At 41.3% G+C, this 71294-nt stretch overlaps 3 protein-coding genes and 2 pseudogenes across 3 annotated transcripts; 4 read left to right on the top strand and 1 right to left on the bottom strand.

Annotated features, from left to right (window-relative positions):
• Positions 1 to 12527: 12527 nt before the first annotated feature.
• On the top strand, positions 12528 to 28151 carry LOC127674698 (zinc finger protein 449-like). The gene is made up of 4 exons (XM_052170349.1): positions 12528 to 12654; positions 23438 to 23847; positions 25461 to 25644; positions 27406 to 28151. Exons 1-4 carry the CDS (start codon positions 12528 to 12530, stop codon positions 28149 to 28151), a joined length of 1467 nt encoding a protein of 488 aa, XP_052026309.1.
• A 12744-nt stretch (positions 28152 to 40895) lies between these two features.
• Positions 40896 to 41246, top strand: LOC127675797 (multifunctional methyltransferase subunit TRM112-like protein; annotated as a pseudogene).
• A 3094-nt stretch (positions 41247 to 44340) lies between these two features.
• Positions 44341 to 52587, bottom strand: LOC127674697 (zinc finger protein with KRAB and SCAN domains 4-like). Its single transcript, XM_052170348.1, has 3 exons — positions 52183 to 52587; positions 50724 to 50850; positions 44341 to 45032 (listed from the first exon to the last, which is right to left on the bottom strand). The coding sequence occupies exons 1-3, from the start codon at positions 52585 to 52587 to the stop codon at positions 44341 to 44343; spliced, it is 1224 nt and encodes a 407-aa protein (XP_052026308.1).
• Positions 52588 to 59297: 6710 nt separating this feature from the next.
• LOC127674696 (cancer/testis antigen 55-like) lies at positions 59298 to 67081 on the top strand. Its single transcript, XM_052170346.1, has 5 exons — positions 59298 to 59349; positions 60113 to 60297; positions 65464 to 65608; positions 66238 to 66350; positions 66887 to 67081. The coding sequence occupies exons 1-5, from the start codon at positions 59298 to 59300 to the stop codon at positions 67079 to 67081; spliced, it is 690 nt and encodes a 229-aa protein (XP_052026306.1).
• A 3769-nt stretch (positions 67082 to 70850) lies between these two features.
• Positions 70851 to 71294, top strand: part of LOC127675743 (methylosome subunit pICln-like) — a 674-nt pseudogene continuing 230 nt past the window's right edge.

Genomic DNA, 71294 nt, shown 5'->3' with positions numbered 1-71294 from the left:
GTTGAGTCAAGGTTCTTACTATGTAGCCCTAACCCTAGCTAGCCTGGAACTTGCTATATAGCCAAGGTTGGCCTGGAACTCACAGAGATCTGCTTGCTTCTGCCTCCTGAGTGCTAGGATTAAAAACATGGGCCAGCATGCCCAGCTTTCTCCCATAGTTTCTTAAAGCTGTTATAGGTTGGGCAACAGTGTGGCCACCTGATAGCGGTCTTGACAGGAATAGGGATTGCACAAACAGACATTTGCAGGTAAATGTTTTGCAGGTCCCAATAAAAAGTTCCTTTGTTAGCCATTAGGTTCCAGAGTGCGACCTTTGTCCAAATACTGTGGCAATTATTCCTTAAGGCAGTGTTGTTCAAGTGTTTGCCTTCCTAAGATTTGGGGCAGAGGCTGTAACAAACAGGTACACATCAGCACACTTAGGTAAACATTTAAGGCAACTTATAGTCATTTCACTTCTACACAATGCTATAGTTTCTAGACAGAAATTTCTGTTAGAGTATTATGACATGGAGTAGTATTTTGATTTCGCCGAGTTCATATATAAGATTAAAATATGTATTTGTATAATCTTCTCTTTTCTAGAAAATTTTTCTATTTAAAAAATATTTTATTTTTATGTGTGTGTATGTATGTGTGTGTGTGCACACGCGGTGGGGGATCTCAGAGGCCAAAAAAGGGCATGAGGTTCTGTGAAGCTTGAACGGCGGCCTGATGTGGGTGCTGGGAACCGAAGCCAGCTCCTCAACTAGAACAGCGCATGTTTAAAGCATTGAGCCAGCTCCCAAAGTCTTCTTTTGAACAGATTCCAGGACTGACTTTTTGAGTCTCATTATGTCTTATTTCTTCTGTGAATCTATTTAATCCACCAAGGGCTCAGGTTCTTGGAGCAGCTCTCTTTCCTTTCACTGCCTAAGCAGTTTGCCTGCTCCTTTGGCCTTGTGTTGGGGTAACAATTGTTTGCGCAAACAGCATGGCTTTTTCTTCTGTCTCCATTTTCTGTTTTCAGATTTTCTGTTTTCAGGCAGCAGCTTCCCTGCCCTGGTTTTTTTTTTTTTTTTTTTTTAACACTAATACAATTGTCCTTGAGCCACAGAATTTTTTGTTGAGAAACGTGTATATATTGTATTATTTGCAATGAACAGAAATATAATTAACGAAGATTTAGCTCGTATATATATGAGCCTAGGAATTGCCTAAGAATTGCCATCAGTGGTTGCTGATGGCTTGAATATCTGCACCGTGGTGGTTTAAAAGACCATGCTTCTTTCCCCATTGGCTAAGATGTTTAACATGGTTCTCAGTTGGTCATGCTGTTTACGTAATTTTGGGAGATGTGGCCATGCTGGAAGGGGTATGTCACTGGGGGGCGGGGTTTGAAAGTAGCCCTACCTGTTAGTATCTCTCTCTGCTTTACATTTGCAGTTCAAGATGTGAGCTTTCATCTTCATGTTCCAGTCTCCATGACTGCTTAACATGGGCATGGGAATGCATGCTTTTTGTCCCAGCACTTGGGAGGCAGAGGCAGGCAGATCTCTGTGAGTTCAAAGCTAGCCTAGTCTCCAAAGCAAAGCACAGAACAAGCAGAGGTATAAAGAGAGATCTTGTCTCAAAACACACACACACACACACACACACACACACACACACACACACACCACCACCACCACCACCACTACCACCACCACCACTACCACCACCAAAATCCAGAAGGGGGCTTGTGGTGATTTGAATAAAAATGGTCCCCAATAGGTCCTCAATATATATTTGAATGTTTGGTCCATAGTTTGTTAAATGTTGGGATGGTTAGGATGTGTGGCCTTGGAGGTGTATCATTGAGATGGACTTTGAGGTCTCAAAAGCTCAAACCAAGCCCAGTTAGCATTCTCTGTCTCTCTCTGTCTTTCTCTGCTTTGTGAGTGTGGATCAGATAGATGTAAATGCTAAGCTACTGCTTCAGGACCAGGCTGGCCTGTCTGCTTCTTGCAATAATGGGGTACTACTCTGGAACTGTAAGGACCAATTAAATATTTTCTTTTATAAGTTGTTTTGGTCATGGTGTCTTTTCATAGCAATAGAAAACTAACTATAAGTGGTAGGATTCTGTCTAAACTCCACCCCACAGTTACCTGGCAACAGCCAGGTAGGCCTGGTCCACTATAAAAGGGGCTGCTTGCCCCCTCCTCTTTTACTCTCTTGTCTCTCCCTCTCTTGCCTCTTGCCCTCTTGGGCTCTCCTCTCTCCCCAGTCCCCTCCCCCTCTCTCTACATGGTCATGGCCGGACTCTACTTCTCTACTCTCTCCTCCTCTCTGCCTTTCTCTGCCTCTACTACCCTCTTAACTCCCCTCCCCATGACCTGAATAGACTCTATTCTGTACTGTGTGTGTGGTCCCTCGGGGGAAGGGATGTCTCAGCATGGGCCCACAGAGGCACCCCCTTCCCACACACCATAAAACATATTCTTACACTTGCTTTCTCTTTTTATGATTACACCAATATGAAAGGATTTTTTCTTTCTTTCTTTTTCTTTTTTCTTTTTTCTTTCTTTCTTTCTTTCTTTCTTTCTTTCTTTCTTTCTTTCTTTCTTTCTTTCTTTCTTTCTTTCTTTCTTTCTTTCTTTTTTGTTTTTTTGGTTTTCCAAGACAAGATTTTAAGTGTAACAGCCCTGACAGTTCTGGAATTCACTCTGTAGACCAGGTTGGCCTTGAACTTACATATATGTACCTGCCTGTGGAGTGTCAGGATTAAAGGTGTAGGCCACCACCACCAGTCAAAATAAAAAGGTTTTTTTTTAATGAGCAAGCTTTTTGTAAAAAACAAAACTTAAGCTTAAATACTAATTATCTTTCTATATTGTCTTAGATGTGTTTAATAAACTACCTCTCTTAAAGTTATATTTAAAGTAATGATTGAGGCAGAGACTCAGGTAAATTTCTTATTTCTGTGCAATTTAATATTTTCTGAGCATTTGTTTTTTAGTAAACCCTTTCAAACCATATCTTAATTAGCGTTAAAGCTTGTTACTATTTCTTCTCTTCAATATTATGAAAGTGAGTCTTCAGGGAGGATGCTTTCACATGAGTTCCAGTTCAAATCAAATGTCCTGTGTCCAAAGTGTGTTTTGTCTTTGGCTGTAGGTACTTTACCGTCATCTTCTGGTAGTCAATTAAAGACAATAGTGATAGGCTATATTGTTTCGGGGAGTCTCTTGGACTTATTTGACCAACAACTAGAAAGGGAGTTTCTCATTCCTGTTACTGGGGATTTTGTTAGATAATCTATGGCTCTTGGGGGACTGTTATCATCCCAAGTGATATCATTTTGTTAAAATAATATATATTCATATACTAATATGCATTTTTTGTGATTTTAGGTGAAAGAAAATACTGCTTCCCCATGTCATTTTCAAGAATTTAAAGTAATGATTGAGGCAGAGACTCAGGTAAATTTCTTATTTCTATGCAACTTAATATTTTCTGAGCATTTGCTTATTAGTAAACCCTTTCACACCATATTTTTAAATTTTAATTATTATTTGTATGTGTATGAGCATTTTGCCTGGATCCCACAGAAGCCAGAAGACAATGTCAGATCCCCTAGAACCAGAGTTACAGAATGGTTGTAAGATGCTATGTCGGTGCTGGGTTATCTAAAAGGGCAGTCCCTGCTTTTTTTTCATATCACCTGTATCCTGCTACTCCCCTCTCTAGAACATCCTGTTTATGGTCTCTTTTCACTTTCCTGGTTTCTATGGTTACTGCAATTTTCATGTCAATATAGCATCCTACAGAATTTCTGAGAGGAAGGGCAGAGAGGGGAAATTATTTTAACAGGTAGCAATAGGGTGGTAATTTCTGGTGGTCTGGGTTTTAAAAGCCACTTCCTGTTGCCAGATCAGAATCCTAAGCACTTTTGCCTTTTCTCTTTCTTAGCATCCCTTTCTACTAAATCACCATTTAGTAAAAACAACTTCATTTCTGATAGTCTCTTAAATTTATTATCTTATTTTACACAGAGATGACAATTGCATATTGCAATCAATATATCAGAAATCATTTCATAGTATGCTCTGAGGGAGTAATCCTGTATGGCGTGAGTTAGCAGTCAATAGTCTGTTTATAAAACAACAGGGAACAGACTTCATTTCATAATTTACTATCCCCTCTATAAGATCAATGTTTTCTTTCCAATCTTTTCCAGGTACATGCAATCTTAAATGAGCACAGGAGCATCTGATTTGTCTGTTCATCAGCACATATATCCAATGTGCCAGTTTAGAACTACTTTAGATCACTGAGGCCTTAGTGGTAGCAGGGTCCTGGGATTTCATGCCATAATTTTTGTTTGTAGGCCACAAAACAACTTCCACCTCTCAGAATCTATGTGTCCTTAGGAAGACCAGTGTGACAACTCTGCCAAGTGCGACCTGATCTTACAGATCCTGCATTTCAAATTATAGTAAATAGCATCATAGTTAGCCTACTGATCCTTGAAGCACAATGCTGAAGGTAAGGTCTATTGGGCCTGTTCTAGGAATGCAAATGGAGCCTGGGCTTCTCTGTAGATAGGGTTGAAGGAAAACCAAATTATTCTCTAAGTGCTATTCTTCCTCAGGCCATGAAGGACCATCTGGCGAATAGATTTAAATTCCAAGTGATCGGGCTGACAGCATTCCCTGCTGCTCCTAAAGAACAATTTTCCACATCTGCTAAGAGATTGGGAAATACCTGGCCCACACACCTTTCACATCTAAGGGTAGTCTTTTGTGTGAACCCCACAAGCATGGGGCTGCATGTGTGCCAGCTTTCACAGGGGCCCATGGTGCTTCCAGGGCTACTTTCTTACCTCTTTCTGTTCCTTGAACAGGAGAAGATGTTCCTGGGTTCAGAGAACCCAGGTGGGCAGTGCCAGCAGCTCCATTCCCTAAGGGCCTAAGCTTATGTGCTTTTGACTTCCTTGCAGTGCCTAGAACATCATGGGTACATAACAACATGTTATTGGGTAAATAAAGTCCCAAACTCAACCACACACTTACCACCTTCTTTCATTATAAAACCAAGCAGGAGCTAATAATGACTGGAACACATGGTCACTAGACCTATAAATCAAAAGCGAACTAAATGCTGTATATTAGATCCTAGGCTAGAAGAATTATGAATCCTGGACTGGAGTGTGCTCACTGCCACTTTTCAATGATGCTAATGCTTTGAGATAACAGTCTTCTTATGAGACATTCACCTGGGTCTGTGCTCCCTCTTAATGGAAAGCAAGGGGTTTTTCACTGGACATACAAGTTCAGCAAGTTCAGCATTATAAGAACCTTCTCCATGGGTAAATTATTGCATTCTTACAAGGGCCTCTATGTTTTTCTGCTAAGTAATATATAAAAATGGATGGTACCTGTCCCACAATGTGACTCAAGGAAGCTAAAGTGCAAAAAAAAAAAAAAAAAAAAAAAAAAAAAAGCTTTTTCTTTTTAAGGCAACTGAGCTGCTTCTTCTTCTTCTTCTTCTTCTTCTTCTTCTTCTTCTTCTTCTTCTTCTTCTTCTTCTTCTTCTTCTTTTCTGACACAGGGTTTCTCTGTGTAGCCCTGGCTGTCCTTGAACTCACTCTGTAGACCATGCTGGCCTCGAACTCAAAAATCCACCTGCCTCTGCCTCCCAAGTGCTGGGGTTAAAGGCGTGCACCACTGCTTCCCCGGCCCAACAGACCTTCTAATGGCAGGAGAAGCAATTTCATTTTTAGAGACTATTAAAAAAAAGAAAAATAATCACAGGTAAGTACTTTTCTACTTGATTAAGTTATTGGGCCTTATAATGTGTCACTTATTCTGTTTGTTAATAGGTTAAAAAAATGCATATCTTCCAAAACTTACCTTCATCTAACATGGCAAGATGGGTCCCAGATTAACACTAAATTCGACAAATTGAGCACAGTGTAAAGAGATTCAAAGTGGAAGATACACTACCTTTGAATCACACCCTTTTATCTGCTGCTTCCAGGTGCTTCTTGAGTTAAATGTTTACCTCTACGGAAACCAGGCACCTTTCAGTGCACAGTCTACTCCTGGCCATGGAAAACAAGGAATGACCTAACATGCAGTGTTTCTTTGCTATAGCTAAGAGCTGTTTTTTGAGTATGGTTTTGAGTAGTCACATTTTTTAAAAAAAGTTTCCAACATAATATTTTTTAAAGATTTATTTATTTATTATATGTAAGTATACTGTAGCTGTCTTAAGACACACCAGAAGAGGGCGTCAGATCTCATTACGGATGGTTGTGAGCCACCATGTGGTTGCTGGGATTCGAACTCAGGACCTTCGGAAGAGCTGTCAGTGCTCTTAACCACTGAGCCATCTCTCCAGCCTCCCCCCCCAACATAATATTTTTATTGATTATTTGGGAATTTCACATTGTGTACCCCGACCATACTCACTTCCCAGTCTTTCTATGGCCAATCCCCACCCTAGTGACCTTCCTCTCCAAAAAGAAGAACGAAAGAAGGAAAGAGAAAAGGAGAAAAGGAGAGAGAGAGAGAGAGAGAGAGAGAGAGAGAGAGAGAGAGAGAGAGAGAACCAAGAACCAATTCCTCACTGGAGCATAGTCAAACTCCCAGTGGCTAGCCTCCTAAAGAATACTGAGTCTTTCCCCACCCACACCCTGCCAGAAGCCATCAATGTGGAGAGCTACACTTCAGCAACCTTACCACAATTTTTAAGAGTTCTCTTCGATGACTTTCCTGTTTAGGCTGTTACTTTGGGGAAGGTGAGAGTAGGGGTTGTCACAGAAGTCTTCTATGCCTCTTCGCCTCAACTGCTAGTCTGCAAAAGTAGTTTCCTTGCCCTTCAGAGTCAGTGGGAGTGCAGATCCTGAGCCTCTACACGGTTTCCAGCAGCAGCACAGAGTACAAACAGACACATGGTCTCCAGCACCAACACTTACCAAGGACCTCTGCCTGGCCTCTAGTTGCATCCTGGATCAGGAACATTGACATGGGGCACAGACAGCAACACAGCCTCTGGTGCCAGCTCAGGCTACCCACTTCAACATGGCCCCATGTAGCAACACAATCCCTAGCACACACATGGTTTCAGGCTGCAGCACAAACATGGCCTTAGGTGGCATCACAGCCCAAAGCTGCAATAGGACCACGGACCCAGACAAGGTCCTGGGTGGCAGCACTACAGACATCAACATGGCCTTAAGCGGTGGCACAGACAACGGACAACTTTGTGGTCCTTAGCACAGGTTTCAGATACCAGCATAGCTCCTGGCTGCCACAGGAGCACTGACCCAAACATGGCCCTACAAAAGGAGGCCCAGTCTAGAAAATGAACTATTTTTTTTTATCTCAGACATCCTGTCGATGCTCAGGGCTAGGGTGATCTTGCAGCTGAGCAGCTTGTTCAGGGTTGAGGGTAGGGGGTGGAAGGATGGGAGTTGACAATTCCAGGTTGCTGCATACCACACTAATGACTAAGACAAATTGGTTCTAGGAGTGGGGTATTCCTGTGACATCCTGACCATGTTTTTGGTAGGAATGTGGAAGGACGTGGAACTTTGAGCTAGAAGAACCATTGGGTATTAAGAGATCTGTGGGAACAACATGAGGTCTAAGAAGAAGGAAGACCAAAATGTGGATTCTTCAGTGCTTCTTAGAAGGGTGAACAAATTACTCACAGGAGGAAATATGGAGACAAAGCATGGAGCAGAAACTGAAGGAAAGGCCATCCAGAGACTGCCCCACCTGGGGATCCATCCCATATACAGTCATCAAACCCAGACACTATTGTGGATGCCCACAAGTGCTTGCTGACAGGAGCCTGATATAGCTGTCACCTGCCAGTGCATGACAAATACAGAGGTGGGTGCTCTCAGTCAACCATCAGACTGAGCATGAGGACCCCAATGGAGGAGTTGGAGAAGAGACTGAAGGAGCTGAAAGGGTTTGTAGGCCCCATGGAGGGAGCAAGAGTGTCAACAGGCCAGACCCCCAGGAGCTTCCGGGAACCACCAACCAAAGAGTGCACATGGAGGGACCCCATGGTGCTGGCTGCATATGTGGCAGAGGATGGCCTTGTTGGACATCAGTTGGAGGCGTGGCCCTTGGGCCTGAGGGGGTTCTATGCTATGGCAGGAAGACAGGAGTGGGTGGGTGGGTGGGTGGGTGGGGTAGCACCTTCATAGAGGCAGGGGGAGGGGGGATGGGATAGGATTTCTGAAGGGGAGACCTGGAAAGGGGATAACATTTGAAATGTAAATAAAGAAAATATCCATTAATGATAATAATAATAATAATAATAATAATAATAATAATAATAATAGTTCTGTGGGAGTTGTATAGGAACCTGGAAGATAATGTTGAGAACATGGAGGCCTGGCTTGTGAAATTTCAGAGGGAAGATTAAAGACTCTTATCAAGGCCATTGCCTGTTTGATTGTGAAGATTCTGTGATTTTGGTTAGCAAGGGCTGAAGAATCAGCTGTGATTAACAAGATACCAGAACTACTAAAGCAAAGCCTTTGCATTACTAGGACAATTGATGCTGGTTAGCTGGAGCTAAGAAATTAGTGGTGATTATGAAGAGATCTGCATCACTGAGGTGTAATCTCCTGGGAAGTGTTTTCTGAGAGCACAGGGAGTGTGTTCCAGAAATAGACAAGGTTGTACCTCATGCTGTAGCTGGACTTGGTAATGTGTGAGAGTCACCCAGATGGTACTGGTTTTGAAGGCATGAAGGAAAGGGTCTTGAAGAGCAGCTTAGGCTTAGCATTGTGAGAGGCCACGGAAGGCCATTGGTGAAGGTGCAGCCTCAGTTGCAATTGACGACATAGGACTGAAAGGGGTCATGCAAAGTTGAGGCAGGGAACCATGAAGAGAGCCCTGAGAGACTGTTGGTGAAGTCTAGTTACAGCAGAAGACAGCAGTGTTTGGAGATGCCAATACCATGAGATGACCACCAAGAACAGCAGCAGCAGTGGAGTACAGGCACCTGGAGCCTAGAAGACAAGCTGTGTGCTATAAAGGGCAGAGATGGAGAAGTGACTCCTTCCTTGGAAGAGCACGGAAGATCGTGAGTGGATCCCAGACATTGGACAGCTAGAGTTTGAATTTGATTTTGATTGTGACTGTGCCCTGATATTTTTCCCTCTTGAAGTACGAAAGTATTTTAGTGGAGCCCACAGTTAAGAGACTGAATTATAAAAGGATTTTGAATTTTAAGATATTGGATATTTTAAAGGAATTAAAATTTTAATATGTAAGAATTTGTAAAGAGAGTGGGACTTTTAACATTATTTAGATCTTGGCGATGAATAAGAAAGTAAGGGTTGAGGCTTAATAGTGCTGTGTTTGTGTGTCAAGTTGACAAGAGGTCAGTTGCACTGGCTGGTTTGTGTGTCAACTTGACACAAGTGGGAGTTATCACAGAGAAAGGAGCCTCCCTTGAGGAAATGCCTCCATGAGATCCAGCTCTAAGGCATTTTCACCACTAGTGATCAAGTTTGGAGGGCCTAGCCCATTGTGGGTGGTGCCATCCCTGGGCTGGTAGTCCCGGAGTCTATAAGAAAGCAGGCTGAGCAAGCCAGAGGAAGCAAGCCAGTAAGCAGTATCCCTCTATGGCCCCTGTATCAGCTCCTGCCTCCAAGTTCCTGCCCTGTGCCCTGTCCTGACTTCCTTTCATGATAAACAGCAACGTGGAACTGTAAGCTCAATAAACCCTTTCCTCCTCAACTTGCTTCTTGGTCATGATGTTTGTGTAGGAATAGAAACCCTGATTGATAAAGAAAAGTTGTTTTGTTTTTAAAAGATGCACATTTGTGTTTTTGTGCATGTGCATGCATGTGTATTCATGTGTGTGTGTGTTTGTGTGTGTATGTGTGTGTGTGTATGTGTGTAGCCTGTGGAGGCTAGCAGAGAGTTTCAGATTCACTGGAATGGGAGTGACTGGTTGTTGTCAGCTGCCTACCTTGGGTGCTGAGACTCCAACGTAGATCTTCTGTAAGAGCAGTATGTTGTTAACAACTGAGCCATCTTTCTCCATCTTTCTCCAGGTCCAGGCACCTTCATAAAGTGAGTTGTGTTTCCAACAACAACCATGGGGATGCTTTCACGAAAAGTCATATATAACATTTGTTTAGGCTTGCTACCAAACTATATGTTAAATCATGCTCTTCACCACCCATGGAAGCAATATTGAAGAAGGAATAAAAAGGTTTGTTTCCTGCAACATTTGTACAGGGGTCAAGCCCAGATCCCACTGCATGCCAATTACAGCACAGATGGGGGGAGGGGTTCTGATGAGAGAACTTGTCTCCATGTTATCCACAATGGCCATGCATGTGTTTCCCTGACCGTTCTTATTGTCAGGCTCATTACCATAAAAGGAAGCCTCATGGCCCACTTTCTTCATTATTCCTGTACCTTCCCAGTCAAATTTCATTTCTGATTGTTATTTACAGAACATCCTAATGCCAAATAGCTTAGAAATGAACTGTGTGTGCTCTACATATCTCCTTTTAGAAGACTCTCCTTTTTGGTAAGTAAGTGGACTTTTGGCATGGAATATAGTTACTAGATTTCCTCATATGACCAATAAAATTCTGGGGAAGAAAATGATCAGTAAAGGAAAGATAAATTGCTACTCATAACCGACAGGATGGATACAAATTTCCTTACCCATATCCTGAGATTTCAGGAGATTTCAGTGTGGACCTGGATGTATCAGGTGCCTGGCTGCACGGACTACTCAGTTACTTAAAAACAAAACAAAACAAACAAACAAAAACACACAAACTTAAATCCTAAAACAAGAAGGGAAATTTGATATGTAATTACTATTTCATGGAACTCATGTAAAAGTTCCTTAGGCACTAGACACTGTAATATACTGACTAACATTCCACTGAATGCAAGCTAATACATTCAAATGCTCAAGCAGTACTTTGTGAATCTCCCTATTGCAAGTAAAACCTTAATTCTGATTCCAACATTGGTTTGTCTCTATTGATTTATCACAGTTGGATATGGGAAAATATCAATTGTGTGTCTCAGAGTGAACATTTGGATAGGACTGCTGAACTTCTTAACCCACTGGCCAAGCTTACAGAGTTCTTTGGGAAAAGGAGATATAACATAGGACTCAGTAAGCTCTTTCACAGGGTTACATAACAGAGAGTCAGCATATTGGATATTTAGATTATGATTCGTAACAAAAAGAAAAAATAAGAAAAAATAAAAAAGATTCATAACAGCACCAAAATTATAGTTATGAAGGAGCAATGAAATAATCTTATGTTTTTGTATAATAAATTTTATTATATATTAATTAATTAATATTAATTAATATATTATTAATTTATTTATTAATTGATTAAATTTATCAATTCACATAAGAGTATTCAGCATGGGGATTTTATTCCAGAGGAATTTAGTTGAATCATTTCTCCAAAGAAGTCAAACAGTGATTGCAGTTGCTGGTTACTGTTCCTCTTTAGTAATCCTTCGGGTTCCTTAGGATAAGTAGCAAGGTTTCTGGCTGAAGGCCTTTCCTGTCCATTAATGCACTCAGCACCTCAGCTAGCCAGCCCTCCATGAGCATATTAAGGCCGAGTGGAGGCAGTGCAGGGTTAGACTTTGTAATTCCTAGTCCTGAAAGGTGTGTTTGTCTTGCCTCCTTATCTTCAGTTAGATGTGGAAAATTGTCAAGTGTGTGTCTCACTGTTGTTCTTTAAACACCAGCTTCACTTTGGATTGTATGCTTGGTCTTCCGATGAACGGACCTTCAGAAATATGTGAGTAAAGTTCTCCAAACTGTTGTAAAGGGGCTTCAGAGATTTAAGGAAATCTGTCCACTTCCCCCTTAAAGACTAACAAGGTGTCAGCTCACCTTGTGTGCCAAAGTCCATTAGGATTCAAAATAGCCAGTCTTAAAGTTGTTAGCAAACTAAAGAATTCCTTAATTACACCTTCAGTTCTGGAGAAAAAAAAGTGGGCCTGGGGAAACATTTACAGATGCAAAGAAGGGCTAAAAATGTTAGACCTACCTCAACAGAAATTTCTATTGCAGGGCTCCTTTTAAAAGTAAAATTAACACATTGTGCTGGGCGCTGGTGGCGCACTCCTGTAATCCCAGCACTTGGGAGGCAGAGGCAGGAGGATTTCTGAGTTCGAGGCCAGCCTGGTCTACAGAGTGAGTTCCAGGACAGCCAGGGCTGCACAGAGAAACCCTGTCTCGAAACAAACAAACAAACAAACAAACAAACCTCAAAAAAAGAACAAATTGTAAAGAAAAATTTTTCTTTTTTTTATTAGATATATTTTGTAAAGAAAGTTTTAGAGAATAGCCAACTACAGATTTGTTGAAAATATTTAAAGGTTTTCCCGAGGCCCCTATGTCTTCCCATGAGGAAAACTGCCATCAGGCACTTAGAGGCTCAGCAAGGCTGAGTTTGACCTTTTGTTGACCCCACTAGCTCAGTCTCAGTCAGTGGACATTCCCAGGACCACCTCGGCTTCGGAGCACGCATGCGCAAAGGGTGTCGCCTGAAGTTAAAATCCGCGGGCTCACTCTTCCCTTCAAAAGGCGAGAGAGAAGCTGAGGAAGCCAGATGGGACCCAGTCCACGCCAGCTGTGACAGCCAGTCACCTACAAGTAAGTGCAAGGCAGAGACCTGGGATGGGGGAAAGGGACTTCTTTCTTCTATCCCCAGGTGCTAGATCCTTATCAGGAGAAGCTAGGCGATCAGAAGTCCTGAGTGGGCTCAGATTCACCCCCAAAACTTGTTAAGTCTGTGTGACTATTGGGCCAGACCCTTCTTAGGTCCAGGACTCGGACCCTTTCACTGATGGGGACCGGAGAGATTTCTGGAGAAGTCTTAAAAACGTAATTACTTTTTTGCCTCAGGGTTAGCCGAGGCCAGCCAGTAAATGCCCGCTCTGAGGAGCTCTGATACGCCAGGGCGGAAGGTGACGTAAGGGACCAGTCAGGTCCAGGAGCACAGAAACTAGTATTTAGCGCCCTCCAGGTGGTCTCAGTTCCCGAGGTGCCTGACTGAGGAGAGGTGAGAGAGCAACGCGCGCACGAGCTCAGAGGAGCTCAGAGCAGCACAGGCGGCAGACGCGCACGAGTCCCTGTCAGAGCGAGGCAGGCCAGGCGGGAAGAAGGCCAGGGAGCTGGCCGCTCCGGCGCGCTGAGGACTGGGTGGCTCGTACATGGTGGACAGTAGGTAAGTGTGTGCTTCTGGGATTGAGGAAAGAGACGGAGTTGGGAAGCGAAGTCCGGTGTGGGGTTGAACGTGTGCGTTCATTTTTTGTTAGTCAGAGAAGGAGCCTTGTAAGCGGGCGAACACCACAGTGTTGTTGAGGCGAAAGCGAACGTTGACCTACTCGAAGTGGGCAGCGCACTAACTATGGGACTCAAACTGTAAACTTTGGTGGCTTGAGGTGGCCTGGAGATGTCCCAGAGGGTCCGAGCGGCTGCTAGGACAGCCAGCCACGGCCAGTTCTGTCCCTGGAACGCAAGGGAGCAGGAAGGAACCAACGGACTTAGTGAGTTGTACTCTGATCTCCACAGGCACAAGGCTAGCCCTCGCGAGTGCGGACACACAACCGTAACTAAAAATAAAACAAATGGCCACATCGGGAACTCGGGTGGGGGGGGGGGTGATAAAGTTGCGCGCCCTGGGTATGACGTAGCAAGCTGACCAACCGCGTGAAGGTGGGCCCATTACGTTGCGACTGTGTTCTAGATTACCTCAGAGCCTAGGCGGGAAAGATCTAGATTGATCGCTCTTAACAATCTGACGACTAATCGTTCTGTCTAGCTTTTTTCATATTTTTATTGATTATTTTGGGATTTCATGTCACGAACCCCAAGTACAGTCTCTTCCTCATACTCCTAGGTCCGTCCCCATCCCCCTCCCGAAAAAAAATGTCCAGTTTCTGTTGCTTACGTACTCACTGGCACATGGTGAAACTCTCGGCAGCCAGACCTAAGGACTCAGTTCATCCAGTTTTTTTCTTTTATTTCTTTATAGCTTCATGAAACTCCATTGTTGATACATATGTGTATGTGTTTATATGTATAGTGAAGAAAATTTATATATAAATTCACTGGCGTACCTATTTCATATGGTACTTCTAACAGTTTTAATTTTCATTGTTACTTTTTGGTTACTTTTTTAAAAAATTAACTCCCAAAAGTGCAATTTCTATACAGACTATACTAGTATGGTTTCCGTTGATATTCTTTTTCTCTTTCTTCCTTGAGACAGGGTTTCTCCTTGTAGTCCAGAACTCTCTCAGCAGGACAGGCTGGCCTGGGATTCACAGAGAACTAAAGGCCTCAGCCTCCCTAGTGCAAGATTAAAGGCACGCGCCACAGCTGCTCAGAACTAGTTTGGTTTTTATCCAGCAATATATAATGTTTCCCCAAAAATACTCACCAGTATTTCTTTGATAATAATTGTTCTGACTGCTGTTAAATCTCAATATAGCTTTAATTTGTCTCCCCCTGATAGCTAAGGATGCTGAACATTGTTCATGTATTTATTGGTGACTTGTATGTCTTGTTTTGAGTATTATATATTCAACTCGGTAACCCATTCAGTGATTAGATAATTGTCCTTAGGTTTTGAGGTTCCTTATAGATTCTATACATTAATATTTTTATAAATTTGATTGGCAAAGTTATTATTTCTATTTTTTAATTTTTTCCTGTCATGTAGGCTGTCTCTTCTTTCTCCTTTGCCACTTGTTTCCTTTGGTGACAGGAACCTTTTAATGTCATCTAATGTCATTTGTCAATTCTTAAACTATTTTTTGAGTTATATATAACTAATTTAAATTCCTGTAGACCTGAGACAGTAAGGAACTAAGCTTATTTCGCTTAACATTATATCCAGTCTCATCTAGTTTACTGAAATTTTTATTCTCTATTTCTGAATAAAAATAAGATAAAATGCTATTTGGGGTCCTTTTCAGAAACTCCTTGCTTGTGCTTAATGTGGGATCTTGTGGTTGATTTTATTTTCCTCTAGCAGTTTGAGTTTCAAGTATCATCTTAAGATCATGGATCCTTTTTGAATAGTTTTGGGCAGAGTGAGGGACAGTTTTAGTTTTGTTCTTCTACATATGAACACCTAATTTTTTTTTTTATTATTGTTGTTCTGTTCTTTTCAAGACAGGGTTTCTCTGTGTAGCCCTGGCTGTCCTGGAACTCACTCTGTAGACCAGGTTGACCTCGAACTCAAAGATTGACTGGCATCTAACTCCCAAGTGCTGGGGTTAAAGACATGCACCACCACTGCCTGGCGTTTTAGTGGAATTTTAAACTGGGTATTGTGATATGTCTATGCATTGTTTTTCTGTTTAGGACTGCTTTGGCAAATCAGCTATCTTTTGAATTTAAATATGAATTTTGAGGTTTTATTCTAGTTCTGTGAAGACGGGCATTAGAATTTTTGATGGAGATTCTATTAATCCTGTACACTGCTTCTGGCAATAGGATCGTTTTCACAATCTTAATCTGCTCATCTAAGAAGGTGGGAAAATGTTGCCATTTTCATGTGTTTGGTTTCTTTCTGCAATGTTTTATAGTTTTAATCACCTTAGGTATTTTATTTTATTTTATCATTTGTTTACACTGGGTGGCTTGGTATTCACAAAGCAGCCCAGGTTGGCTTCAAAGTCACAGCAGTTTTCCCGTATTGGCTTTCTGGATGCTGCAATTATTGAAGCACAAAGTGCCACACCCAGCACTTCCTTTATCTTTAAGAATCTGGAATGAATTTGCTTCTCTGCTCCTGATTCGCTTGTCCTTTATTGGAGTATAGAAAACTACTAGTTCTTGTATGCTGACTTTACATCTATTACTTTGTCGAATTTATACATCAGATCTAAGAGCTTTCTAGAAGGTTTATAGGGTTTTTGGGTTTCAGATTATGCTATCTATGACTAAAATCATGTGACTTCTTCCTTTCCTATTTATATCACTTTTATTATTTTATTATTTACCTTACTCTCTAGGCAAGCTTCCAATCACCTTGTTTCTTTATTTCAGAAGAAATGTTTTCAGTTTTCACCCATTTATTATAATTAGCTATAGGTTTGTTGCACATAGCCTATATGGGGATTTTTATATGGTTTATTATAATATATTTATATATTATAATAAGCATATTATTGATATATTATTGATATATTATAATTATATTATTAGCATATATTATTTAATATATTAATATAAAATGTATAAATATATTGTGATTTATATGATTTATTATTAGCTATAGGTTTGTTGCACATAGCCTATATGGGATTTTTATACAGTGTATTGTAATATATTTATGTATTATAATAATTATATTATTAATATATTATTAATATATTATAATTATATTAGCATATATTATCAACATATTAATATAAAAATATAGATATATTGTGATTTATATGATTTATTATAATTAGCTATAGGTTTGTTACACATAGCCTATATGGGGATTTTTATATAGTTTATTATAATATATTTATATATTATAATAATTATATTAATATATTATTAATATATTATAATTATATTATCAGCATATATTATTAATATATTGATGTAAAATATAAATATATTATGATTTATATGATTTATTATAATTAGCTATAGGTTTATTGCATATAGCCTATATGGGGATTTTTATATGGTTTATTATAATATATTTATACATTATAATTATATTATTAATATATCACTAATATTATAATTATATTATCAGTATATATTAACATATTAATATAAAATATATAAATATATTGTGATTTATATGATTTATTATAATTAGCTATAGGTTTGTTGTACATAGCCTATATGGGGATTTTTATATGGTTTATTATAATATATTTATATATTATAATAATTATATTATTAATATATCATTAATATAATTATATTATCAGCATATTATTAATATATTAATATAAATGTATAAATATATTGTGATTTATATGATTTATTATAATTAGCTATAGGTTTGTTACACATAGCTTATGTGGAGATTGTTTTTTTTTCTTCTTTTTTTTTGATTTTGGTTATTTTATTTTTTATAATATAGCATTTTTTATGCGATATATTTTTAATTTACATTTCAAATGATTTCCCCTTTCCTGTCTCCCCCACTCCCTGAAAGTCCCATAAGCCCCCTTCTCTCCCCCTGTTCTCCCATCCACCCCTTCCCACTTCCCTGTTCTGGTATTCCCCTACACTGCTGTACTGAGCCTTTCCAGAACCAGGGGCCACTCCTCCGTTCATCTTGGACATCATTTGATATGTGAATTATGTCTTGGGTATTCCAGTTTTCCAGGCTAATATCCACTTATTAGTGAGTGCATACCATGATTCATCTTTTGAGACTAGGTTACCTCACTTAGTATGATATTCTCCAGCTCCATCCATTTGTCTAAGTATTTCATGAATTCATTGTTTCTAATGGCTGAATAGTACTCCATTGTGTATATATACCACATTTTTTGCATCCACATTTTTTCCCGTGCTCTTATCAAGAAGGGATGTTGTACTTTGTAAAAAACATTTACTTCAGCTATTGAAATAATCATGGGATTTCTGTCCCTGGTATATTTGCTCTATGAAGCATGTTATTTGGCATCCCTGGGATGAAGTTAACTTGATCATGGAGGTAGGGTCTTTTTTTAATGTGTTCTAAAATTTGGTCATTAAGTATTTTGTAGATTATTTTTACATTTGTGCTGCTTATCAGGAAAAATGGTCTAGTTTTTGTCGTGTAATTTTTTATATCAGAGTAATACCGGCTTTATAAAATGTGTTTGGTAGTGGTTCTTTTTTTTTTCTAGTTTTTGGAAATAATTTGAGAAGCATTGCTGTTAGTTCTTTAATGGTTTAAGATATTGACAGTGACTCTGTCTGATCTTGGGCTTACACACTTACATACACACACACACTTACACACATGTACATACATGTACACACATGTACACACACATATATACATACATATATACATATACATATATATGTATACATATATATTTTTTTGAATGCTTTTATAGTTTAACGTAAATACTCAGAGCTGCCAATAATCACCTTGTTTTTGTTTATGTCTTAGGTTTGAAAACATATGTGCTTTCATTTTCATTTGGTTCTTAGAGTTTTTAAATTTTTGTCCCACTTTCTTTAAAACTGTGCGGGTTATTCAGGTCCATTGTTCAATGCCAGTATACTCATGGTATAGATTTTGAGATGAGTTGGGTGCACTATAGACACTGAAGAAGTCCATACTATAAGGTTTACCTGTCAGGAAGCTTTAACTTTGGTTTTAATTTTAGGACTAGCTTTTGCCTTTTTTTTTCCTCTTTGAAACTGAATTTAAATAAAAAAGAATGAAAAGGAGGCTGTGACTGTTCCTAGTTGCTTGAGAGACCTAACAGAGACAGATAGGGTCTTACTATTTAGCCCTAGCAGGCCTGGGACTCACTATCCAGATCCAAGTCATGGAGATATTTGCCTGCCTCTGACCCCTGAGTCCTGAGATTATTCTGTCTTAATACCATGCTACTGGTTATATTGTCAGTCTTTGTGGTTCTAATATCTTGTTCAAATTTAAAGGGAGCCATTTACGCTCCATACAGGATTGTGCTGGGCCCCTGCCTTTGCTTGACCTCACTAACCCTGACCTTATCAGGAGACGTGGACCTAGGACCTTTCTACACTGATGCTTGAAACTCAGCTTTCTTAAGCTGTGTGTACAAAAGGAGCCCCCTGAAGGGGACATATGTTCAAAAGGTAGATGTGGCTAAGGAATGTGAAGCCTGTGTTGAAGCCAGAGTGAGGAAGAAAGCGACTCCTTTGTGACTGTCAGCACTGGAACCCTGAAGAGTGAGTCTTAGATTCCCGTGTGGGGGACAGAGATTCCAGAGAGCTAGAAATCTGGCTCCTTCCGTCCTTACACAAAGTGAGCACGATGTGGAGACGAATGTGCGGTGGTAGTGGAGGGTGCTTCCCTTGTATCTGCGAGGTGCTAGATAGACCCTCTCCTGACTCTTGCAGGCTCAAATGATACGTGTTGTCTAACCCCACCCCTGAATTTTCAGTGAGACTTGCCAAAGGCAACACACTGCCAGACTCTGTGCAGTCCTGGACACCTTGCTAGTGGGGGAAAAGGGGGCACCTTTCTGAAAAGGGCCTAAAAAAACCAAGCTTCTTTGCTGGTGGTCTGGGAGGCCAGCACCATGGAGCGTGTGATGGGGGGAGAGAGGGGACAAAGGGGAACAGCAGATCAGTCAGGCCTAGGAGCCAGTGGCAGAAGATGCTAACCCTTGGTGGTCCCAGTTCTAGAAGTACCTAAGGACAAGGTGAGGAGAATGATTCTGAATAGGTCCCAGTCCCGGGGAAGGGGGCAGGGGGTAGGAAGGAGGTGCAACAGAGAGTGCCAGCTGGCATCACTGAAGCCTGGATGTCCACTTGAAGGGTGGAAACCAGGTGGATGAGCCTAGCCCTGGGAGCCGGGGACAGGCTGGAACCCAGACTGGGGAGGCAGTGTGTGCTGTGTGTTGTGATGAGAGGGCTGATAGGACTTGAAGGCAGTCAGTGTCATGGTAAAAACAATGGTGTGAGTTAAAATGAATACTAGGTTTCAAATGGGCGTGGTCGGAGCTAAAAACACTTGCTGTACAAACCTCATGTACCTAATTCCATTCCTAAAATCCACGGTAGAGGGAAGGAATCTCAAAGACTCCTGAAAGCTACCCTCTAGCTTTCCCATACACCACAACCCACTTGTACATCCACATTCTCACATGTGTATATTCCTTATACATACAATTTAATAATAATAATAATAATAATAATAATAATAATAATAATAACAACAATAATAAAGTGGATATGTTGGGGACACTAGAGATGAGAAGTAAGGATTTACAGTTTGGTATGAGATGTTCATGTTGACCAGATAAGAGGAAAGACAGTACCTATTAGTGTATGACCCTAATTATGTTGCCTTTGACCTAGGATCACAGGGAGGAGGGATTTCTCCCGCTGGCTGCTACACAGATGGGACAGAGCTTCCCCACAGAATTCTTTGCTTAAGGTCTCAGGAATCTGGAAATTCTTACACCTATCTTATAAATGTTTAATATGATAATTATTTTAAAAACAACAAAATCACTAATCTGTTCCCTCTTCGCCTTGAGATACTTCACCCCAATTTCTTTTTGTGATGATTTGCTTAGCTTTACTACATAAACCACGGCTGTACTAAATAAGCTTGTAGTTTTTTTTAGCTTTTCCTACATTTAAATGTTTATATGTAAACATTTATATGTTTAAAAAATTTCATCATGTGGTATCACATGATCATATTTTGGGTGACCCAAGTCTAGATGGCTTCATTTTTTCTTTTTCATTCGATATTTTCTTTATTTACAGTTCAAATGTTATCTCCTTTCCTGGTTTCCCCTCCAAAAATCTCCTATCCCATCCCCCCTCTTCCTGTTCACCCACCCTCCCACTCCAGCTTCCCTGTCCAGGTATTCTGCTACACTGGGGCATCGAGCCTTCTTAGGACCAAGGGCCTCTCTTCCCTTTGATGTCCAACAAGGCCATCATCTGCTACATATTCAGCTGGAGCCATGGGTCCCTCCATGTGTACTCTTTACACATGGTTTAGTCCCTGGGAGCTCTGGGGGTACTGGTTGGTTCATATACAGCTACCAAACCTAGACACTATTGTGGATGCCAACAAAGTGCTTGCTGACAGGAGCCTGGTATAGCTGTCTCCTGAGAGGCTCTGCTAGTGCCTGACAAATACAGAGGGGAACACTCTCAGCCAACCATTGAACTGACCACAGGGTCCCTAATAGAGGAGCTGGAGAAAGGATCCAAGGAGCTGAAGGGGTTTGCAGCACCATAGGAGAGCTCCATTTTGAAGTCTAGATATCTAGATCAAGGAAACTAGAAGCTTCTAAGGGTTCCATAGAGGATTTTCTCATCCTTGCTCCAGGACACTATAATACTTTTAGGCTTATTACCCTCAGGTAAAATGACCTAGAGATTGAATACAAGTTATACACACCATCATATTTCCTTTTAATCATGTCTAGAATTTTATTACTCATTGATTTGTTGATGAACATCTAGTCTGGTTCCATTTCCTTGCTTTAGTAAATAAGCAATATAAAAATGTGGTACTTACACATGACAGGATTTTATTTAACTATAAAGAAAATGAAGTCATGAAAATGAAGTCATAGTATTTTAAGGTGACTTAGACATAAACCACATGTTCTTCCTGATATGGGGACCCTAGATTATAGTGTGCTTATGTATGTACCATATGCATACATATAATATGTACAGATTACATAGAAACAGATTTAAATGTAGGAAAGACCCAGAATCTTGGGCTACAAAGGAGAACAAGAGAGGTTAATAGTAGATGATATGGAAATATGGGGGGGGTGGACAAAAAATACACAGGACATGAAGGAGGGCTGTAAATGGAGAGGCTAAAAAGGGAGAGGCTAGGAGGGGAAGGGGTGAGGGAGATGGGAGGGGGGAGAATCACTAAAACACACCGGTTGAAAGTCACATAATACCTTGACTCTAATTTTTAAAACTAAAACAAATAACATCTAGATGACTTATAATCATTAATACGATGTCAGTGCAATACAAATGTTCAGTATAACTTAGACTGGTTATCTTATAATGATTTGGAAAGAACTCTGGTGATGTTCAGTAGACATGAGATTCTTTCTGCAATAGACTCAGTCTGAGGTTGGTGTGGTTCACAGTGACAGAACAGCAAGATAAGCAGTGTCCTCACTGCTGACTTGTAAGGCCTTTCCAGTAGACAGTCACACTGGTGTTTATGAGTCACCGACGCACAGGCTACGTGTGTCTTCACCTTTGCATGGAAATGTTACAGAGGAGATGGGGTTGAGGGGATAGTTTGGGAGTAGGGAGACAGGCCTGAGTATTTTTTCATGACCAGCCTTTTAGAGAAGAGGTCTAGAACAGAAACTGCTTTCTGGAAAGGAAGCAGGAAGGAAGGAACGGAGGCACTGAGGGAGAGAGGGAGAGAGGGTGGAAGGGTAGAAGTTGAAATCCAGCCAGAGAAAGAAGCTCTACACTGCAGCAGTAGGTACAGGCCCTGAGAGTGGGGGAGACCAGTCTGTGAGTACTTCCACCATGCAGAATACCAGAAGCACATTTGCGTGCAACCTGGAGTAATTAAATGCAGGTATGTAGAGAACCTGGTATTCTCCACCTCTCCTCAGTTTCCCTCAGGCAGTTTCCTTATGGGGTCTGATAGTTGGATTCAGTGGCTTTAAGATTTGTACCTCACCCCTGATCACCACAAAGGAAAAAAAACATGTTGTCCAGCTCCTAAATTCTAGTGGGGATTAACCAGACACGTATGAGGGATGTTTAGATTAGGACCTGGCTCCAGATGTGGCATGAACTCTATGGATCCCGCAATAGGAACTCCTGAGACATTCCCTATTCCTTACAGTGTTATTTTCTTCTAGAGAAGATACTTGGAAGGTTACAGCAAAGACAAGTGCTAGAGTGGATATGAGGTCATTATACTTAGTCAGTGTGACAAGATCAAGAGAGGAAGGATTGTCTGCGAAGGATACTAAGGGGCACTCAAAGCTGGAGGGAGTTTTCAGGGAAACTGTAGCTGTTCCTTTTTTGGGGACCTCCGTGTATTTGGAAATATGTGAATACCATTATTGTGTGAGGAGTGGGGCTAGAGGCCTACATCTCTTTTAAAGTCTTACTGTTCTTATCTTATAAAACACGCATGGATGTTTTATTTTCCTATGTGTATGACTATACACTACATGCATGCCTGGTGTCTGGAGAGGATAGAAGAGTTTGTTGGATTCCCTAGAACTTGATTCCAAATGGTTGTGGGCACTGTGCAGGTGTTGAGAATCAAACCTGGGCCCTATGGAAGAGCAGACAGTACTCTTAATCCTAAGAGCCATTTTTCTAGTCCTGCGCCTCTTCAGAAGGCTTATTAAGGGATAGGTGTTCCCAGCTGCAGTTCACGGGACTGCTCAGAACGTGACTGCCCAATAGCAGGGAACATTCTGCAGGGATACCTGTGGCTCGGAATCAAAGCTTCCAGCTTCCATTAATTCCACGTCCAGTAGCCTCATGGGGCCAGTGGCTAACCTACTAGAAAGTGCAGGTCCAAGGAGTCTGTGGAGGGGGTTGGGGGACACTGCAAAGCTTTTGGAAGCTGGGTGCAGAGTTGGACTTGTATACTTGTGTTTCTGAGAAGAGTCCATACCTTTCGTCAGATTCTGTAAAGCTGAAAGGACAACAACCATATCCTTTAGTCACCACTCCAGTGCCTCCTTTCTCTCTCACAGTGGCCTCTTTTCTGCTGCAGGTGGCGTCCCTGTTGAAGGCCCAAGATCGGCTGTAAGCGGCCAGCCAGCGTGCACAATGGACGCACCCAGCAACTCTGCCACACCGGGCCCCTCTCAGTGCCACCAGGATCCTCGGCCTCAAGAGTCTGGCACGGCCTGTGAAACCTCGCGCCAGCGCTTCAGGCAGTTCCAGTATGATGAAGCAGACGGGCCTCAAGAGGCCTTCTGCAAACTCTGGGAACTTTGTTCCCAGTGGCTGAAGCCACAGACGCGGTCTGTGGAGCAGATCCTGGCCCTGCTGGTGCTGGAGCAGTTCCTGCACATTCTGCCCACAAACACCGAGACCGAGAGGTTCACCCCGGAGATTAAACAAAGGCTTTTCACCCTCATAGGAGACCTAAAGAGAGATCACAAGACACCAGGGAGCGAGGTGAGAAGGGTGTTGGGCTTGGTTGTTCTTAGGCTAATAGAGGGGCCAGGCAGCTGGGTCAGGATGAGCCATTCTGTCTCTGTGTCATTCCACAGCCCCAGCCTCCCCCAGAGTCCTTTTCAGCATTCTCTTCTGCTGGAGTCAGCATCGAGGTCACAGGTTCTCCACTGTTCCTGACCCCGTGCCCTCTCTCCATCACACAAATGGCAACGCCTCATTTATTATCAGTAAATAAAATTCTTTTTTTGGGGGGGGGGCTTTGGTTTTTTTCTAGACAGGGTTTCTCTGTGTAGCCCTGGCTGACCTGGAGCTCACTCTGTACACCAGGCTGGCCTTGAACTCAGAAATCCTCTGCCTCCCGGAGTGCTGGCATTACAGTTGTGCACCACCACCACCCAGCTAGTAAATAGAATTCTTCGGCAGCATAAGTTACTAAAAGTATGACTGTAGTGATGAATGGCCTGAAGATATGTATTGCTTGGATCTTTATGGAACAGTTTGAAAAGGCAAAGTCAGATAGAGTCTAGATAGCATATAAAAAGGCAACTGGAACATAGTTTATTATAAGCTATTATTGCCTTCTGTATAAATGTTCTTGGACTTTGTTTTACCTGAAGACACTATGCAGTGTCTTCCATGAAATGGTTCCACGCCTATATCTCTGCTTACTCTCACTGTGGTAGGACAGTTAGAAGTTAACTTCAAATTTCCTATGCAATATACTCTTGCTCTTGGTCATGTGACATCCTTAAGTGGATAACTGCTTTTACCTCACTGTAACTACTAACCAGCAGCCATGCAGTGAGCTTTGGTTTGGGTAAATAAGGACAACAAATGCAATCCTCTCCCCCTGGTTATGCATCCCTAGAAAGAACATCTAAGTCATAGGAAAACAAGTAACAGCATCTGATTCTTCCTAGGTTTTTCTGACCTGCATTAATATTTGAGGGGAGAATTTCTGAATTTGTAAGAGCCAAGGAAGAGCTGTGCATCCTGAGTGATACACTCATCACTGCCCTTTACATTCCAGTAGCAGTTCCCATTAGCTTTTCCAAAAAGGCCTCAGAAGGGAGGCAGTCTCGCCTTCTGCTCAGAATCACTCCTTGAAGCCTCCGTTCAGGGAAGGGATGGCTGAACCCAGGGCCCTGTCTGTGGGGGAGCAGCCAGCTGCAATTCATGGCTTCAGCTTGGGGACGGGGGCTGCTTTGTAAGAGCTTCTGCTTCAGGGCAGTTGCCTGCATGGACAGGACCCTGCCAAAGGCTTCTGCCTCCCGAAGGTAGCATGGCTGAATGGGTTTTCTTTCTTTTTTTCTTTCTTCCTGATTTTGTTGACAAAATAAGGTGATACCTTCAAAGGTCTAGACATGGCCTGCTTGACACAGGAGCCATGTGCCTCCCCTGGCTCTTGAATAATTGAAATGTGGCCATGGAGGTATAAATCCATTGTGAATATGAAATGTATTTGACACCACTACCTCCTTTATAAGTGTTGTTTTTAGTGGTTGCTGGAAAGCTAAAAGCTCCTTGTGTTGCTGCTGGCCAATGATGGATTTCCAGTGAGGTAAAAGTAGCTGCATTTCCAGCAGGGTTGATGGGTTCTGATATTTCCTCAGAACAACATGCGTGACGTGCTCTTGGAAGAACTGATGTCTGTGTGTACGTTTCTCACACAATCGAATGCACCTGTGAGTCCACCTGCATTCCAGATAATAGAACCTGCCCAGGAGATCCGTGAGATCCCACCAGAACAGCCACGGGAACGCAACGTTGTCCAACCCCATCCTTTACTGAATATCGGTAAGGCAATCCCCTAACCCAACCCCTGCTCTTTGTTTCTGTTTGAAAGCTCAAGTTCTCTGATGGCATTGGGTGAAGTTGGAGTTATCAGTTCTCTAAACATAATAGATATGGTCAAATGTCCTCCCAAGTTACTGTCCCTCTGTATTCTCCATGTGTAAATTATGCCAGTGCTAGTTCATGCTCCCCTCACCATCTACTTTGGTTCTCCGCAAACAGTTTGATCTCAGTCTTGTGACAAGAGATAGGGATGTCCTCACTACCTTGGTAGGCAGACAGAAGGAGGCACTGTGGCAATCCATGAAAAGATCTTCAATAAGTACCAAGTGCACTCAGCACCAAGTGATGGTGTTTCATTCCATGTGAAGGAATAGAGGGTGGGAACTGAAGGTGAAGATAGCGTTGGCTAGTGGCTTTAGCTAGTGCGGGCTGTGGGCAGAGAATCTGACCTGAAGAATGGAGGAGGGTCTTAGGAATAGGGCTCTGGTTGTTCAGGATGTGGAGGCTCTGTGCATCTGACACATGCTGCTGAATGTCACTGAGGATGGTATTAGATCAGGCAAGGTTGGTGCCTAGTTAGGGTATACATTGGATTACCATCTATCATAACTCACATGACATGTCAAACAGTACAAATGGCCAGTACTTAAGAAAGAGAGTACAATACAGGTTGTCTGCCAAGATATTGGGAGTGCAGGGGGCAGGGAGTAAGCAAGGGCTAGGATACTGGGATACTTTACCTTCTGGTCCTTAGGTTGATAGGCAGAAGTAATGACTGATAGTTATTTGTATTGTTGTCAACAACATTCACTTCTAAATTTCAGTGGAAATAAAAATGTACAGATAATCTGGGCTGGCTACAAAACCAATGCAATAACCACAGGGTTTCTCTGCATCATTCTAGTACATATTTTCTATCTTTGCTATCCCTTTATCAGTCTGTCTGTCTGTCTGTCTGTCTCTCTCACACACACAACACACACACACACACACACACACACACACACTTTCACAGGCAGTAGGAGAGCTCCTTTTGTCTCCCTTTGATAACACTACAAAGGTTTTCATGGTGATTTACTTTCTAGCTAAGTATTTTCTCTACTCTTTTAGCTCATCAACTTTAAGCCAAGATAGTCTCACTACTTCCATAGATGAACAGATGAGCCGAGAATAGTTTTTAACTATTATATTTAAGCACAATAGGTCCCTCCCATCATTCACTGCTTATTCTGAAAATAGTAAGGCCAAAGCAGAGGCTCCTGGTGAAGTAGACCTAACTGAGGAGGGGATCGATGGTGAGACTTCTTATGTCCAAATCAGCAGGCTGGATGAACTCTGAGGCACTTCGTCGTGAAGTTTCAAACTACTCTTGTTCTGTCTAGCATGTAATAGTGGAGTCCCACAAGAGCTTGTTCTCTGACACAAGTGGGGGGCCTGCTGGATTCTACACACATAGGACAATTACCAGGCCCTGGCAGGTAGAAAGGGATTCAGTAGAAGCAAGGGAAGGAAGGATAGAGAAAACTAGACTTCATCAGGGAGGGGAGGTCAGTGGTGCTACTTGAGAGCTTCCAACCAATGATCTGAGTGGTTGGTCTTCTCTTCATGCTCCATGTAACACATTAACACCATTATCTATATTTCTTCTCTTAGCTTTGGATGTTGGGGGCAGAAAACAATGAATGTATGTCAGGAAAGACAAAAGCGAGTATACATGCACAGACACACATACATGTGTATCCATTTCGGATTGCTTTTCAGAATTCCATTTATCCAGAGAATATGAACAACTGGAACCTCCTGGCAAAGAGCCCCCAGAAGAGCTGCTGGCTGAGTACAAGGAGCCTGAGGAAAACCAGATGTCCTGCCAACAGGAGATGCCAGCGAGCTTCGAGGATGCACAACCCTCCAGCTCTAGAGCCCCTACACAGGCTCCGCCCCGCAAGAAGCCTAACTCTGATGCTCAGTTAGGGCTGTGTTTTGCTCACCGGAAGCAATATAATATTTGCCAGAAAACCCACACAAAGAAGGTAGCACCAGGGGGCGCTAGAGGTGGGACCGGGTCAGCCGTCTCTGGGCAGCAGCTTATTAGCCAGGAAGAGGAGGAGGAGGAGGATATCTGTGAGAATGCTATGGGCAGTGATCCAGCTACTGAGGTGACCCCTCCTAGTGTGTCACAGGCAGACGATTTGGATGATGAAAGACGGCAGTGTAGGCTGTGTAAGAAGGAGTTTATGTTTCAGTTGGGCCTGAGAGAAACCGTGAGCAATAGTGCAGATACAAAACCTTACCAGTGCTCCTTCTGTGGGAAATTCTTTAGGGGGCAGTCACATGTCACTGCACACCAAGTGAGACACACCAAAGAGAGACCGTTCATATGTGAACACTGTCAGAAAAGCTACAAACACAAGTCTAGCCTGCTGAGACACTTAAAATTCCACACAAGGGATCTTGAAAGCAAGGAGAGCGAGGCTTCTCAGAGCCTTATGCACGATGAAAGCCAATAGCTCACCAGCTTCTTTTACAGCAGAACCCCCAAGACTGTGTTGATGGAAATGAGTCCTAAAAAGTACTGCTGTCTCATAAGAGCCTCCCCTGCACCGACTGTCTTGGAGGGATAGAGCTGTTTGTTTCGGGGTGGAGCTTTGCTTTTAGCTGCATGCAAAGCCCACCGTCCATAGCTATACCAATGCTAGAACGGTCACTGACTCTTCATGGCCCTACATGCGATTTTTCTGGGCCCAGTAAGATCTTCTTTTGCCTTTAATATGAACATGGCTGCTTCTCTGGCAGCACCTGCTTCACATCCTGTGAGCATGAAATGTAGATTATATACAATTTATATTATAAATGGAACGCTGTTGACATGCCAAGTCTTATCCTGCAGTAAGTTCTCAACAGGTATACATACCAAATCTTCTTCCTGTTGGAACGGATGCTCATAGCTAGTTGGATTTTGATTTTGGTAGTTAAAGCAGGGGAGCAATCTCAAGGCCTTGCACATGCAAGGCAAATACTCTTTATCACTGAGATGTGAGATTGATCACATCTCTTGCTCAGGTATTTTTTTTTTCCTTTTTTGGTGCTGGGGAGTGAATCTAGAGCCTTGAGCTTGCAAATCTAACACTACCACTGAGCGACATCTCTTGCTCAGGTATTTTTTTTTTTCCTTTTTTTGGTGCTGGGGAGTGAATCTAGAGCCTTGAGCTTGCAAATCTAACACTACCACTGAGCGACATCTCTTGCTCAGGTATTTTTTTTTTCCTTTTTTTGGTGCTGGGGAGTGAATCTAGAGCCTTGAGCTTGCAAATCTAACACTACCACTGAGCGACATCTCTTGCTCAGGTATTTTTTTTTTTTCCTTTTTTTGGTGCTGGGGAGTGAATCTAGAGCCTTGAGCTTGAGTGTGCATATCAAACACTATCACTTAGCTATACATCTTCAGCTGGGACAGGGTTTTTGAATTCTTTAACTCTAGTTGTTACTCTCCATTAGTTTGAGGTTATAATCTTGTTTTTACTGTATTCGTGATCTGTTGCTGAACTTTTTGTTCTATTTCTTCCTCTTTGATCTAGGAGCTAAGCAATGCTAACCCATTGCTGACACTTTGTTTTGTTGATACTGCAATTTGATCAATAAAAGAGTTTCTATTTCTGCCTTGTGTCAGATTTTGTTTTCTTGAAGACTCGTATATTATAGGCCAGAACAAAAACAGGTAATATGCAGTTGGGAGGGTGGCCAGGGAACTGTGAGGGGATTTTTAGTTATTAAATGCATACTGGGTACAGAGTAGTACTGTTCCTTAGCTTGTATTTTTGTTCTCACACATGTTTGGGAACCTTTTGTTTTTAAAGTACCACAGAGCAAATTATACCAGGTGCTTAGTTTTTTTTTTTTTTTTTGCTTTTTGGAGACAGGGTTTCTCTGTATAGCCCTGGCTGTCCTGGAACTCAGTCTGTAGACCAGGCTGGCCTCAAACTCAGAAATCCGCCTGCTTCTGCCCAGAGTACTGGGATTAAAGGCGTGCGCCACCACTGCCCGGCCAGGTGCTTAGGTTTTAAGCTGGCAGGAAACACTGAAGGCTCAAATCTGGACCTAGGAGCAGCCAGTTCTCTCAAAGCTAGTCAGAGAATGCTTAGCCCTGTGAGCCCAATCCTTGCTTCTTATTCTGAGAGTGGAGGGAAACTGCGGTATTTCTATAAGTTTTTTGCAATTAGAGCTTCTGGAGTCAGTGGGCCTTGCATCTTAGCCTACTGAGGTTGCTCATCTGTAATAGCAAGGGAAAGGGGGAAGGAAATCAGTACCCTAATGGCTCAAAACAAGTCTAGAACACCCCTGCACTCTGCCCCCTAGGGCGTGCAGTCCCTGTCACATTCTGAAGAGAAACAGTGTTCTTCCAGGAAGCTGCTGGCAATTGGACTGCATTCCTCTGTATGTTGTCAGACCCTGCCTCCAGGTCTGGCCTGACTATCGGTAAGTCCAGTCACTCACCCTCCCTCCAGGCCTCAGTCCCTGCTTCTCTCTCAGTTCTCTGCAACACATCAGACTTTCTTTAGCTTTTGTGCTGAGTGGTGTCCACCCCCACTTCTCATATATTAACTAACTAGCCTGCTTGGGACTTAGAAGGACTGCTTTCTCTCAACTGGCTCTTTACCAGTTACACTTTCAGAGAGAATGGCTCAGACATCTAGTCTGGGTGAGGTTCACATGATTAAGGGCAGGTAATAATACTAAGATATGTATAGCCCTGGCTATCCTGGAACTCACTCTGTAGACCAGGCTGGCCTCGAACTCAGAAATCTGCTTGCTTCTGCCTCCCAGAGTGCTGGGATTACAGGCGTGTGCCACCACTGCCCGGCTTCAAAAGTCTATATTTAATTGATAACTCTAATGTTGTACACAAGAAACAGGAGTTTGTGAGGTGACTTCAAACAGTACACTATGAGGTCCATCAAGAAAATCAGGTGATGTCTATTGAGAACAGCAGTGGACTTTAAAGAACTTGTTCCTCCATGTCTTTCCCACTATGTCCCCATCTTAAGAAGTAAGGTGTGAAGGCAGGAGGTGGAGGAAGAACACGTTTGTCAGCAGCTAGATCTCTGGGGATGCTTGTCCACTCTGGGACTTCGAGATAGTCATATCACAGTGGTACCTGTTAACCAAGAAGCCTTTGTAGTGCACCAAGGCAGGAGGAAGGAAGGATGGCTCCCCTCTCGGGCTTTACACTTTAAAGCTGACACACATTGTGACAAGTCACGTCTTTCTGACATTTACCCCAAGCCATGTCCATAGAATGTCTCAGTTTCCGTGGTGTGATGGTTTTAGACATGACTTGAAATGCTTTTCTGTTAATCTGTGTGTGCTAGTAAGTTTTTGCCAAATTGACACAAAGCTAGAGTCACCTAGGAAGAGGGACCCTCAATGTGGGACTGCCTACATTAGACTAGGTTGTTGTAGGCATGTTTGTTGGGAATTTTTCTTTTTTAAAAATTTATTCATTTATTATTATTATTATTATTATTTATTCATTTACTATATGTAAGTACACCGTAGCTATCTTCAGACACTACAGAAGAGGGCGCCAGATCTTGTTACCCATGGTTGTGAGCCACCATGTGGTTGCTGATTTTTGAACTCAGGACCTTCGGAAGAGCAGTCAGTGCTCTTAACTGCTGAGCCATCTCTCCAGCTTGGGAATTGTTTCTTAAAAAATATTTCTTTAATTTTTTTCATACAATATTGTTTGAACATATTCTTCCCCCCTTCCACCTCCCTATCCATCCAACTCAGAGACACAGTGAAACTAATGGAAGTTATGGACCAAATAGATTTAACAGATATCTATACAACATTTCATCCTAAAACAAGAACACTCATGGTATGTACTCACTGATAAGTGGATATTAGGCAAAAACTGTGGAATACCTGCACTATAACTCACAGACCACATGAAGCTCAGGAGGAAGGAAGACCAAAAGTGGATGCTTCAGTTCTATTTAGAAGGAGGAACAGAATAATTAAGGGAAGTAGAGGATGGGGGGACTCGGGAGGAAGAGAGCAGGGGGAGGGGAAAATGAGGGACAGAATCAGGTGTGGGAGGAGATGGACGAGATGTACAGAGGGTCAGGAAATTGAACAGAGGTGTGCAGCTGTAGGGGATGGGGAACTGGGGGTAGCAACCAGAAAGCCCCAGATGCCAGGAAAGCAAGAGCCTCTGAGGACCCCACAGGGATGACATTAGCTGAAACACCCCACAAAGGGGAGGAAGAACCTGTAGAGACCATATCCAGAGGTTAGGTGCTACCCCCCCATTGAGGGATGGGGCCCCCACCCATCTCCAAAATTTTAATCCAGAATGGCTCCTGTCTAAAGGAAATATAGGGACAAAGAGTAGAACAGAGACTGAAGGAAAGGCCATCCAGAGACTGCCCCACCTGGGGATCGATCCCCATGCAGACACCAAACCCAGACACTATTGGCTGATGCCAAGAAGTGCTAGCTGACAGGAGCCTGATACAGCTGTCTCCTGAGAGGCTCTGCCAGTGCCTGACCAATACAGATGCGGATGCTCAGAGCCAACCATTGAACTGATCACAGGGACTCCAGTGGAGAAACTAGAGAAAGGACTGAAGGAGCTGAAGGGGTTTGCAACCCCATAGGAGGAACAACAAAATCAACCAATCAGATCTCCCAGGGACAAAACTCCCAACCAAAGAGTACACATGGAGGGACCCATGGCTCCATCTGCATATGTAGCAGAGGATGGCCTTCTCGGGCATCACTGGACAGGGAGCCCCTTGGTCCAGTAAAGGCTTGATGACCCAGGATAGGGGAATGCTAGGCTGCTGAGGCAGGAGTGGGTGGGTGGGTGGGGGAGTATCATCATAGAGGCATGGGGAGGAAGGAGGGAATAGGGGGCTCCTGGAGGGGAAACTGGAGAGGGGGGATAATATTTGAAATGTAAATAAATAAAATAACCAATAAAAAATGGAAAAAGAGAACGAAAATCAAATCAATCAAATGTAAATCCCAAATGACCAAAACAGGAGCATAAAAAAACCATGGAGTCTATTTTGTGTTGACCAGTTACTTCTGAGCATTGGGGCTGTCCTTGAGGGTGGTTAATGTCATTCTATTGGAGAAATCAAATTTTCTCTCTCCTAGCATATATCAATTACAAATAGCTTCTTGGTTAGTGGTGGGCCTTTGCATCTGCTTCCCCATCTCCATGCTGGGATTTGAACCTTTTCAGTGTACCTTGTGCACTGTTTCCATGAGTTCATATGTGTGTCAGCTATGTTGTGTCTGGAATAGGTGTCACTGGGGTCATCCATCATCTCTGGTTAGTATAGTCTTTCTGTCTCATCTTTGCATAGATTCCTGAACCTTGAAGGGGAGGGCTTGATAAAGACATCCTATTTAAGGCCCAGTGCTCCAAAGTCTCTTACTCTCTGCATTGTCCAGTTGTGGCTCTCTGTGTTGATTACCACCTTCTGTATGAAAACTCATCTCTGATGAAGGCTGAGTGATACACTAATATATGGCTAGAGTAATTAGGAGTCATTAGAATTCATTTTACTGCTGTGATCATTTAGCAGAATTAATAATAGCAGATTTTCATCTATGGTTTCATGACCTGTCTAGTCTCAGATGCTTGGCCTGAGAGCCCCTCCCCATTTAACCCCTCTTTATTAGTTTCTTCTTTATTCCTTTTTTTTTTTTTTTTTTTTTTTTTTTTTTTTTTTTTTAATGCTGAAAGTTTTTTTTTTTTATTATTCGATATAATTTATTTACATTTCAAATGATTTCCCCTCTTCTAGCCCCCCCACTCCCCGAAAGTCCCGCAAGCCCCCTTCTCTTCCCCTATCCTCCCACCCACCCCTTCCCACTTCCCCGTTCTGGTTTTGCCGAATATTGTTTCACTGAGTCTTTCCAGAACCAGGGGTCACTCCTCCTTTCTTCTTGTACCTCATTTGATGTGTGGATTATGTTTTGGGTATTCCAGCTTTCTAGGTTAATATCCACTTATTAGTGAGTGCATACCATGATTCACCTTTTGAGTCTGGGTTACCTCACTTAGTATGATATTCTCTAGCTCCATCCATTTGCCTAAGAATTTCATGAATTCATTGTTTCTAATGGCTGAATAGTACTCCATTGTGTAGATATACCACATTTTTTGCATCCACTCTTCTGTTGAGGGATACCTGGGTTCTTTCCAGCATCTGGCAATTACAAATAGGGCTGCTATGAACATAGTAGAACATGTATCCTTATTACATGGTGGGGAGTCTTCTGGGTATATGCCCAGGAGTGGTATAGCAGGATCTTCTGGAAGTAAGGTGCCCAGTTTTCGGAGGAACCGCCAGACTGATTTCCAGAGTGGTTGTACCAATTTGCAATCCCACCAGCAGTGGAGGAGTGTTCCTCTTTCTCCACACCCTCTCCAACACCTGCTGTCTCCTGAATTTTTAATCTTAGCCATTCTGACTGGTGTAAGATGAAATCTTAGGGTTGTTTTGATTTGCATTTCCCTAATGACTAATGAAGATGAGCATTTTTTAAGATGCTTCTCCGCCATCCGAAGTTCTTCAGGTGAGAATTCTTTGTTTAACTCTGTACCCCATTTTTTAATAGGGTTGTTTGGTTTTCTGGAGTCTAACTTCTTGAGTTCTTTATATATATTGGATATTAGCCCTCTATCTGATGTAGGATTGGTGAAGATCTTTTCCCAATTTGTTGGTTGCCGATTTGTCCTCTTGATGGTGTCCTTTGCCTTACAGAAACTTTGTAATTTTATGAGGTCCCATTTGTCAATTCTTGCTCTTAGAGCATACGCTATTGGTGTTCTGTTCAGAAACTTTCTCCCTGTACCGATGTCCTCAAGGGTCTTCCCCAATTTCTTTTCTATTAGCTTCAGAGTGTCTGGCTTTATGTGGAGGTCCTTGATCCATTTGGATTTGAGCTTAGTACAAGGAGACAAGGATGGATCAATTCGCATTCTTCTGCATGCTGACCTCCAGTTGAACCAGCACCATTTGTTGAAAAGGCTATCTTTTTTCCATTGGATGTTTTCAGCCTCTTTGTCGAGGATCAAGTGGCCATAGGTGTGTGGGTTCATTTCTGGATCTTCAATCCTGTTCCATTGATCCTCCTGCCTGTCACTGTACCAATACCATGCAGTTTTTAACACTATTGCTCTGTAGTATTGCTTGAGGTCAGGGATACTGATTCCCCCAGATTTCCTTTTGTTGCTGAGAATAGTTTTAGCTATCCTGGGTTTTTTGTTGTTCCAGATGAATTTGATAATTGCTCTTTCTAACTCTGTGAAGAATTGAGTTGGGATTTTGATGGGTATTGCATTGAATCTGTATAGTGCTTTAGGCAAAATGGCCATTTTAACTATATTGATTCTACCGATCCATGAGCATGGGAGGTTTTCCCATTTTTTGAGGTCTTCTTCCATTTCCTTCTTCAGAGTCTTGAAGTTCTTGTCATACAGATCTTTCACATGTTTGGTAAGAGTCACCCCAAGATACTTTATACTGTTTGTGGCTATTGTGAAGGGGGTCATTTCCCTAATTTCTTTCTCAGCCTGCTTATCCTTTGAGTATAGGAAGGCCACTGATTTGCTTGAGTTGACTTTATAACCTGCCACTTTGCTGAAGTTGTTTATCAGCTGTAGGAGCTCTCTAGTGGAGTTCTTTGGGTCACTTAGGTAGACGATCATGTCGTCTGCAAATAATGATAGTTTGACTTCTTCCTTTCCAATTTGTATCCCTTTGACCTCCTTATGTTGTCGAATTGCCCGAGCTAGTACCTCAAGTACAATATTGAAAAGATAAGGAGAAAGGGGGCAGCCTTGTCTGGTCCCTGATTTCAGTGGGATTGCTTCAAGTTTCTCTCCATTTAGTTTGATGCTGGCTACCGGTTTGCTGTATATTGCTTTTACTATGTTTAGGTATGGGCCTTGAATTCCTGTTCTCTCCAAGACTTTAAGCATGAAGGGATGCTGAATTTTGTCAAATGCTTTTTCAGCATCCAATGAAATGACCATGTGGTTTTGTTCTTTGAGTTTGTTTATGTAGTGGATTGTATTGATGGATTTCCGTATATTGAACCAACCCTGCATTCCTGGGATAAAGCCTACTTGATCATGGTGGATGATCGTTTTGATGTGTTCTTGGATTCGGTTGGCAAGAATTTTATTGAGTATTTTTGCATCGATGTTCATAAGGGAAATTGGTCTGAAGTTCTCTTTCTTTGTTGGATCTTTGTGTGGCTTTGGTATCAGCGTAATTGTGGCTTCGTAGAAGGAATTGGGTAGTGTTCCTTCTGTTTCTATTTTGTGGAATAGTTTGAAGAGTATTGGTGTTAACTCTTCTTTGAAGGTCTGGTAGAATTCTGCACTGAAGCCATCTGGTCCTGTGCTTTTTTTGGTTGGAAGACTTTCTATGACTCCTTCTATTTCTTTAGGCATTATGGGACTGTTTAGATGGTCTAGTTGGTCCTGATTTAATTTTGGTATTTGGTATCTGTCAAGGAAATTGTCCATTTCCTCCAGATTCTCCAGTTGTGTTGAGTATAGGCTCTTGTAGTAGGATCTGATGATTTTTTGGATTTCCTCAGTTTCCGTTGTTATATCTCCCTTTTCATTTCTAAGTTTGTTAATTTGGATACTTTCTCTGTGCCCTTTGGTCATTCTGGCTAAGGGTTTATCTATCTTGTTGATTTTCTCAAAGAACCAGCTCCTGGTATTGTTGATTTTTTGTATGGTTCTCTTTGTTTCTACTTGATTGATTTCGGCCCTGAGTTTGATGATTTCCTGCCTTCTACTCCTCCTGGGCGAAATAGCTTCTTTTTGTTCCAGGGCTTTCAGGTGTGTCATTAAGCTGGTAATGTATGCTCTCTCCATTTTCTTTTTGGAGGCACTCAGGGCTATGAGTTTTCCTCTTAGCACTGCTTTCATTGTGTCCCATAGATTTGGGTATGTTGTGTTTTCATTTTCATTGTGTTCTAAAAAGTCTTTAATTTCTTTCTTTATTTCTTCCTTGACCAAGGTATCATTGAGTAGAGTATTGTTCAGTTTCCACGTGTATGTGGGCTTTCTGTTGTTTCTGTTGCTATTGAAGACCACTTTTACTCCATAGTGATCAGATAGGAGGCATGGGATTAGTTCGATCTTCTTATATTTGTTGAGGTCTGTCTTGTGACCAATTATATGGTCGATTTTGGAGAAGGTACCATGAGGTGCTGAGAAAAAGGTATATTCTTTTGTTTTAGGATAGAATGTTCTATATATATCTGTTAAATCTAATTGGTCCAAAGCTTCAATTAGTTTCATTGTGTCCCTGTTTAGTTTCTGTTTTCCTGATCGGTCCATTGAGGAAAGTGCAGTGTTGAAGTCACCCACAATTATTGTGTTAGGTGCAATGTGTGCTTTTAGTTTTAATAAAGTTTCTTTTACGAAAGAGGGTGCCCTTGCATTTGGGGCATAGATGTTTAGGATTGACAGTTCTTCTTTTTGTATTTTTCCTTTGACCAGCAAGAAGTGTCCCTCAGGGTCTCTTTTGATGACTTTGGGTTGAAAGTCAATTTTATCTGATATTAAAATGGCTACTCCAGCTTGTTTCCTGAGACCATTTGCTTGTAAAATTGTCTTCCAGCCTTTTACTCTAAGGTAGTGTTTGTCTTTGACCCTGAGGTGTGTTTCCTGTAAGCAGCAAAATGTAGGGTCCTGTTTACGTATCCATTCAGTTAGTCTGTGTCTTTTTATTGGGGCATTAAGTCCATTGATGTTAAGAGATATTAAGGAATAGTGATTGTTACTTCCTATCATTTTTGACGTTATTTTTTAAATTTGAATGCTTAACTTCTTTTGGGTTTGATGAAAGGTTACTATCTTGCTTTTTCCAGGGTGAAGTTTCCCTCCTTGTATTGGTGTTGTCCTCCTATTATCCTTTTTAGGGCCGGGTTTGTGGATAGATATTGGGTAAACTTGGTTTTGTCATGAAATATCTTAGTTTCTCCATCTATGGTGATTGAGAGTTTTGCTGGATATAGTAGTTTTGGTTGGCATTTGTGTTCTCTTAGAGTCTGCATGAGATCTGCCCAGGACCTTCTAGCCTTCATAGTCTCAGGTGAAAAGTCTGCTGTGATTCTGATAGGTCTTCCTTTATATGTTACTTGGCCTTTTTCTCTTACTGCCTTTAGTATTCTTTCTTTGTTTAGAACATTTGGTGTTTTGATTATTATGTGACGGGAAGTATTTCTGTTCTGGTCCAGTCTGTTTGGAGTTCTGTAGGCTTCTTGTATATTCATGGGCATCTCTCTCTTTAGGTTAGGGAAGTTTTCTTCCATAATTTTATTGAAGATATTTGCTGGCCCTTTAAGTTGTAAATCTTCACTTTCATCTATGCCTATACTCCTTAGGTTTGGTCTTCTCAGTGTGTCCTGGATTTCCTGGATATTTTGGGTTACTAGCTTTTTGCATTTTGCATTTTCTTTAACTGTTGAGTCCATGGTTTCTATGGAATCTTCAGCATCTGAGATTCTTTCTTCTATCTCTTGTATTCTGTTGTTGATATTTGTATCTCTGTCCCCTGATTTCTTCCCAAGGCTTTCTATCTCCAAAGTTGTCTCCCTTTGAGTTTTCTTAGTTGTTTCTACTTCTGATTTTAGATCCTGGATGGTTTTGCTTAGCTCCTTCACTTGCATGTTTGTGTTTTCCTGTAATTCTTTAAGAGATTTTTGTGTTTCCTCTTTCATGAGCTCAGCCTGTTGACCAAAGTTCTCCTGTATTTCTTTAAGAGATTTTTGTGTTTCGTCTTTCATGACCTCAGCCTGTTGAGCAAAGTTCTCCTGTATTTCTTTAAGTGTTTTTTGCATTTCCTCCTTGTTGGCTTTTGTATTCTCCTGGATTTCTTTCAATGATTTTTGTGTTTCCCTTGCAAGGGCTTCTAACTTTTGATCCATTTTCTCCTGAATTTCTTTATGTATGACCTTCATGTGTTCCTGTACCAGCATCATGACCAGTGATTTTAAATCCAAATCTTGTTTTACTGGTGTGATGGGGTATCCAGGACATATTGGTAGAGGAGAATTGGGTTCAGATGTTGCCATATTGCCTTGATTTCTGTTAGTGACGTTCCTGCGTTTGCCTTTTGCCATCTAGATCTCACTGGTGTTAGTTTATCTTGTCAGTGCTGGACTCACCAGTGCAAGCTGCCCCTTCCCAGTTGGCCTCTGGTGCACAGCTTACCTCCTGCACTGCTTGTAGACAGTGTGCTGCTGCCCAGGCTGTTCTGATCCCAAAGCAGGCACCCGAAGGCTCCCGCTGGGGCCCGCTGGATTCACTGGAGCACACTGACTTCTCCCAGCTGGCCGCCCGGAAGCCCAGCTAGCCACTTGCAGGACTTGGAGATGTAATGCTGCCGCCCAGGCTGATCTGGATCCGGAAGCGGAGAGAGTAGAGCTAGGGGCTTCTGCCTGAGGCCTTGCCCCAGATTGTGTCTGTGGAGCAGATGGAGCCCGTGTGCACTCCCAGGGAGTGCCGACCGTGTATGCTACTGTGACCTCCCCTGTGTTCCGCTCACTCAGCTGGGCAGCCGATCTGCCAACCGGGCTGTCGCACACAAGGTTAGCCTGGCCGCCCAGTCCCTGAGTCCAGGCAAAAGCCTGGGAGGCCAAGGTCCGAGCAAAGTTCCCCTGGGGCTATGACTGATAATTGGGTTTGCCAGGTGACTAGGATGGCGGGCGTGCGCGCCCGCGCTCCCTGAAAGCGCCGGGAGAGTCTGCTTTGCTAACAATCACCTGGGCGGGTTGACTCACAGATGGCCCACCAAGCCGCCCAGTTCTTGGGGTCAGTCCTGTGCCTTTTGGGGCCTGGACCCCCGCTTTGTTAGCCTTAGGCTATGCCTGTTACAGGTCTGCCCGCCTGAGCTCTCTGTCGTCCTGCAGGCAAAATGGCAGCGGCGCGCTCGCAGGCCTGGGCAAAAAACCTCCTGGTTGGGTTGGCACCCCGATGGCCCCCCGACCCGCCCAGGGCCTGGGTGCAGGCCAACGCCCGTCGGGCTCAGACCACCGCGGTGTTGGCCTCGGATTATGTTTGTGTACCTCAGTCTGTCCGATTCCTGGAGTACGGATCCAAGATGGATGCTCCTCTCCTGACTGGTGGGAGGCCGAGTTCTGAAGTGGCCTCCGTGCAGGAAAGGCGCCGCACAACTGCAGCTGCTTGCTGCCCGGCTGGTCAGCGAAGGTCAGTGGTCGTGGGCGCAGGGCCTAACTGGTCCCTGTGACGCCTTGGTTCCACTGCTGATGGCCCTTCAGCTGGAGCAGCCACTGCTGCCGCTGCCGCCGCCGCCGCCGCCCAATGCTGAAAGTCTCTTTATTCCTTTTTAACACTATATTCTATTTCCCCTTCCTTGGAAGGTCTCCTCCTTCTTCATGGTGCCTTACTAGATAGCTAATCTCTGTTATTCTAAATGAAACACAGATATATAAACCTTAAAAGCTAACTTCATACATAGGAGAAAGCACACAATGTTTGTCTTTCTGGGTTTGGTTTACCTGTTGGGCATTTTCCTCATTAACAGTTGATAGGAGAGGACCCAGTACACAGTGAGTGCTGCTATCTCTGGGCAGATGGTCCTAAAATATAAAAGAAAGCAAGCTGAGGGTGGGACTTGAAAGATGACTCAGCGTTGAAGAGCACTGGCTCTTCTTTTAGAAGGCCAGGGCTTGAATCGCAGAACTCAGGCAGCCGCTCTCACAGCTCCACCTATGTCGCTTCAGTATCAGCGGACCAAGCGCCCTCTTCTGGCCTCTGTAAACACTGGACAAACATGGTGCACAGACAGACATCCAAGCAAAACACTCTTATATTTTATGTGACATTTATATATAGTAGATACATATTATTAAAATAAAAGTTAAAAGAAGTTTTAAAATAATTTAAGAAGAAAAGCTGAAAAAAACCATAATGAGCAAGCAAGTCAATAAGCAGCCTTTCTCCATGTATCCTGCCTATGCTCGCTCCTACATGGCTTCCTGCCGTGACTTCCCTCAGTGATGGAGTACCCTATGGAAGTGTAACACAAAATGAGCCTTCTCCAAAGGGGAGAGAGAGAAAGGGGGATGGGATGGAGGTTTATTGAGGGATAACTAGGAAGGGGGATATCATTTGAAATGTAAACAAATAAAATGATTGATTAAAAAAAAAAAAGTCTTGTCCCGAGCTCCGGTGTGACAACATGAAACTGCTCACCTACAATATCCTGAGCTTGCATCCGTGGGGCATGGGCATGTGTGGCTTCCCACTGTGCCTGCAGGCCACCGAGGTTCGCATCCTCCCATGGAGTTCAACCCCCACTTCGGGGCACTGATGATCCCCAAAGTGGAGTGGGCGGCGCTTGTGCAGGCAGCAGATACCTTAAAATTGGCTGAGTACCCAAAGAGTCGACTGATGGTTATAAGCACGATGAGTCGCTGAGACATATTTTGTTGCTTGAGGTTGATGTACTGAGGGCACCCTGCAATGCCCAGAATCTCATCATCTTTTCCCTATCAGCCTCGGGATCCCAAATATGCTGTTGAATGATTAGGTATCATGCTAAGATGTAACCTTGCTAGCCACCACTTTGGTATTTTGTGACTGTGTGTATCTGTTGTAAGGTCTGTTAACTAGATGTGTCATGTGTGACCCCAAAGTCCTCCCAGTGGCTCAGCGACCACTGTGTACTTGCGCTCCATATTTTTTTTCTCATTAAAGGTTCAAAACCAAAAAAATGAAATGAAAAATGTCTTCTCCTCCATAAGTTGTTTTAAGTCATGGTGTTTATTAGAAAACAAAGTACACAGAGGCATGTAGAAATGTATCTTTCCCAAAGACAACCATGGTTTCTCTTTTAATGCTTCCAGAGAGTGGTTCTCAACCTTCCTAATGCTGGAGTTCTTTAATCTACTTCCTTGTGTTGGGGTGTCTCTCAACCATAAAAATTATTTTATTGCTACTTCATAACTGTAATTTCCTACTGTTATGAATTGCAATGTAAATATCTGATATGCAGACAGTCTTAGACAACTGTGAAAGCAACATTCAATCACCCAAGGAGTCGCAACCTATAGGTTCCAGGCACTAGCAAAATTAGCCAGCACCTTGATTTTACACTTTCTGCCTTCTGGAATTGCACTAGCATAGATGTGCTTTATTTTAGCTGCCTAGGCATGCGGCCATCTGTAACACAAACTGGAAACTCACATACCCAAAGTGGATGAGGGAGACTATTTTTCCTGCCCTGGAATCTTGGCAGGTTTGAGTCAGCTCTAATCAAATAGAAGAGAAAGGATGCTGGGTGAATTTCTACTCAAAGTCTTTGAACAAGAGGGATTCCATTTTGTTCTCATGGGGAATAGAGGAGGTTTTGTGCTCCATTAAAAAAAGTCCATATATTCACTAATTTGTTGCCTGCCTGTCTATTTGAGTGTGCTTTGTATTTTCTTTGTTGTGTTTTATGTGTTGGGTTCTGTGTTCTTGATTGCTAACTCTAGGGTCCTTATCTTACTTGCAAAATGAAACTCATCTCAGTTTGAAACCATTTCATATTTGTTTTCTGTACACAATATGATTTTTTTAAAAATTTTCTTCACATACTCAGAATTTAAAAGGGGGAAAGCATGCATGAGAGAGGCCACTTATCTTATACATACAGAAAACTAAGCAAGATCCTCACGGAAACATTTTCCTATGACAGAATTTGGATCAAGCATTTAGTATTCCATCATTTTTGGGACATCAGTCTATTATTATTATTATTACTATAATTTAAACTTAAAATTTATTAAATTTGAAGAGATGATGTTCAGGAGTGTATAAAACTTTCCATATTGACCAGGGACAAATGATTTTGCGGTAAAGTGCCAGCTCCTCCATACCCCTTTTTTATCTAATAACAGTGTTTGCAAGCAGCCCTGAACGCCTAATGAAGTTGTCCTTTAGTTCCTCCTTTAGCTCACAGCAGCATTTGCACACCATTGCTAGGTTCAGAGGCTCAGGATCTGCATACCAAATGCAACAGACCAATTCCTCACTGATGACAGAAACTGTGGCTATGTACTCTGTTTATGGTTTATTCCTTAGGATGCAGGAACAGCTGAAAACAATAACCTGATGCTCTAAAGGGCAAGAAACTTACGTAGGAAATACTAAGTTATGCAAAAGTGTAATTTGACTAAAAGAGCACTGTGTCCATCAGGCCTGGAAGATGAAGAAACTGTAAATGGATTTTTTTAAAAGTAAAGCTGTACTTATAATATAATTAAGAGTTTATGGTTCTTGAGGGTGCATTTTTGTTAAGATTTGTTCACCAAGGCTGCCACCCACTAAACTATTTCCATATCAAAAGGGGTGCAATTCTGCCAGGCCCTTGACCTTGTCCGTCCTCAATAGGAGGGGATAAGTAGTCTTACTGCAACTTGAATTGCTGGTTGATATCTATGGGAGATCTCCTCTTTTCTGAAGAGAAAGTGAGGAGAGGATTGGGGTGGAGGGAAGGGGAGGAGAGGACTGCTAGCAGAGGAAATAAAGGAAACTAGGGTTGGGTGTTAATTAATAGTAGTTAAAAAATTCTGCTCAATGCCAGTTTCTCTTTGGTGTTAGCCCAAACTCATTTCACACTATTATTAATATGGAGCTTTTTATTCTCTGAGTTGATGGAGTGAATTCACACTGGTGTGTGTTTGTGTGTGTGTGTGTGTGAACCTGCTGTGTCACTTAAAGTAGCTAGCACAGTATAATCCATCTTTCATGAACTCACAAGCCCGGATTCATTTCTTTGACTCCACAGCCATCTTAAGGAAAATCCTCCTCGTCAAGCAGTTGCTGTTTCACCATAAACCTGGGATTCCATCTACCCTAGTTCTAATGGGGACCCTAAGTATAAGCTACATGTCTTTCTTTGCCAGACTACTTCTGGATGACCCCTTCTAGTATCAGATTTATACCACGTCAACGAGGGTACATAAGCCCCACCCCATGCCCTTATCAATAAATTAAATGCACAGACTTTTCTATAGAGAAATCAGCTATACTCATTTAGGGTTAAGAAATCACAAAGTGAACCTCCTTTTAGGTACAGGAGTGGTTTGCACCCATTTGAAAGCTTTCAGTGAGTATATGGAGAACTAATGTGTACAGAGAGAATTACAAGTGGAGTTCAAATGCTTACAAGTTTCTTAGGTTCTTGTGCTTCCCAGACTTCCTTGACAACTACAGTGGTAACACCTAGGGAAAACACAATACTCTTCATCTTGTTCAGAAGTTCCCTGATTCTTGGTTTTGGCTGTCTATGGCGATAAAAATTATAGCCACTGAAACTATCCCATGAATATTAATTCGTTCTGACTTCAGGGGCCCTAATAGCATTTTACATCTCTTCTGAGAAAGAGTGAAGAACGAAACCAGAGTTCATGGTACCTGATACCAGAGGATAGTGTCTGAGAAAAAAAAATGTAGCTACATAGTTGTCAAATTTTCATTTCTTTTATTCATAAAGTCATAAACAAAAATTGTGTGGTTAACACTGAAAATAAAATGCACTGGGAAAGTGTAGACTTTCTATGATGCGAAACATAACTCTCTCAGGTTTTCTAAACTTTTAACCTTATTTACACTCTGTCCATGCAATATGCTGATTTCCTTTAGCCCAGGAATTCTGTCTGAGTTTCCTGACTATGATTTTTCTGGTGTCTGAGAAGGCACCATCGTCTGTTAAACGTTTTCTCACACAGGTTACATGCATAGGGACGGTCAGCAATGTGGGTTAGCTGGTGTTTAATGAGGTGACATTTCTGAATGAACAGTATCCCACATTCAATACAGCTAAAGGGTTTCTCTCCTGCATGAATTCTTTGGTGTTTAACTAAGTTTGTATTACGACTAAAGGTTTTCTGACACCAGGAACACTGATGTAGTTTTATTTCTTGGTGAGTCAGGCAATGCATTTTAAAATCTGAACTCCTCCGGAAGCTACAACCACATTGTTGACATGTAAAAGGCTTCTCCATGGTATGAACTCTCTGGTGCTTAGCAAGCTCAGAAGGAATTCTGAATCTATCCCCACAATGCCGACATTTAAAGGGTTTGTGTACTGTGTTGCTTTCTGTGTGAGCCACAGGTCTTAGAATCTGCTGTTGAGAAACTGAAGCTATCCCTATTTCCCTCCCTGGAAGAGCCTGGCCATGTTCCTGAACTCTGTGCTTATCCTTGTGTTTTTGTCTGCAGTGTTTTTTCTGGGAAGCTTTCTTTCTGGCCCTTGATGGTCTCGCTTCTGTTGTTGATGTAGAGGCAGATCCAGGCTGATCATTTCCCATGACATTTTTTGGCTTAATCCCTGTTCATGGAAAGAAAAAAAATGAGTCAGGTGTTTCATAGAAAATAAAATTTAAAGGAATAGAGAGAAATGTTGATAACAATTAAAGAAACACATAAACTATTGATTCTGGCCCACGTTGAAAAAAATGGTACAGATCTACTCTGTTAGGTACAGCAAAAGGCCCATTAAATAGTGCAAGATGCCACAGAAGGAAATTATAAAAAATGAAAAGGAGGCAAAGAGTTCTGGGATTCAGGAATTTCAGAAAAACAAAAACACTTAGAAGAAAGCAGCAACTCAAACCCAGTATTTCCCAACCCCAAAACTATCTGCAGAAGGCTGCCTAGATAGGCTTACTCCTTTCTCAAACTGAATGTGAAACCATAAGGTAGATATCATACAACCCAGGCTGGACTCTGAAAAGGAATTCTCCTGGTATCTACCAACAATAAGCAGGTTGGAAAGTGTACCTGCCTTCCTGACCAGCATAGAGACTTCCCATAAGGAGAGGAGAGGCAATTATGTGTATAAACAACGCCATCTAGAGAGATGCTGTCATACAAAGGTCAATGAACAAGAAGTATCTTTAACACTGAAGGCAAGAAATATTTTCTCTTAACAAGAGACAGCAAAGTGAACTATCAGGAGAGACCCAGCTATAACAATTGGCTGGCTTAGGAAGTCTTTTCCTCCCCGTGTAGGGATTCTCCTTTCCACAATGAGATACCTGGCCTAGGCAAATGCCTTCTACACACTCAGACAGCATCATCCAGAACTCCTGGTAGAATAGCAGTATTAGAAGAGCCAAAAGACAAAATTCATGCCACACCTAAGGCTCTGAAAACAGAACTCACTGGAAGAAAGCCACATTAAAATAACAAATACCCTGCATGCTAAACTAAGGTAGGGTGAGTGTCTGCTAAAATAGCACCCACAAAAAAGACCTGAGCAATCTTGTTGCAATAGATAAAATCATCAGAGTAGAATAAACATTCACTGATTAGACTAAGAACTAAGAAAGCTGTTACTTGAGTGAATGGCCAATTTGAAGATGGTGCAATCAAACCAGAAAGCAAAACCACAAATGGTGTGTCTTAAAGACACATGGAAACAATATGCTTATAATTAATGTATGGTTTAAAGAAACTCCTTAAAAGGAAAATTTAATATACTTAGATCTGAATGAAAAAGAAAGTTAAACTATATCAAATATATACAGATCAAAATGTATAGAGCATAGGTAAGATGGTTCATAAAGCAATAATCTTTAAATTCTCTCCCCAAGAAACTTGCAAAAAGTAAATGAGCCTATAACCAATGTGAATAGATGGAATTTTAAAAATGAAAATGCAAATCATAAAGTCCTCCTTTTCAAAAACCAGTAATAAAAGTGATAAGTCACTACCTGATAAGTGGATATTAGCCTAGAAACTTTGAATACCCAAGACATAATCCACATATTAAATGATGTCCAAAAAGAATGGAGGAGTGGCCTCTGGTTCTGGAAAGACTCAGTGCAAGAGTATAGGGGAATTCCAGAGCAGGGAAGTGGGAAGGGGTAGATGGAGGAACAGGGGGAGGGAAGAGGGCTTATGGGACTCGCGGGGAGTTGGGGCCCAGAAAAGGGGAAATCATTTGAAATGTAAATAAAAAATATATCAATAAAGAAAAAAATTTTAAAAAGAAAATGCAAATCATAAAGTCCTCCTTTTCAAAAACCAGTAATAAAAGTTATAAGTCACTACCAAGATCAACAAAATCAAATACAAGACCTAGGGACTAACAAGGTGCATAAAGTACAAGCTTTATTACACAAGATTGTAAATTTCAGCACTAGGGAGATATCCGGAGGAAGGCTCACGAAGTCAAAGCTAGCATGGGCTACATTGCACAATGCTGTCTTAAACTACCTTCCCAAAAGAAATGAATATTGTGCATGTGGTGATTTGAATAACCATGACTCCCACAGGCTCATATATTTGACTGCTTTGACAATGGAGCAAACCTAAAAAGGATTAGGATTGTTGGAGGAGACCTGTCACTGGGGATGTGCTTTGAGCCTTCAAAAGCCCATGACAGGCTCTCTTCCTCTCTCTCCAGTGCCTTTCTCTCTGCATGATCGTATATATGTGTAACATTAGAACTCTGGAGATGAAAGGAAGAGAGTTTAAGCCCAACCTAAGACACACAGTGAAAACCTGTCTTAAGTGAAAAATAGGAAAAAAAATGAAATTCAAATGCTCCTATTAATTCACAAAAGAAAAGTATATGGCAAAAATCACACATCTATTTAGGAAAAACACCTCTCATAAATGTAGAAATTCTGTCAATATCATAAATACAGGAAATTGAAGTAAATGCATTCCATCAAGGCATTAAAGGCATTATGGATGGCTGCTTACAAGGAAAATCCTGGGGATTCCCATGAAATCTAAAAAAAAAAAAAACATAAACAAAACAAAAACAACGACAAAACAAGACAAGAAAAATCCAAACCCACCAAACTTATAGGGAGTACACTCTGCTTACAAGATCCAAGATCCAAAAATAGAAGTCTGTGACATCTGTCTATAAAGTGGTATAATGACAAAATAAAAATGAAAACTGCTCCCCTTGCTGTTGTTACAGTGGGAATGGAAGGCTGAGGCACATAAGTTACAAACTAGAGCAGTGTGCAGAGAAGGGGTGCAGCTCCCTGGTATACTAGTCTCAGCACTAGAGTAGCTTGGTGAGTAAGTGTGTCCTCTAAGTTAGTGTGTCCTCTAAGTTGTGGTAGGTGTGATGGCCACGGCTGAAGCTGTATGGGAGGCTGAATCTGGAGAGACTACCGGAAACAGAATGGGAGTAGTACCAATAATACATTAGAATGTTGGCTGTTTTGGTATTTCAGGTAGAATTTGTCTTTTTCATCTTCAAAGAAGAAATTCAGAACAGCAGAATGCATATGCACAGCAGAAAATATTTAAAGATCAAGTTATTATCATAGAAATATAAATGCAGCACTTTGCTTTGGTGTGTGTGTGTGTGTGTGTATGTGTGTGTGTGTGTATTCATGTGTGTATGCATTTGTGTGCAGGACACATGATAACCTGCATGGCCATCTACTTTGGATGAAGAAAACTTAAACAAGCCAGCTCCAACAACCCCCCCCCCCACAGATGCATATACATATATACACAATTGATGGGTGGAGCAAATTCCAGCAACCTTACGGACATATGCATATATACACATGTTTGGTAGATTAAGAGACACTTCAACAACTTTATTTTACCTTTTGTCCATTTATATCCCCTAAGACCAAGTTCTCTATGTAAGAGGAAGTATTACCTCATTGAGAAACAGATAAAATGTTACACAAGAGAGAATTACAGCAGGATTATTGATTATAAGTTCAAAGCACTAACTTTATCTTTTATTCTATAAGCTCATTATAAGTTCAAAGCTATAGATGTTTTTAAACTTTTTTTTTTTTTTTTTTTGGTTTTTTCGAGACAGGGTTTCTCTGTGTAGCCCTGGCTGTCCTGGAACTCACTCTGTAGACCAGGCTGGCCTCGAACTCAGAGATCCACCTGCCCCTGCCTCTGATTACAGGCGTGCGCCACCACCGCCTGGCTAAAGCTGTAGTTGTACATGGCCTTACTTTATCATGGTGCATACCTGTGGCCTCACCTTTTGATCTGACCTAGAATGAAGGATTTCTTTCATCATTAATTTGTTTCAATCCTATTTTTCTTCCTAGAGCACTTTATGTACTTGTAATGTGTGGAAGCTCACTGTATTCATTGTCAGGTAGCCTTTACTATTCTACATGGGAGAGGCACTTACTCCTTTTGATTCAAACTTTAAACTTTTTATCAATTGTCTTAACATCCTAAAATTATCTGAATCAAATTGAGAGTTCTATAAAATCATTAATTCATCTAAACAACATTATTTCATGAAATTTCATCTTCATGATGATGTGTTGGAAATTTGCCCAATAGGGTGGGCTAATGCACAGGTATCAGTGATAAGAGATTATAGGGTCTATCTTTGTCCAATCACACTATGCCAGAAAAATGAGGAATACAGCAATGACAAACATGAGAAGGCACAGCAGCACAAAGAACCTTGCTTGGGGCTGGAGAGATGGCTCAGTGGTTAAGACTGCTCTTCCACAGGTCCTGAGTTCAATTCCCAGCAACCACATGGTGGCTCACAACCATCTGTAATGGGATCTGATGCCCTCTTCTGGTATGTTTGAAAACAGCTACAGTGTACTCATACACAAATTAAATAAACAATTCTTAAAAACAAACCAAACCAAACCAAGACTTGGACAAACCAAAAAGCCTCTGGGTCTGCGTCTTTCCAGGATTCACCCACTGCTGCCATTAAATTTAACAAATTAGTAGTTTTTGTACAAATAAGACTTTGATCTTCTTCAGCTTGACCTTTCCTTCTGCCTTTTTAGATTTCACATATTTATAAAATGTTTGTGTCTTTGAATTAATTAATATAATTAAAATAAATTAATGTACAAATCCCAGGCTATACATTAGCTAAAAATAGTTTGGAATGGTAAGACCCACTTTTAATCTGTATCTTTCAAGTGGGAAAAGTCACCTTAACCTGAGCCACACCTATACAAAAGGTCTACAGGCTATATAAAAGACATGGAAGAACAGTTTGTTTTCTTTGCTTGTTTGTCCTCACTGGCAAGTCCATTCTGTCACTGGCATTAGAGCTCACCTTTTCAGGCTTCCAGAGCACATCGAAGACTACCTGAGACATCCAGTCTCAGGACAGCCAGAGCTACACAAGGTACACAGAGAAACTAATGGCTAATCAACTATTGGATTCTTAGACCATCAGTTGCTTGACAGCTATTGTTGGATGACAGCCTGTAATTCACTTTAATAAAATAAATTATATATAATAAAATATATATTATATAAATTATATATAATATATACATCACAGTTGTATAAAATGATACATATGTTCATAGATATTTGTCCTATAAGTTGTTTCTCTAGAGAGCCCTGACTCATATAGATTTCTATAGATAAAAAAAATCAGCCTCAGGCTCAGCCTCAACTTCATTCTTTATGTAAATTAATTCAAAATTGCGTGGTCTTAAATATAAGAACAAAATAAAAGATTTAGGAAAAGTTAAAGGTATCTACAGCTAAGGGAGTCAAGAGTTTTAGCCTTCATGGCAGAGCCATATACTCTAACAGGACCAATTGATCGTCACTAAAATTAAAAATGTTTATGCTGAGCCAGGTCGTGGTGGTGGTGGTGATGGTGGCGCATGTTTCAACCCCAGCATTTGGGAGGCAGAGGCAGGTGGATCTCTGTGGGTTTGAGGTTAGCCTGGTCTACATAGTGAGCTCCAGGACAGCCAGAGCTACACAGAGTACACAGAGAAACTGTATCTTGAAAAACTAAAACTAAAATTAAAACAAAAAAATATAGAAAACTGTTATTCTATAGAAGCCCATGGAAAGAAGATAAACATAATAGCTTAACAGATAATTACCTCCAAACCAAACATCTGATAAAACATTAGAATCCAGAAAATAGAAAGAAGTTCTGGATTCAACAGTGAAGATGCATTCTGAATCAATTATAGTCCAACAAGGAATTTCTCCCAGGGTGTACTTTTCATAAGAACAGTCCAGGTTACACAACTTATACACAAAGGAAAGGAGTTACCTTTACCTAGAGAGGTGGTTAGCTTGTAGATCTCCAGCATTACATCACTGTAGAGTGTCTTCTGGGAAGGGCTCAGTATATCCCATTCTTCCTTAGATAATTGCATCTCTATATCTTCAAATGTTAACAAGCCCTGAAGAAGAGTATGGACTTGAATACTACTGCAGAAGTGGTTTTAGTTCCTGCCTGTGAATCATGTGATAGGATGCATGCTGAAGAAATAAATTATTAGTAAAGAATTTAGGTGGAGAAACTGAGATGGCCACAAGTAGGCAAGTGGATCAGTGAATCACTTGTGAAATATCTAGTCTCCACTCTCATTGTGCCTGGAGGTCAGTAAAGGTCTAATGAAGCCCGGAACACTAGGGGTCTTAGCCGCCTGGAAAAAACAAAAAACAAGGCTGCCTGAAAAAGGCAAGTGTTAAAATAAAACAATAACAAAAAGCAATCTGACTTCTTCTAGCCCTCTACTATCCAGAAGTCTCCTTGGCTACTTAACACAGCCACAGCTTAAGGTACCACCAGCTTTGGGCATACTGGTATGTTGCTCTAAAGTTTCCTTGATCATTTGCTTTCTTGGGTGCTATCCGTCATGAAGTGATTTGTCTCTTTTCCTTCTCTGTCAAAGATAAAGTGCTGAACGTAAAAGTATTTTCTGCCAGGCCAACTTTGAAATCTAGAATTAAGGAAGGATTTTGTAGGGGAAAGGGAATTGAATAAAGAGAATAATAAAGAGATAGATGAGTTCCAACCTCCCTCTGCATGATTTGATTACCATAAAACAGCAAAAATAAACTCTGCCTGAGATTCTTAGATTGGACTCTGAAAGGAGGTTGTTCCTGTTGTCACTGGGTGTGTAACTTGGATCTCCACTCACCCACAGCACCAAGAGCTGTGGAGATCCAATCACTAGGGTGGACAGGCCAGTAGAAGTCCTTCTCTCTCAGCTCAGGGGTGTATTTTCAACAAAGGATTCTAGTCCCAGCATCTAGAGTCTCTGTACCTCTGTGGGCATTTTTCTCTAATGTGTTTCCACTTAGCTTTCTGCATTATTTCTTCCTTTGTACTCTCCCCAATGTTGTCTAATTTGTGATTCTGTTCTCTACCCTCTACTTTAGTTTCTATAAATGCTGCAACATGTTCTAGATAGCCCCTTAACATTCTTTTCTTGCCTTTCATTTCTGTTTCTATGATCTCAAGTCTTGTATTCTTAGGTCTGCTAGAGCAGGTCCACCACTATCAATTCCTGGTCTTAAGTAGAGAACAAAAAATTTCCCCTTTAAAGCCATGAAAGACTTTGCTAGGGACTCTCAAACTTATGGAGTGACTACCAACACATGATTTTTTGATTCTGCCTAGCTATTTTAAGGGAATGAGAGCTGTCTCACTCTTTGATAACTGTCAACCAAGACATATCGACCTTTGCCCTTTGCCACTGTGCATTACAAGGAATCTTTCTTCTCACCTTGTTGGGAACTGCATCAAGCTGTGTCTCCAAGCAGCTGACCAGAGCCACAGCCTGTTTGACATCTTTGGGATGATGCTTCTGCACCCAGTTCTTCATCGCCTGGGGCAGAATGGACAGGAACTGGTGTAGCACCAGAGCTTCTAAGATCTGTTCTTTTGAGCTGATTTCTGGCATCAGCCACCGATGGCATAATTCCTGAAGCTGGCTGGCAGCCTCTAGTGGTCCCGGTACTTGCATGTAAGAGAAGTTCCAGAACTCCTGCTGAGCACTTTCAGGAGAGCAACTTTCTGTCTGGGAGCTGTCATTACTGTTCTGGTTTGAGTTATCTTGCATAGATTCATTATTTTTCTGCACAGATCCCATGAGAGTGCTGAAACGTCCATCTTCATTCACCTCATTCATCACGTGCTATAGGACCTGTTTTACTGATATCCCCTTGGTATCAACTTTCACAACTGGAGCACTGGCAGGTTGACTTTTCTTCCTAAGGGAGAAAAAGAGGAAGGGAGGGAGACAGAAAGACAGACAGACAGACAGACACACACGCGCACACACGCAGAGAGAAGGGGGGAGAGGGAGAGGAAGAGGGAGAGGGAGAGGGAGAGGGAGAGGGAGAGAGAGGTGTTACATGATACAGATTCACTTGGCATTTATTAGAAATGCCAAAGAAAACTGAACAGAAACCTTCCCACCTCCCCTTGAAAGTCACCTGTCACATACTATGGGAATGCAAGTCTTTTGAAGCTATGCTTTTCTCCTTTGTGTGCCCACATTAGATTATAGCATAGCCCAGTAAAGACAAGTGACAAACAATGCTCTTTTTTGGTGACTAGTTTAGGAAAAGTTGGTGAATGACAAAAACAAGTGCCCAGTGGCTAAAAGTTACTTCATTTGTACATCTGTCCACTTTGCACAAATAGGGCATATTTCTATTTTTGCAGAATGTAACAGGTAATCTGAATATTTCAGTTTCACTCAGTGGAAAACTAATGGCTATGGCCATTAACTCTTTCACAAAAAGCGACATTTTTGCTTCATGATCCCTTTAACAGTTTTGATGTCCACTATATTCACACCAAGAGGAAAACTGAGATATCATTAGAGCAAAGGTAACCAACTTCATCTCAGCAAATGTCCTCCCACAATGGAAACAGACCACAGATATATGGGGATGCACACCTCTGAACAGTTTATAAAGGGCCCTGTACAAATCTTCCTGTGCTTGACATATTAAAACTCAGGTCCTTTAAAATCAAAGGATGGTGATAATTAAGGTTTTTTATTTTTACTTTTTTTTCTATTTTGGTTTTTCAAGACAGGGTTTTTCTGTGTAGCCCTGGCTGTCCTGGAACTCACTCTGTAGACCAGGCTGGCCTTGAACTCAGAAATCTGCCTGCCTCTGCCTCCCACGTGCTGGGATTACAGGCGTGCTCCACCACGGCCTGGTGCTGACTCTTTTAGTGTACCAAGTTGCTGAGCTGTCTCTCTTAAGGTAAGAAACTACTCAGCTGACTCTCTCAAAAGTACCAAGCTTCTGTCTTAACTTTTTAAGGTACCAAGCTGCCGAGGTGACTCTCTGAAGGCACTAAACTGCTGGCCTGACTTTCTCTTTCTTTATTTGTTTTTTATTTTTTTTTTCACATTTTTTGTTTGTTTTTCGAGACAGAGCTTCTCTGTGTAGCCCTGGCTGTCCTGGAATTCACTCTGTAGACCAGGCTGGCCTCGAACTCAGAAATCCACCTAAGTGCTGGGATTAACAGCGTGCACCACCACTTCCCAGCTGATGATTAAGGTTCTTATACACAAGAAATGTCTGGATTAAGAAGAACTAATTCTTACCCAGACTTCACATTTCCTCAGACTATGACTCTGTACCCTCCTGGCTAAGGGCAGTCTTGATGGCCTGATTTTCTCAGAAGCAGGCAACCCAGCAGGAAAGAGCAACAAAGTTCTCAGGATGCAATAAGTACACTAGGACAAGGTTGATGTCTAATTGTCTACCTAGACGCAAGGAATACAGTGGCACTACCAAGATTTGGCTATCAGGAGCCAGTGTCCTTAAAAATAAACAGAACTGTCTGCAGCATCTTGATCAGAAGCTAGTGGAAATGACAAGCTTTGTGATTGCAGTGGTGAATGCCACACCTTACAAGACACCACAGCTTTCTCACACTAAATACACATACCACTGTGATGAACACATATACTTTGTATGTGAGCATCTTAAGACAGAACACTACCAAACATGCTGACTTACACAGGCACCAGACTAGAATTGATTCCAGAGGTTGGAAGTGTCTGTGAGGGTTGCCTGGAAGCCTTGATGAGGACATCTTCTGAGGAAGAGTTGGGAGATAGAAAATAAAAAGGAGTTGAGTACTGCTTGGGCAGTACTTAATCTAAGGATATGGAAATCCAAAACAGGGAGATGTGAATTCAAGGCTAGCCTGATCAACATAGGAGGGCCTAGAGAAAGCACAACTATATAGAAAAATAAAGAAGTGGAGAAAAACAGAAAAAAAGAAAAGGGATGAGAAAGAAAAAGGAAGCACTTAAACTTGCGGATTATGAATCCTTCCTCTGATTGGAATAATCAAGAATCAATATGGTGTTCCATTAGAGGCCCCACTTACCAGCAGACAGCAGCTCCTCCAACCTCTCTCTGAAATGGCAGTTAAACAGAAGCAACCTGCCAAGGCAGGTGGTCTGCTCCTGGTCACACCAAGGGGACTTTGGCTTCCCAGGGGCTGCTTTCCTGCAGGGAGGTCTTGGTCCTGTAGCTGAGCTCACGAAGCGAAGAGTTCCTCTTGCTAAGGCCAGGGAAGAGTCCCTCCTGTAAAATCCCTCCTTCCCTCCCGTGGATTCCACGCCCAGGGGGTGGGGAGTAAGCTCTATTTCCGGGTTTCCGAGGCCACACACTGTGATCGCACTCCCGTATTCTCCCTTTCCCAGAAGGAGACTCTTACCCTGGTCATCAGTTATTTTAGTTTACAACCCATGAAGGCTAGTATGGTTGTGTGTGCAATACCTGCAGAGGCCAGAAGAGGGCGCAGAAGTGTAGAGCGCGGGAGTTGCAGGCAGAGAGAGAGAGAGAGAGAGAGAGAGAGAGAGAGAGAGAGAGAGAGAGAGAGAGAAAGAGAGACAGACAGACAGACAGAGACAGAGAGACAGAGACAGAGTGAGACAGCGACAGAAAGTGAGACAGTGAGAGACAGAGAGACAGGGAGAGTTGGAGACAGAAAGAGAGAGGGAGAGAGAGAGAGAGGGAGACAGAGAGAGACAGAAAGTGAGACAGTGAGAGACAGAGAGACAGAGAGAGTTGGAGACAGAAAGAGAGAGGGAGAGAGAGAGGGGGGGAGAGAGACACAATGTAGGAACTTTGAATCAAACCCACCTCCTCTGTGAAAGCAACAAGTCTTTTGGAATAGATCAACATCTTTGCAGCTGCTGGCTCTACTTTTGCTGTGAGGTCAAGGCCTACTTGGTACTATGGAAACTAGAGACACCCTGTTGGAAGTGGTAGGATCTGAGAAAATGGTTTCTGTGCTATTGGATTTGTAGCTTAATCTTTCCTGCTGCTTCCCACATGTCCCAGGCCTAGCCATGAAACTGAGGCACATCTGAAGGTTTCCTGCTGTAGATCTGGTAAAGGGCGATTCTTCCAGCCACAAAGTCCCTGAAGGACACGGCTAATATGCTTGGACAAAGCTTAGCACTGGTCAGACTGTGGTACCTGCCTCCTTTATGCTGTCCTAACTTCATTTAGTGTGGTAGTTTAGTCCTGGTCAGAACTCACCATAGATCACAAACATTCCTTTCAGGTTTTCTCTTTCTTTTTTTTTTCTATTTATTTATTTATTTATTTATTTATTTATTTATTGTTGTTGTTATTTTGATTTTTCCTTCTGTTTTGTTTTGTGGCAGTCCCTTGCAAGCCTTAATTTATTCTCAATAAATTTGGACCTTTTGAGAAAGGTTGTATTCCTACCCCATCCTTCTCACGTGAAAAACATGTGGAGCTGGAGACATGGCTGAGGATAAGAACACTGGCTGCCCTTGCAGAGGATCTGGGCTTCAATGACCAGGACCCACCCTGTTTCTCACAGCCACCTGTAACTCCTCTTCCAGGGGATCTCATGCTAACCAGCTTCTGACCTCCACAGAGTCAAGGTACTCACACAGCTAACAGATACATGCATTCAGGTAAAAAAATTCATACAATAGAAAAATTGAAAGTATACATTCTACAAATTGCTGTGTAATTGATTTGATTAATGTAATTAATTAATGTAATCATTTGATTTCCAAATGATCACACACATTGAAAATGACAGACTTCAAAATATGGATGCAGGTCAACTGTTTTGATATATTTTGTTCTTCTTTCTTTCTCTCTGTCTCTCTCCCTTTCTTTCTCTCTGTCTCTCTCCCTTTCTTTCTCTCCGTCTCTCTCCCTTTCGTTCTTTCTTTCTCTCTCCCTTTCTTTCTCTCTCCCTTTCTTTCTTTCTTTTTTTCTTTCTTTCTTTCTTTCTTTCTTTCTTTCTTTCTTTCTTTCTTTCTTTCTTTCTTTCTTTCTTTCTTTCTTTCTTTCTTTCTTTCTTTCTTTCTTTCTTTCTTTTGTGTTCCTTCCCCCTCCTTCCTGCATTCTGATGACCTGGAAGAGAGTCCAGCAGAGTTCTTCCATAGTTTCTGCTTCAGTTCCTGTCTCCATTACCAGCTCTGATTCAGGTCCTATCCTGACTTCCGTAGGTAATACAGTTCACACCCTGAGAGTTCTAAACAGCAAGAAACCATTTCCGCCTCTAGTAGTTTTGGGCCCTGGTATTTATCACATTGAAAACAAGACAGGATGGTACCCTAACACTAATGCTATCTGCCTGTGCTAAACCTCTTGGTTACAAAATATTTTGTACAGAACAGTGGAGTGACTATTGATCGCCAGACAGTTACATTTCAACCGTTGCCCTATGAATTTGGAATACATCTCTGATTTTACTGAAGACTCAAATTAAGTGGTTTCACTACAAGCAAGAGAGGTAACAAGTGATGGTAGAAAAAGAATTCCAGAGTAGATCAGGTGTAAAACTGAAGTAATGTGCATATTATCCCAGCACAAATGGGGAGGCACAGGCAGAGGCAAGGGACAGGCAGAGGGACAGACAGAGGGACAGTCAGAGGCAGAGGCAGAAGAACAGTCAGAGAGACAGGCAGAGGCAGAGGCAGAAGAACAGTCAGAGGGACAGGCAGAGGCAGAGACGCTTGGCATACATAGCCACTTCTAGGCCAGCCAGTGCTACTCAGTAGAATCTAGGCAAAATTCAAACAAAACAAAACACAACAACAACAAAACCCAAAAGAAGCCAGTTTCAAGTTTTAAAGCATGGGTTACATTAAATTAACAGATACACACACAGAGAGCCATACCGGCAGGAAAAAATTATATCTTTTTAAAAAAATGTCTTCTCTTAAGACTGTAAAGTTGGATGTATGATTAAAGGAGTATGGTAATAAACCTGATTTACTTGATTTACATCCCTGAGAATCACAGGGTAGGAGCTATGGCTCTGAGGCTAAGTGCACGTACCACACTCCTGCAGAGGACCGTGGTTCGATTCCTACACCCCACAGGCCATCAGACTGACAACTGTTGAAATTACACTGCCAAGGATACTGAAATGTCTGACTTCATCAGGCCAAACAAACACAACTAGAATAGTTCATCAGCAAAGGATATCTCCAGAGTAAGCAGCCAGAGTATGCACTCTTCATACTGGGTTGGAGAATCTGTGAAAATGTAGCTAACACGAGCAATGCACATGAGCAAAATTGGCAAGAAAAACCCAGACACACCAAGAGCTCTACCTTAGAAGACTTCTTTAGACTCTCCTTTTTTTTTACATGAGAAAACAGAAAAAAGACTTGGAAGAGGGAACATTTTCAATGTATTACCTGTCCTATGAAATTTCCTCCATTCCTAATGAGGGATATACTGTGGTAGAAAATTACCTTCTGTTCATTCGAATAGTACCAGCTTAGACTCAAGAAAAAACACCAGGATCAGCGAAAACAGACAAAATTAATATTAAATAGGGTTAAAAATCAGCTAATACTGAAATGATTTTCTGTAAAAGAAATAAAGATCTTGCACAGTAAAGTAAATCAGGGTAACTCTCTGATAAAGTGAAATATTTAAATAAGATGATAAGTGTCCCAATGTAAAAAAATAGATGATCAATATCCAGTTAAAAAATCAATGAACAAAAGACAAGAAACGACCTGGGAATGGCAATAGGGATTATAAAGAAGAATCCAAATAAAATAATTTTTATTAAAGGATATTAAGATTATACTGATAATCTATTGAATGAAAAACACATTAAAGATAGTTTTCATATACTTAGTATTAAAGGAAATTAAAATTTATGGAATACAGTACAAGAAGTGATCCAAGAAATATCTAGACCTAAGTACTTACAATAGTAAAGAGGAACCATCTCAAATCGATAAATGCTCACCAAAGAACTCAGGGGGAAAAAAAAAACGACCACAACTTTGCAAAACAGACACACTAAATACATAGTCACAAAGTCAAATTGAGTACCCTTACTAACTGCCAACATACGGGACTTTTCCAGAGGTTTTTCTATTGGTTCATTCATGTCAAGTGGGTGGGGCTAAATTTCCTAGGTCAGTGCCCCTCATTGGTTTTGTCAGTGATGTAATCACACTGTTGACGCTCATTGGCTGAACTGTCAAAAGTAGCCTGTCCTCTCGTGGTCAACTAGGAGAGGACACAAACTGGAAACCGGGAAGCCACTGTCGAGGTACCCTGTTCTTGGGTTGTCTTTCATTGACTACAATCTCAGTGAGGCCGAAGAAGTGAGCTTGAAAGGAGATTTTAAGCATAGTCAGAAGGTATTGGTGTTGCCCAGGCCTGTGTTGTCATATCACTATGCAGAGAATTCTGAGCAGGATTTTAACCTTCTTTCAGAGGAAGACTGAGCCTGAAGGAAAGCTACAGTTCCAAGGTATGCCTCTGAGAGTCTGCTTATTACCCCATCCCCACTCAGGGAGACTCCTCAAAAAGGCTATCCTCCACCTTAAGGTTCACTATGTCACAAATAGCCAAGAAGGACCAGCTGCCAACCTGGGTGGCCGTTGATCGTGAGGATGTGCCTGAGTTTCCACATTAGGCCAGCACTTAACTGTGTGCCAAGCTCCTCCCGTATGCCAAAGCCGGAGGGTGTTTGCACACACTCACAGAACAGGTGACACAGGCTTTGTGGGCTGTCCTGTCTCTGCCTTCGCATCTTGTCCTCGAAAGTGCCTCTGTCTATCCCCCAGAGAAGGGGGACCTCTCACTTTGAGAGGGAATTTAGCCTTGTTTTTCAGGCACACAAGTATCTGAAGCAGCCAGGAGGCAGGGTTGTAAGGGGGCCACCATAAAGGACGGTGGCCGGCTGTCCCAGCAGGGTACTGGAGCCACATCCCCAAACATCACTTACCCATTATTCACGTGAAGCACACAAGAAAGTTTGGCCAAGCGTCCTGACATCTGCAGGCGTCTTTTAGTGCTTTGTCAGAGGGAGGTTGGAGGATCTAGAGCTCCGGCTCCACACGTGCTCCTGCTGCCGACTCAGGCGTATGTATACTAGGCATAGTATACCAGTTTAAAGGGGCTTCCTGAGCAGGTGGATGAACACACGTTACAGTCTCACTGGGACAGGTCACCCACAGCAGAAAGAGATGACACGGAGGTGCCATTCAGCAGTCACAACCTTAGGATGCAGGGATGGCTGTTGTCTAGTGGTCAGAGAAGTGATGCTGTGTGCTCATTATCTACAGGGGTGGTGAGAGTAGAACTTGTGTGTAGGGGATGCTTGCATTTGACATGGACCAGTGTGACCTTGGTTTTCCTGTGTCGTAGATAACTCCAAGTTTAAGTCTATCAGAGGAATTGTGACTTATCTCTGCACAGATTATGGCTGGATTAATGAGACCATCTTCTTCAGTGTTGATGTGGTGTGTGGAAATGCTCCACTGGATGTTGGGATGGATGTCCTTGCTTTTGTGGAAGAAGATGAAACAAACCGAGCTTTGAAAACCATCAAGGTAAGACTGAGTTTGTTAGCCGGGCAGTGGTGGCCCAAGCCTTTAATCCCAGCACTTGGGAGGCAGAGGGAGGCTGATTTCTGAGTTCGAGGCCAGCCTGGTCTACAGAGTGAGTTCCAGGACAGCTAGGACTACACAGAGAAACCCTGTCTCAGGAAAAAACCAAAAAAAGGAAAAAAAAAGACTTGAGTTTGCTAAACTTCTCTTGTAGTAATGGGATTTTGATATTTCCTCTTGGACTAAGATAAACATTGTTTTGGATATAGGGTAAGAATTGGCATTCTCCTGTGAGCTTAGCAGATTTAATGTTCTAATATTTGTTACCATGATGTTTTTCCAGTTCCTAAATCATTTGTGTCAGTTCTCCAAGTATTTGAACAACATGGTGAATGATGATTCTATCCAACCCTGTAACTTTCATCTTAGTGAAAAACCATTTTCGCTTATGCATTCAACCTAGTAGAACTAGCATGACAAATCCTGTGTACCTCATATTCGTTAAAATACCAATAAAGATATATTTAACACATTACAAATTGTAAGTTCTATTATAAAAATTTGGAAGATAGAGTTCTGTAAACACCATGACTGTGAGTATCACTGGATTGTTTTAAATTATTCTTACCTATATAGTTCTAATTGATTATCTCAACAACAGGCTATATTAAAAAAAAAACCCTTTTGCCTATATTGGTAAGCATTGATGATAATGATGATTGTAGAATAATTCTCTAAATGAGAACTAAAAGTGAATTCATACTATTTTTAAAACTCCCTTTTTGCCATTGCTTGCAAATGTGTGAGACGGAGTGGAGTGTGTGTGTGTGTGTGTGTGTGGTATATGCATATGTAGTTGCATAAGCAGATATGTATAGCAGCCCCAGTTAAAAACTGATATGTATCCTCAGTTCCTCTCCTCAAGTTTACAGTCTCTCACTGAACCTGGAGATTACTATTTGGGTTATTTTGGCTGTCCAGAAAAGTAACAGAATCCTGCTGTCTCTACCTCTCAGTATTGAGGTTATAGATGGGCATCACTATGCCCTATGTTTTATGTGGGTGCTGGGAGCCAACATACAGGTCCTATGGGTTTCACAGCAATCACTTTACCCACCGACACACTTCTCTAACCCCTGGCTTTCTTTATATCTTAATGATAAAGTAGCACTTTACTCTTTCTGCACCTCTCATTAGTTAGATTCATAATAGATATTTTTCCATGCTAGGAAAAATATTTACCTTTGTTAAAAAAATTGTTCATCTTTACATTCTTTTACTTAATACTACCTTTTCTTGGTTTTAATGTGTAATTTTATACAATGTAAGTATGCTCATTGTATCTTTATCTTTTGATTTTAGAAAGGATTGTAAAGCCAATGTCAATTTATCATTTACACAGTTATTCAATTCTTTTTACTATTTATTCTTGCTTTTATGAGAAAACAGCTCAATCTATACATCACACATCTCAAGTTGTGTAGCCGTGGCTGGCCTCAAATGCATAGTCAACTTCCCAGGTTGCTTATTCAAAGTGCTGGCATTACAAGCCTCAAATACTATGCCTGGTTTTGGTTTTGTTTCTTTCTAAAAGCTGTATGCATATTGAAGTGTAAATATTCAGATACCCTGATTTTCACATAGGCTTCTAAGACAAGGATCCACACTTTGCTTTTTACCTGGCTAAGTAGTGGTCCTATATCATTAATTGGATCATCCACTCAGTGCACTTTGTTTTAGGAAGGGCAACAGTATATTAAGATATTTCCTTAAGCCTCACAGTCTATCTGTATTCTTTCTTGTGCTCATGGTATTTCTTTTTTAATCTTTTTTTATTGAAAAGGAAAATAAAAACACTTAATGATAAAATTAAAGATTTACATGGAAAATATTTCAAATAAAATAGAAGAGATACATAGAAAAACACATTAAAATTGACAATTTTCATGGAAAATTAAAGAGTAAAGTGGTAGACATGTAAAATGTTGCTAAATTAATTGAAATATGTATTAGAAACATTTTTATGGTAGAATTGAAGATTTACATGGAAAATATTTCTGATAAAATTGAATTATAACGAAAATAATGTTTAAATTTAAGATTATCATGGAAATTATATAGATAAAATGATAGGCATAAAGATAATTCTAAGTTGATTGAAGGTGGAATTATAAATATTTTCAGATAAAATTGAAGATTTACATGGAAAATATTTCTGGTAAAACTCAAGAGTTGTATAGACAAACATGTTGAAATTGACTATTTCATAGAAATTTTTACATAGAAAATGGTAGATATAAAAACTTTCTAAATTAATTGAAGGTAGAATTAGAAACATTTGTGATAAAATCAGAGATTTACATTGAAAATATTTCTGATAAAATAGAGGAAATATAGAGAAAGACATTAAAATTGAAGATTATCATGAAAAATAATGCAGATAAAATGGTAGACATAAAAACATTACTAAATTAATTAAAAGGGGAATTATAAATAGTTTCTGATAAAATTGAAGATTTACATGAGAAATATTTCTGTTAGTCTATGTCTTATTATTGGGGAGTTGAGTCCATTGTTGTTAAGAAATATTAAGGAATAGTGATTGTTGCTTCCTGTTATTTTTGATTTTATTTTTATGTTTGTGTGGGTATCTTCTTTTGGTTTTGTTGGAAGAAGATTACTTTCTTGCTTTTTCTAGGGTGTAGTTTCCCTCCTTGTGTTGACATTTTCTATATTTTATCCTTTGTAGGGCTGGATTTGTGGAACGATATTGTGTAAATTCGGTTTTGTCATGAAATATCTTGGTTTCTCCATCCAAGATGACTGGGAGTTTTGCTGGGTATAGTATCCTGGGCTGGCATTTATGTTCTCTTAGGGTATGAGGTCTGCCCGGGATCTTCTAGCTTTCATTGTCTCTGGTGAGAAGTCATGTTATTCGATAGGTCTGCCTTTATAAGTTACTTGCCCTTTTTCCCTTACTGCTTTTAATATTCTTTCTTTGTTTTGTGAATTTGGTGTTTTGATTACTATGTGTAGGGAGGAGTTTCTGTTCTGGTCTAGTCTGTTTGGAGTTCTGAAGGCTTCTTGTATGTTCATGGACATCTCTTTCTCTAGGTTAGGGAAGTTTTCTTCTATAATTTTGTTGAAGATATTTACTGGCCCTTTAAGTTGGAAATCTTCGGTCTCATCTATACCTATAATCCTTAGGTTTGGTCTTCTCATTGTGTCCTAGAGTTACTGGATGTTTTGGGTTACCAGCTTTATGCATTTTGCATTTTCTTTGACTGTTGAGTCAATGTTTTCTACTGTATCTTGAGCACCTGAGATTCTTTCTTCTAGCTCTTGTATTCTGTCATTGATGCTTGCATCTATGACTCCTGAATTCTTTCCAAGGTTTTCTATCTCCAGAGAAGTCTCACTTTGTGATTTATTTATTGTTTCTACTTCCCCTTTTAGATCCTGGATGGTTTTGTTCAGTTCCTTCACTTGATTGTGTTTTCCTATAATTTTTTTTAAGGGAATTTTGTGTTTCCTCTTTAAGGGCTTTTACTTGTTGACTCATATTCTCCAGTATTGCTTTAAGGGAGTTATTTAAGTCTTTCTTGAAGCCCTCTGTCAGCATCATGAGATAAGACTTTAAATTTAACTCTTGCTTTTCCGGTGTGTTGGGGTATCTGGGACTTGCTGTGGTGGGAGAAATGGGTTCAGATGTTACCATGTGGCCTTGGTTTCTGTTGGTAGGGTTCTTGTGCTTGCCTTTTGCCATCTGGTTATCTCTGGTGCTAGTTGGTATTGCTGTCTCTAGTTGGAGTTTGTTCCTCCTGTGGGCCTGTAAGCCTGTGTCCTTACTCCTCTGAGCTCGAAAGTGAAAGCCCTGCTGGGAGATATATCTCTCCTGGCTGGCTGTACACAGAAGGCTGTGGAGTTTCCTGGCTCCCTGGTGCCAATGGTGGCGGGAAGACTTCTGTCCCAGCTGCTTCACTGATCTTATGCCCTGTATGCTCCTGGCAGGCTGTTCACAGAAGACTGTGGAGTCTCCTGTCTCCCTGGTGCAAATGGCAGCGGGACAACTTCTTTCCCATACCAAGGCAACTTGTAAGAGAAAGCATTTAATGGAGGGCTTGTTTACAGTTTCCAAGGGTTAGTCCTTTATCTTTGTGGTAGAGATAGTGGTGGCAAGTATGCAGGCAATGGTTGTAAAGATGTAGCTGAGAGCTTTACATCCTGATCCATCTGCAGCAGGCAGAAGGAGAGCCATGGTATTTCAACTTCTAAAGATTTTATTTTAACCATGTATACACATATCTCTCTGTGACTGTCTGTGTCTCTGTATATGTCTGTCTCTGTCTCTATCTCCCTCTCTGCTTTTGATTCTTGATTCAGGGTCTCTTTGTCAACCCCCCGGCAGTCCTGGAACTTATTCTGTAAACCAGGCTAACTCAAACTCACAGAGATTCACCTGCATCTGCCTACTGAGTGCTAGGATTGAAAGTGTGTACTGCCACTGCTAGTTGTGGTTCTCTCTGTGAATGCATGCCACCCATGTATACATTCCTACAGAGAACAGAGACACTAGTGATAGACTTAACAGCATGATGAGCTGCCTGACATGTGTGCTGGGAATCAAACTCAGGCCCTCTGGAAGACCAAAATGTGCCGTTAGCCTCCGTGCCATCTGTCCAGCCCAATTAGTGGTATTTCTTAGGTGAAAAAAAAAGAGAGAGAATTGGGAGAATACGAGTTTGCCAGAAAAATCCCCAAATTATTCTGTAAACTACAGGCACATTATGTCTGTAGTTTAGTGTAGAGTCAGCATGCAGGGAATTTCTAATTTTTGAAATTAAGGCTGTGAGTGCATTAAGCATAGGTAGGCAATTTATTTTTGGAATCCACTTACAAATCCTCTGAACTAGCACAGACAAAATTTATGTACCTTTTCAAATCCATGGTCATGTTGCGAGCTGTCATTTAAATGAGAAAATGAGGGCTGCTCTGATATGAATAATAAAGTACTTTGTCTCTGACATAGGACTCATATGTCCCAAAAGTCAATTACACACCAACTTACTAAATTTCCATTGTTTCGATGGTGAATCATTGACAAACATACAAAAGTCCTCCCTGTGATTGTTGTTTTAGCTGCAACTACTGTCTCCTTATTTTTTATAGGTGAAACCCATATCTGATCCTATTTATGGTATTGAGCCATCGGAAGTTGACAAAAGACTTTGCATTAAGTGCATCACTGCTGCTACACGGGACAACATTTATATCAGCAAGGAAACTTTCTTCCCTATACAACTTCTTTCTGGAGGTATGCTTTTCATTTTATTTAGTTCCCCAATAATTTTATACAATTAACTTTGACTATAGTCTTCATTTCTCCCATATTCACCCTCCTTACCTACCCACCCAACTTTGTGCCTTTTCTTTTTACACTGATCAAGTTCCATTTGCACTACCTATACTGTGTAAGTGTGGCCTTCCATTGGAGCAGAGTGGACCTACCAGTGGGAAGATTTTTGAAGAATACTGACTCCCTGTACTAGATAATTGTTATGTCAACTTGACACAGGCTATAGTCCTTTGGAAAGAGAGAATATCAATTGAAAAAATGTCCCCTGATGGACTGGTGTATGCCTTTGCACTCAACACTTTTTGAAACCTTGTAAGCAATAAATCACTCTGGAGAAACCTAACTGAACAACCTAAAAGTTTAAAAAGAAAAACTAAAGAAACAGTTAATAAGAAAGGAAAAAAGAACATTAAAAAAGTATTGTATTCTGTAAAGCAGGAAAAAATTATTCTTCCTAGAGAAAACTAAAAATGAATTAGAAGTCCCGCCTATGACTCATACAAACTGAACTCCTTATGCCTTAGGAAATATGATGTGACCGAACTGTATTAATACTTAATTAATTCTCACTTTCTTGGCTGTTTTAGCTTTCAGGCCTTTCAGAGGAGACTTACTGCTCATTGAGTATTCCATAAACTGGGGCACTTCAAACATCAAAATTCATTCTGCGAGCCCTCTAAACTCTCAGTATATGGACGAGGTAATTCACCTCCATGTTGTCTTGTCATGGGTAGGCAGATGCCTCTCCTTCTTACTGACCCTTTTCTTGTCCAGGATTTTGTTTAGTATGTTTGGCAGTATGTCCCCTGCCAGAGTGGACACCTGTGTTCACTGACTGAAAAGGAAATAAGCAGAGAACATTGTAGTGTGTGTGTGTGTGTGTGTGTGTGTGTGTGTGTGTGTGTGTTTAATTCCTAAATGTGTGCTTAATTCTAAGTTGTGTGTTTTCCTTGATGTTAGGCTGTGCTGTGGACAACAGTTAGAAAATCATCTTGGCTATGAGGAAATTGTGGGGAAACATTCAGTGCTTTGGGTTTGTTCAGCCTACTGATAAAGGCAGGTCAGACCTTGGTTAGGACAGCCTGAGACTGAGTTGTAAAGTCAGGGAGGTAGAGTGTGAGGTCATGGTGTGGTGAGAGACCTGCTGATTGGAGCTGGGAGTCTGGGGGTGTGGAGGGCCGTCTGTGGTGGGTTACATTGCTTCCCCAGACTCACTACCATTGTTTCTCATCATAGGTTTGTGTTACTAGTATTGATGGAAGAAATGGCGTGGTGGATGACATCGTCTTTTTCACCCTGGATTATCTCCATACACCTCCTGGTTATACACCAAGGTTATATGATATTGTCAATGTGATTGTTGTGGATAGCATCCAACCGTATTGTTCTTGCAGAGCTGTGTCAATGACCCCAGTGGAAATGGTGTATTAGCCATGCCTTATATTTCATTTTTGACCTTATGTCCAATGCTCTGCTGTAGTAAAATTGTATGGACAGGTAATCCAAAGATTTGTGTGCTATTGACTCTTTTATTCTGAACACCCTGGTAATTTCATTGACAACCTGACTCACTTTAGGCAGGTAGCTTGTCAGTTCAAAAACATGTGCTATTGGATAGTGATTTAACAAGCAAACACCCCCAATGTCAGGTAAATGCATTATTCTCATAAACCGGAGCAGATTCTCTGCTGCCAGTGGCCTTTTGGGCCTCCAAGCACCACGTGGGAGAAATGTATTTAGCTCAATATCCCAGGAGTGAGCAGGCAAATGTAACCAGGTATGATTTCACCTTTCAGCTTGCCTTCCAATTTGTGTGTCTTTGAGCCTTTCCAAAGTTTATTTCTCAATGAAAATTTTCATTCACTACCAGCACTTCATTTGGTAAATATTGTGCTTATCTATAGATCCTCTTCCTATGCTTGCATTTCATCCCCATAAAAATAGAGTATTAGCTAAGTCATTTTCTCTCTCAAAGCAGTTAGAGTAGTTCTTAGGAGATCCTATGGGCAGACCAACAGTTATAGACTAGTGAATAAATTCACTGGGCTGTATTAGTGCTTTGTTATATAGTTTATTAGGATTGAAATTGTTCCATAATCCATTAAGAACTCATTTAAAGCTGGGTGATGGTGGTACAAGCCCCTTTAATCCCAGCACTTAGGAAGCAGAGGCAGGCAGATCTCTATGAATTCCAGGCCATTCTGGCCTAAAGTTTGGTGTTCCAAGAACAGCCAGGAATACAGAATGAAACCCTGTCTCAAAACAGAATAAAACAAAAACTCATTTAAATAAACATTACCATATATTTGTAGTATCAATTCTGACCCATTTTAATGGGAGAGGTGTTGTTCATCAGAAGAAAGCTCGGAGTCCTTTGGTACTCACATTGCTGACCCAAAAAGGGAAGTGTCTGAGAAATCTGTATCTAAATGCATCTTAAGGCTAGTGATAACTCACTGATTCAGCATCACTAAGAAGCAGTCGTATGTATTTTCCATGAATTGGCCAGAAAATCATGTCCTTAAGTAAACAGAGTTTTCCACATTTAACCCTGCCTTTAATTTACCATCACAGCTATAAAAGAAAAATAAAACAAAGCGAAAAACCTTCTAAGTGGCATTTCCACAGCCTTGACTTCTCAGTAATTTCTGTGGTTAGCCAAATAATTCCTTGTCTTCCCACCTGTTACTTTAACAACTCAAAGACATTATTTTTAAAAGCTAGTACTTTGGTGCCTCTCATATTAACATGTAGAATTATTTCTCCACCTTTTGAAGCTGGTCGTGAGCTTTTTTATTTGAACAAGTGTGTTAATAGTGGCTTGAAGAGTGTTCAGGGTTTACCTTTTTTTTTTAAGCTTCTTTTGGGACAAAGATAATGAATGAGGATGAGAAAGAGTGCAAGGTTGAATACCACCAAACCTATAAATGAACTTGTAATAGATCATCCAGTCTCTCTGAGTCATCCAGGGGCTGACAAGTATATGGATCACCCTAAAATGTTGACTTACAGAACTTTGAACAAATGAGGTAATATTTGCTTTAATCCAGTAACTTTCAGTGAGATTTACGCTATAACAATATGTAACCCATAGAAGTTAAGCACAGACAACTCTAACAGTTCAATTGAAGTAATAAATAGGAATAATTGCTGGCAATCTTCAGTTTGAAATTATTTTCCACGAAACAAACAAAATGTACCTATATAGTAAGAACCAGCATGGATAAGGTGACACAAACAAATAGCACCTAAGCAAAGTGCGATGAACCTACTCAACACAAAAACAAATCAGGCAGAGAAAATGTGATGATCCTAGAAAAAGGAACTGTAATATTTTAGGTCACCTATATATCTAAGTTACTTTTCTCAGGGATAATGACTATGAAAGTATTAAGTTTTGGCAGTCTTATTGTTATTCATATTTATGTTTTCTAAGACCTAGGCATCTTGAGTTAAGTTATTGGTCACATTTCTTGGTATCATTTTCCATCTCCCTTTTGTGAGTGGACTTTTAAAAATTTATTTTGATGTGGTGTTCTGCTTGCATATCTGTGCTAGAGTGCTAGATCTTCTGGAACTGTAGTAACAGAGTTGTGAGCTGCCATATGGGTGCTGGGAATTGAACTGGGGTCCTTTGGAAGAGCAGTCTGTGCCCATAACAACTGAGCAATCTGTCCAGCACTATTGAATGGATATTTTAATCTATTTCCAGTTACCCCACCTTGTTAGGTTGAAGACTAGCTTGGTAGAGATCAGTTTAGGAGAAATTCACTTTTTCTATTCAAATGGAGTAACAGAAGTAGTTCTGTTTCAGCCCAATCTAAGTGACATTTCAAAGTCTGGTGGCAAAACTTCTGAAGCATTAGAAGATTACTACAGTCAATATTTCCAAGTCTAGAGGAAGTCAGAACTCCTCAGGCAGGGGGGCTGGAGAAGTTGTTGATGCAAATCTATGATTCCTACCTAAAAAAGAGTGGCAGAGGGAGGACCAGAAAGAAGGTAGGTTCTAGAACATGTGGTCCTGTGGCAGGTCACAAGAATATGAGTTTAGAGCTCCTATGTGAAGAAGGGCAGTACCTGGTTGCATATGGTTCACTAGAGAAAAACAGACTTCTTTACGCTGATGAAAGAGGTATATTTGAAGTACTAGATAAAAATAGTTGTCTCTCCAGAATTAAAAATATTTTCTATTTATACATGTATTTTCCTGGATGTATTTGTACATGTATGTTTGTATATGTGTTCACATGTGTATGTATGTATATATGTATGTACATATGCATGCATGTATATTGTGCAACATTTGTGTGCATTGTCAGCTGATGTCAGAAGAGGGGATTGAATCCTCTGGAACTGGCGATACTGATGGTTGATAATCACCATGTGGGTGCTGGGAACTGAATACTGGTCCTGTGCAAGAGCAGTAAATTCTTTTAACCCATGAGCCATCTCCCTAGTCCTCCATTACAGAATTTTGTACTTTCTAAAATGAAGACAAAATAAGGACAATTCCTAAAAGCACAAAAGTTTTTCTTTTTTGGCTAGTCAAAAATATCTTCACCAAAGTTAATTCTAAGACAGACATAAAAGAGGTATAAGAAGGGAATTGTGGGGCAGTCTCTGGAGAGTCTGAGGGAAAGGCCATCCAGAGACTGCCCCACCTAGTGATCCATCCCATATATAGTTACAAAACCCAGACACTATTGTGGATGCCAAGAGGTGCTTTCTGACAAATACAGAGGGCAACACTCTCAGTCAGCCATTGAACTGAGCACAGGGTCCCCAACGGGGGAGCTAGAGAAAGGACCAAAGGAGCTGAAGGGGTTTGCAGCGCCACAGGAGGAACAAAGATATGAGCCACCCAGTACCTTCAGAGCTCCCAGGGACAAAAACATCAACCAAAGAGTACACATGGAGTTACCCATGGCTCCAGATGCATAGGCAACAGAGGACGGCCTTGTTGTATATCAAAAGGAGGAGAGGCCCCTGGTCCTGGGAAGGCTTGATACTGCAGTATAGGGGAATGCCAGGACAGGGAATTGGGAGGGGGCTGATGGGGGAACAGGGGGTGGGGAGATAGGTTATGGGATTTTTGGGGGGGGCACAGGAATGGGTAGAACATTTGAAATGTAAATAGAGAATATATCTAGCAAAAAAAGGGGGGGGGGATTGTGGTGCTTGGCTTTCTCCATTCCTGTGGAGCTATGCCATGAGCTTCCTCAAAAGCTTCCCGCTGCCTAAGTTAGCAGACAGGCTCCAGGTGCAGCATGGTACCCTTTACATCTCAGAGAGCCACCTGTCTTGGTTAGATGGTTTTAGACTAATATTCTCATTGGAATATCCCACTATTAGTTTATATGAGGTGTCCAGGGACCCAAATGCTTATCTGTTGGCATTTGGATGTTATGGTGAATGCCAAATTTGGAGAAGAATAAAAAGGACCTCTTTCTGATGAAGATGAGGAAGACAATGATGATGTTGAACCCATTTCTGAATTTAGATTTTTACCCAGTGATAAGTCAACAGTGGAGGCGATGTTCACAGCAATGTGTGAGTGCCAGACCTTGCATCCAGACCCTGAGGATGAAGACTTGGATGTCTATGGTGGAGAGGAGTGTGGTGTGGAAGCACACGAACAAGGATG

Source organism: Apodemus sylvaticus, chromosome X (assembly GCF_947179515.1).
Source record: "Apodemus sylvaticus chromosome X, mApoSyl1.1, whole genome shotgun sequence".
Lineage (NCBI taxonomy): Eukaryota > Metazoa > Chordata > Mammalia > Rodentia > Muridae > Apodemus > Apodemus sylvaticus.
Note: the sequence above shows the minus strand (reverse complement) of the source record. Positions and strands in the feature narration are given on the sequence as shown.

Excerpts from the sequence above, each read along its gene's own strand:
- LOC127674698 (XM_052170349.1), top strand. The coding sequence starts at position 12,528 with ATGCGCAAAGGGTGTCGCCTGAAGTTAAAATCCGCGGGCTCACTCTTC. Across the intron at positions 12,655-23,437 it reads TGACAGCCAGTCACCTACAA|GTGGCGTCCCTGTTGAAGGC; the intron begins GTAAGTGCAAGG and ends TTTCTGCTGCAG. Across the intron at positions 23,848-25,460 it reads ACAAGACACCAGGGAGCGAG|AACAACATGCGTGACGTGCT; the intron begins GTGAGAAGGGTG and ends ATATTTCCTCAG.
- LOC127674696 (XM_052170346.1), top strand. The coding sequence starts at position 59,298 with ATGTCACAAATAGCCAAGAAGGACCAGCTGCCAACCTGGGTGGCCGTT. Across the intron at positions 59,350-60,112 it reads AACCTGGGTGGCCGTTGATC|ATAACTCCAAGTTTAAGTCT; the intron begins GTGAGGATGTGC and ends CCTGTGTCGTAG. Across the intron at positions 66,351-66,886 it reads ACTCTCAGTATATGGACGAG|GTTTGTGTTACTAGTATTGA; the intron begins GTAATTCACCTC and ends TTCTCATCATAG.
- LOC127674697 (XM_052170348.1), bottom strand. The coding sequence starts at position 52,587 with ATGAATGAGGTGAATGAAGATGGACGTTTCAGCACTCTCATGGGATCT. Across the intron at positions 50,851-52,182 it reads TTGATGCAGTTCCCAACAAG|GGCTTGTTAACATTTGAAGA; the intron begins GTGAGAAGAAAG and ends ACTCTTCTTCAG. Across the intron at positions 45,033-50,723 it reads CAAGCTAACCACCTCTCTAG|GGATTAAGCCAAAAAATGTC; the intron begins GTAAAGGTAACT and ends TTCCATGAACAG.